This window comes from Peromyscus eremicus, unplaced genomic scaffold (genome assembly GCF_949786415.1).
Source record: "Peromyscus eremicus unplaced genomic scaffold, PerEre_H2_v1 PerEre#2#unplaced_67, whole genome shotgun sequence".
NCBI lineage: Eukaryota > Metazoa > Chordata > Mammalia > Rodentia > Cricetidae > Peromyscus > Peromyscus eremicus.
In genome coordinates, this window is record NW_026734308.1 from 287451 (window position 1) to 348398 (window position 60948).

The 60948-nt window shown below is 37.9% G+C and overlaps 1 protein-coding gene across 1 annotated transcript; it reads left to right on the forward strand.

The window, feature by feature from the left end:
• The first annotated feature begins 4685 nt into the window (after positions 1-4685).
• Positions 4686-48953, forward strand: LOC131901271 (sulfotransferase 2A1-like). The gene is made up of 6 exons (XM_059252483.1): positions 4686-4818; positions 5894-6102; positions 7759-7885; positions 27285-27379; positions 44241-44418; positions 48841-48953. The coding sequence occupies exons 1-6, from the start codon at positions 4686-4688 to the stop codon at positions 48951-48953; spliced, it is 855 nt and encodes a 284-aa protein (XP_059108466.1).
• Positions 48954-60948: the final 11995 nt, after the last annotated feature.

Consider the following 60948-nt stretch of genomic DNA (forward strand, 5'->3'; position numbering starts at 1 on the left):
TTTTACAACAAGTATTTTGTGGAGATAATGTAAGATGTTTATCCTCAGCCAAATGTAAACCATCACTACCCAAAGTAGCATGCATTAAATATCCAATACTGAGTATTTTTCCCCTGATTGCTTTCCTGATGAGTTACTCCATTGCTGACAGGATATAAGTGGCTCATATTGTTTGGTCCATGGCCGGTAACTAGGCTCTTTATCAGGTTTCCCTGTGGTAAGAGATTAATATGCACCTCTCTCACTGGGTTACATTCATTAATCCAATGCAGTTAATCCAAGTTTCATCTAAAGGAGGAAGAGGAGTTTCATCTCCAGCATCTTGAGCCTCCACAGTTTCATCTTACTCCAAAACAATGTTTTTATTTTCCTCTGAGACAATATTCTTCTCTGACAGTTCCTAGCCGGAATATTCTCCTTCTTATTTCCCTTTTCTACATCTGATGAAGCCTTTTCTGACTCTTCATTCTGCAGCAGCTCCAAAGCATTGGAAATATTTATATAAAGGCCAAATCTGAAAGAGCGTAGCTTCTCTTCTTTGATGAGCTTTCCTGAAAGCTCTCAATACTCTGACACTGTCATTTTAATTCAACGTGAGGAGTTTCCTGAAATCAATACAAAGCCACTTAATCAGTTCTATAAGCTTGTTAAGCTGTTTTTCTTTCACTTTCCATTTCCTTTTGACAAACTTTTTAGCAACTGCACATATTGCTGCTTCTGAACTGGGAAATTACTTATGTCCCTTACCAATCCTGGAGTCTCATTTGCATGTGAATGGACTTAATCTGCAGTCCTGGAGCATCTGTACCCCTCATTTTTTGAGCAACACAGGTTGGTTAACAAGTGTCAATAACTGTTTCATGTGAGATGACCAGAAAAAAAGAGAGACACTCAAGGATACAATGAAGCCTTGAAAGAGCAAGGAGGGAATCATAGTGGACTGAACCCTTATTTGCCTTGATAAATCATTTCATTAATTATTACACACAAGGTATTTTTAACAAGTCAAATTCCACATGCCATATTCTTTGATCTGATCTAGGGGTAATCAGAAAGAACATATTATCCAAGCAATTCTTTTTTTTTCTTTTTTTTTTTTTTTTTTGGTTTTTCAAGACAGGGTTTCTCTGTGTAGCTTTGAGCCTCTCCTGGAACTCACTTGGTAGCCCAGGCTGGCCTCGAACTCACAGAGATCCACCTGGCTCTGCCTCCCCAGTGCTGGGATTAAAGGCGTGTGCCACCACCGCCCGGCTTATCCAAGCAATTCTTATCCATTGCAAGACTTTCTGCAAATTTCATGATGTCATTGTTTTTCTCTGCTGAGTAGTATTCCATTGTGTATATGTACCACATTTATGCAGGCAAATGGATGGATCTAGAAAAAATCATCCTGAGTGTGGTAACCCAGAATCTGAAAGACAAAAATGGTATGTACTCACTCATAGAAGGATACTAGATGTAAAACAAAGGATGACTAGATTGCTACTCACAACTCCAGAGACGCTACCTAGAAAACAGGACCCTAAGAAAGACACAAGGATCCCTCAATGACACAGAAATGGATGAGATCTACACGAGCAAACTGTATGTGAGAGGGGGTAATGAAGGACAAGGGTCGAGGGAAAGAGAGCTGAGGGGAGTGGGAGACACCAGCTGGATCAAGAACAGAGAGGGAGAACAAGGAAAAAGAGACCATGATAAATGAAAACCCCATGGGAATAGGAAGAAGCAAAGTCCTAGAGAGGTCCCCAGAAATCCACAAAGATACCTCCACATTAGACTACTGATGATGGTCGAGAGAAAACCTGAACTGACCTACTCTGGTGATCTGGATGGCCAAACACCCTAATTGTCGTGCTAGAAATCTCATCCAATGACTGATGGAAACAGATGCAGAGATCCACTGCCAGGCCCCAGGTGGAGCTCCAGGAGTCCAATTGGCGAGAAAGAGGAGGAGAGGAGGGATTGTATGAATGGGAATTGTTGAGACCATGCTTGGAAAAAGCACAGGGACAAATAGCCAAACTAGTGGAAACACATGAACTATGAACCAATAGCTGAGGAGCCCCCAACTTGATCAGGCCTTCTGGATAAGTGAGACAGTTGATTAGCTTGATCTGTTTGGGAGGCCTCCAGTCAGTGGGACCAGGACCTATCCTTAGTGCATGAGCTGGCTGTTTGGAACTTGGGGCCTATGCAGGGACACTTTGCTCAGCCTGGGAGGAGGGGACTGGACCTTCCTTGACTGAATCTACTAGGTTGAGCTGAATCCCCAGAGGAATCCATGCCCTGGAGGAGATGGGAATAAGGGGTGGGTTGGGGGAGGGAGGAGAAGGGAGGACAGGGCAATCCGTGGCTGATATGTAAAATAAAATTAAATTATAAAATAAAAAATAAAATTAAAAAAAGACTTTCTAGTTTATCATGAATATTTTGTTACTGAATTCATGCAAAGAATCTAAGATCCTACAGAAAAAGCAACTTCATAAATCTCAGATAACAATCACTGCTTATTGCTAAATATTATTTCACAGTCTAGTTGTGCCATCACTCTTGATTTTATGTCAGGTACAATGGCTCTACTATATTTCCCACAGTATGCTGTGTGTCTGTTGTAATGTGACTACCTACCTCAAAGACCTATGCCTTGACTTCCTCACAATGATGGGCTGTGTCCTGGAGCTATGAGCCAAAGAAACCTTCCTCCTTTAGGTTTCTTTTCTCAGGGTGAATCGTCACAACACTGGAAGTGAAACTAAGGCAGGTTTGCTGTGGAATGTTGTTCTGCATGTTGTGAATATGTGTTGTTCTGATTGGTTGATAAACAAAGTGCTGATTGGCCAGTAGCCAGGCAGGATATATAGGTGGGATAAGCCATCAAGGAAAATTCTGGGAAGAGGAAGGCTGAGTCAGGAATTGCCCGCCAGATGCAGAGGAAGCAAGATGTGAATGTCAGACTAAGAAAAGGTACCAAGCCACATGGCTAAACATAAATAAGAATTATGTGTTAATTTAAATGTAAGAGTGAGCCTGTAAAAAGCTAGAGCTAATGACCATGCAGTCTGTAAATAATGTAAGTCTCTGTGTTTACATGGGTCCCAAGTGGCTGCAGGACTGGTGGGTGAGAGAGATTTGTTTTGACCATGGGCCAAGTGGGACACAGGGAAACTCTGCTAACAATGATGCCCAACATTGGGCAAGAGTTTCCACCTAAAACCTGATAAAGCTTTTTTTAAAAAAGTTTCTGAAATGGAACTAAAAACACCTTCCTAGTTGTGTCTCTCAGGCAAGCCATGAGATATGGTATGGGCAGTTAGCAGGAGCATGTGAGCTTGAGTGCAGCATGGTTTATTTCTGTTGCAGTACACAGTAGAGTCTCTAAGCCACATAATACATTGCGTGAAAGAAACAGCTTTTGCTAAGGCAAAGGAATAAAAGTTTTTTGGACTATACACTGCGGGATGGAAGGATAGAGCCACTGCTTCCCAGAGTCGGTGGTGAACTTGGTTCCCAGGGCTGACTGTAAACGTAGTTCTGCTATGTTGAGAAGCTTAGGTGGGCAGAGCCAGCATCCAAAGTTTCCATTTCAGTCCTAGTCATTTTACAATTCTACAATTTAAAGCAATATATTTACAATAAATCAGATGCAGATTAAATAAACCTCTAAATTTTTTACACTATGTGCAAAAACGTGTATAGGCTTCAAAGAGAGAGGAAAGGGAATATAGACAGTTATATAAAGAAATAGTTTTTAAAAATGAAGTCTTTAAAGAGACAGTAAAAGTAATATAAAAAATAAACCACATAAAAATGGATATTACACAGAGACTCTGGATTGTGTTGTCTTTCAGATTTTTAACAGCAGAAAGACATTTGATTGTAAAAGCTGCTGAGTCAAATCAATATGTGTATTTTAAACTTCCATAGAAGTGGCTTTCATAAATTGAAAAGCTGCCAAGGGAGAAGAACAATCACTCCGCTTATCCAGGTGTGCTATCTGTGAACTACAAAAATAACTTGACTGGCAAGATATCCTAAGAGGGAAATCCCATAAGGCTTTCCAATTACAAGTGCCCAGCATGGAATACATTCACATACAAACAGAACTAATTGGACTCAGTAGGTTATATGTACATGTGATAATATACATGTACATATGCATAAACTGAAAACTAAAGAAGAGATTATAAATATGGGAAGAGAGTGAGGCATTGGATGGGAAGAGTGAGGGTGGGAGTCACAAAGCACAGCTAAGGAATTGAGTTTCTCATAAACAACCACTACTTTAAAAAAAAAAAGAATTGCATGTGGTAACATTTTGTATGATCTCTGTAACTTTTATGCACATTTAAAACCATTCTGAAAGCTGAATTATATTAGAAAACACTTTAAATTAGCCCCATTTCTATGTCCTAGTACTTGTTATTGAGTTTCTTGTTTGGGGTCGTGAACTCAGGCTCACAAATACTGCAGAATGATCTCTGAATGAGTTCACAATTGCTTAACACAACAACCTTTAACTAGTTGTTACATTATTTCTTCCCCTCAGTAGCTATTTTTATAATGAACTGTGGGGTGTTAATGATTTCTTTGCCTGCACATAAATATTATGTCTCAGCATTTGCTAGAAGCTGAAAAGGTGGTTAAAGGTGTAATCTAACAGCACCCACAAAGAGCTCTTTGCCATGTCATACTACCTTTGGTTTGAAGGGATACCTTTCCCTGCTGTAGGGTTTGAAAAAGAGATAATTAAAGAAACTTGTGACAACTTTGTGATGAGAGATGAAGACACAGTCATACTGACTTACCCTAAATCAGGTAAGGACTGTTAGTGAGGATGATCCTGAAGTGTATGAGTGAGAATAGAGCTTTGATCCTCATGAATTTGGGCAATAAGTAGAGTGCTCTATATAACTGATGTTTAAAATGTTTTGTGGGCATGGATTGCTGTGTGTGAGTGCATTTTCACTCAGAGAAAGACCCGGTCTGTGTGGGCAGAGGGTCATTTAAGCCATGTGCACAATGCCAGTGGATTCTAAGGCAGACTCTGGCATTGTTCTGTCTCTGAGTGGAGGAGAGTGGAAGGGAGAAATGACAAAAATATACAGAAAAAATAGCACCAAGGTATAAAGGAATGGATGTAAGAATATGTGGAGGAGAGGACAATGTCAGGGAGAAGAAGAATTACCATGAACCTTGTCCAGGGAGTGAAAACAGTCTCAAAACTCAAGGAACCAAAAAAGAAGCATCATGGGCTTTGGGGAGGGTTGTATGCTGGGTGGCAGAAGCACTAAACATAGGTAAGTTTTGGGTTGCTGACACTGACAGTGAAAGAACATGGAAAAGCCAAGGGTGGTGGGTGGAATGCATGAAGAAGATTCATACAATGGCCCAGAGAAGAAAGCTAAAGAAATATCCAAGGACAAGTGAACATGTAAACATAAATACAAATGTGTGTGGTAAATGGACAGAAGGGGATTTATTCACCTAAAGAGAAGCAGTACTCACACACATACTGCAGCATGGATGCATCTCAATTGCTTTGCATTAAAAGAAAGGATCGAGACTCAAGGACAGAGTCCACAATTACATCCCTGTGAAGTATCTGGGAAAGTCGAACTCAAAGCACCAGAATGTAGAATAATGATGGCCCAGGACTTCAGGGAATGTTCAAGTGGAGTTAATTGAGTATAGTCTCAGTTTCTCCATGTGAAGCATTGGCAATGTGCTGGATGAATATACTTTGTACTTAGAGCATGTGGACATTGTGAACACTACAGGTCTGTGCGCTTGGAAACAGCTGCACTGTAAATTGTACAGGTGTACAATTTTCTTCTTGAGGCTTTTTCATAAGCACTATTGAAATGAGTGACCATTACTTTTCCTTCTGCAGGAACTAACTGGCTGATTGATATTGTCTGCTTGATTCAGACCAAGGGGGATCCCAATTGGATCCAATCTGTGCCTGTCTGGGACCGCTCACCCTGGATGGAGACTCAAAATGGATATCAAAAATTAATCAATAAGGAAGGACCACGCCTCATCAGCTCCCACCTTCCCTTCCATCTTTTCCCCAAGTCTTTCTTCAGTTCAAAGGCCAAGGTCAGTGTCCAGTGGTTGAGAAATCTTTGACCAAATGCTCTTTGAACTTCATCTACCTTGATGGGCCCTGGGGCTCTGGCAGAAATGGACTCCAATTGTGTAGGTTGTGGGTACAAACATGAGATTCTCATGCACTAAGTGGTGCAGATGTGTCTCCACCTCAGACTACATCAGAGTACCAGAATGTCAAGTACTACTCAGTGATCCTGGGCAGATAAATGAGAGAAAGTGAAATATCAACTAGAGCATTCAGTAACTACAGATACAGGTCAAGCAGAGGGCACACTCTAGTGTACAGTGGACATTACTGTTTTGCTGTCATCAAAGTCAATTAGCTAATCTTGATTCTACATATATCCCATGAGCAGTGTGTGAATCACCCCAGACACTGTTGCTCATAGGGGTAGCAGCCTGACCAGGCATCAGTGCTCTAATCATGGAGATTGTTCAGCAGTCATGGCTCATCTGTACCCACTGTGTTGCTGTATCTAGCTGTCCATTGAGATCAGTAGCCACAGGAATCCCCCACATCACTGATAGAGGATCTCTAGAAGGGATCAGAAATATCCAGGTTCTGAACTATCATAGTTTCTTGTTAGTAAGAAAGTTTTTTTGAAGTCCCTGCACCATGGAGCCTGAAAATATTTTATGCTTAAACTACAAAGACAAACTTAGAAAAATTTCCTCTCTTGAAAATATCATGAGGAACTTGTAACCATTCAGTTATATGCATGTACATTATCAAGATTTAACATATACTTAGCTGGGAAAGTTGAGGCCTAAAGAGTTGAATTCTAGAATAATGTCACAAAGTCAATTGACACAAAATATAAATTTCCTTTTATTAAAAATATTATTTATTTTTTATGAGTTTCTTTTATTGTTTGTGATTATAATATAATTACATACATCATTCCTCCTTCCTCCCTGCAAGTTTTCCTCCTTTCTCTCTTTCAAATTTGTAGTCTCTTTTTTCATTAATTGTTTTTACATCTGTATATGTATCTACATATTTCTCAATATTTAAATACTACCTGCTCAGTCTGTAAAATGTTATTTGTATGTATATTTTCAGGGCTGAGCATTTCGAATTGCATAACCAATTGTTATGCTTTTTTTCCAGGGAAAGTCTATTTCTCCAATTCTTTGCATTTCTGAGTTGCCTGTAGGTCTTTGTGTTCGCTATTGTGCAATGACACTCTGGCTTTGAGCTCTGCACCATGATTGTTTCGAAAGTTATGTTTGGTAGTTAAAGTTATGGAAAACAATTAGTTTCTCATATTGCAGATAGATTTAGCATTCATCTCTGAGTATATAAGAGGTTCTTTCAAGGTGGATGGATTCTGTTTCACACTGTAAGACACTGATCTTTACAACTACAAAATCAGTCTTGTATTTTTGTTATTGTTGTTTTGTTTTTTACAGAATTAGTGACCTGAGTAAGTTTGCTGTTACATGTTTGTAAACTAAATAAAATTATAAAAGAGAATTCTGACTATAGATAGTTTGCACTTATGTGGATATTTTGTCCAAACCAAAATAATTAATGTTTTTAGAAACCTCATGGAGATTTGATTGACATTTTATATAAATTGTGCCAGTTAAAAGGTTTGGAATTACTATGTTGACCTTCATGTACATGTTTTTCTATTTAAGATGATCTATATGATCAGAAATCCCAGAGATGTTCTTGTGTCTGGTTATTTTTTCTGGAGTAAGACAAAATTTGTTAGGAGTCCAGAGTCAATGACAACTTATTTTGAATGGTTCCTCAAAGGAAATGGTGAGTGTCATATTAAATATGGGACTTGGGGGAGGCTCAGAGATATTTTTAATGACAAGGTGAGATATAGCTCCAGTTGGTCTTGAATTCTTTATAGCTAGGGACAATGTTGAAGCTCTGCTCCTCCTGCATCTAGTTCTAGAGTTCTAGTACTAAAAGCATCTACTACCATGTTCCCTCAATTTAATGCTGGGGCTCACACCCACAAGATTATGTATTTTATCTAACTCGGTTATGTCCCTAGTCTTTAGTATATTCTGTAGACTTCACTTGGCTCCATCTTATCTCTCTATATTCAATCAATTGTTGCTTCCACCTCTCATCACCATTTTGAACCTAATTGTGAAGTCTTCCTGTTTTCACACACCACTGAATAACAGGGCACAGCTACAGCTTGACACATAACACATTATCCTGGCAGCATTTGGATTAACTGGTCTTTCTAGTACTAAGGTAGGTATTATAATTGGTGGTATAGAGTAAGAAATGCCTCAAATAGACCTTGACATTTGAACACTTGTTTCCCACTTGATGGCACTGTTTCAGAAGATTTATGAAGCACAACCTTGCAGGAGGTCCATCACTGAGTGTCGACTTTGAGAAGTTTTAAAGTCTTTTTTAATTAAATTTATTCATTTGTTCTTTATCCTGACCAGTTTCCCCTCCCTCCTTTCCTCCAATTTGCTCTCTTCACCATCTTTTCCACCTCACCCCTCAATCCACTCCTCCTCTGTTTCTGTTCATAAAGGTGCAGGCCTCAGCATGAGTGTCAACAAAGCATGGTGTATCAAGTTCAGGTAGGGCTAAACTCTGCTACTTGTATTAAGGCTGGACAAGGCAACCCACTATGAGGAATAGGTTCCTAAAAGTCAGTCAAAGAAATAGGAATGGGCCCTGCTTCCATCACTAGGAGTCTCACAAGCAGATCAAGCTACATAACTGTCATACATATGTAGAGGCCCTAGGTCAGTTCCAGGCAGGATCTTTAGATATCAGTCCAAAGTCTGTGAGTTCCTATGAGTACATGTCATTTGTTTCTGTGGGTACCCTTGTGGTGACCGTGACCCACCTGGCTCATCCAATCCTTCCTCTGCCTCTTCAAAGGATTCCCTGAGCTAGGCCCAGTGCTTGGCTGTGGGGCTCTCTATGTGGTTCTTTTAGTCACTGGATGAAGGCTCTGAAATGACAATGTGGTAGTTACCAACCTGATTACAGGAGATGGCCAATTCAGGCTACCTATCCACTGTTGCTAATAGTCTTAGCTTGAGTCATCCTTGTAGATTCATGGGAGTTTCTTTTTCCAGGTATCTACCGCACCCCAAATGCCCACCATCAAGATGTTTCTTTCATTTCTCTTCCATTCCAACCATGTCCCCAAACTAATTTATCATGTTCCCATCCCAAGTCAACAAAGAGATCTCTTCTATTTTCCCTTCCCAGGGACATTGTGCATCGCCATCCTCTTTAGGCCATCCTTGTTACCTCGTCTCTATGGGGCAGTGGATTGTAGCATGGTTTTCTGAGAAATGTCCATATTGATTTCCAAAGTGGCTGTACAAGTTTGCACTACCACTAGCAGTGGAGGAGCATTCCCCTAAATCCACATCAAAGGTTAAGTTCTTAAGTCACTTCCAGTTCCTTGTCTCTGCTTCCAGCTTGTAGTTGAGATGACCTCTCAGCTTTCTGCTGCTATAGCCCTGCTTGAAGCTTATTGCCATTGCCTCTTTTCTCCCATCATTTATTCTTATCCCTCTTGAGTAATAAGCCAAACTTAATCTCTTTCTGCTTTCTTTAGTTTCCATTGTTCATGATATTTTGTCAAAGCAACAGAAAAATAAAAAATGTCCTTGTCTTCCTACCACATAACTCATTTGTGGATTCTCTTAGTCTTTTTTTATTGGCTTCCCATACACTGTCCTGACTGTCCACCATTTTGTTAAGACGCATCTTACCAAATATTGTAAATCCTATTTTCTTTATTATCTCAAAAGTATTTTCATAGGCATGAATTCTTAACACTTTGTATATAGTTTAACTTTTATTGAGTTACAATAATTATATATAGTAACCAGTTTCATGATAATATTTTAATACATGTGTGCAGGTATTTTTGATCAAAATAATGGCCCACTAACTCTCTTCTCCTGTCCCCACTTTTGCTGATCCTTTCCCTCTTCCCAAGTAACTCTGCTTTCTACATCCATGTCCCTTTTCTACATGTGGGTGTTTGTGACCCAGTGAGGTCCATTGGGGTTTCTTACTGAAACACAGGGAAGGAGTCATTTATAGGAACATGGGTACCTCACAAGTAGCACCTATACTGAAAAAAAGAAAACACCTTTACCTCTACCAGCAACCACTAACTGCCTATAGACCGTGAAAGGAGGGCGTCTCATGGGCCCTGCCACCTAATTACACTTGGCTGCTCATAAAGCCATGGAAAAGGGGTGGTTACTTGTGAGCACCTTTTCTCTCCTTGATAGAGTATTTTAGGGCCCAGTCTTGTGCAGTAATCCTGGATACTAAGAGTTAAAATGTACTATTGCCATGTCATGTCTGGAAGACAATATCCCACATCATTCTACCACATAATTAAGCTTTTATATCATTTCCATACCTTCTTCCTCCATGTTTCTTAATGTTACATGGGGGCTCTAGATTATCTCATTTGGTGAGCACTGAAAGAGATACCTGTTCTCAGCATTTTGGTCGATTTTGAGTCTCCAAATCTACCACTGCACTGCAAGAAGAATCTTTTTTTTAACCAAGCTGACAGTAGTGATATATAAGGAGAAACATAGCTATTTAGAAGAGAATTTGATGTGCACATCAAGTCCATTCAGAAGGAAAACAGTAAGCTTCAACACTAGGATATATTCCCTCCCCATCATGGATATTCAACCACATTGACTATACCACATTTGAACTCTTCTCAATCAGAAATTGATTGGTTACCCTGATACCACAATTATCATTATTGCACTAGTGGGCATATCTTGTAAGGCTGGTTGAAGTATAGATCACAGTGTCCACAGCTGAATATGACTGTTGATGAGAGTCTCCTATTATCAGACTGCATGACACTTTCTGGTACTATGAGAACTATTGAGCAGGAAGCCCATTCCTAGTGTGCTTTTTTATGTACTATGATAAGAATATGAGGGTGTGTTTAGAAATAGGGTCTTACCAACTAGTTTTAGGGGGTACTGACAAAAGCGCCAATTGCCTATATTATTTGGTTCCTCAGGCCTTTCTAGGCAACAAACTACTCCTAGGGAGGTATCCCAACACTAGCAGTGGAATTTTCATTTAGTAACCTATGACTTCTGGGAGCAGTTTTGTACCTTGACTTATCCTTGTTAATGTTTTTAATGAGCTTACAAACTGATGAGTTTCCATAAGGCATTGTCATATATTCTTGGTTTTGGTTAATTTTTATTTATTTATTTAATTATTTAATTATTTGTTTGTTTATTTTTTGAGATAGGGTTTCTCTGTGTAGCTTTGTGCCTTTCCTGGAACTCACTCTATAGCCAAGGCTGGCCTCAAACTCACACAGATCCTACTGTCTCTACCTTCCAAGTGCTGGGATTAAAGGCATGCACCACCACTTCCCAGCAGTTTTGGGTAATTTTATCCCTTATCCACTCACCCCATCTTTACTTTAACCCACTCAGTCTCATATTCCCTCCCTTCACATTCATATCAGAGATATTCTGGAATTTCTCTTTCTTTAAGGTCTCTTTTTTCATGTTTCCCTTCTAATGGCCCCTTTCCAGTTTCCTGTACTTAACATGCACTTCAAGTTAAATACACTAAGAATTTGTCAAGGATCCTCATATGAGAGACAACATGAAATGGTTGTCTATCTGTGCTGGGGTTACCTCATTAAGTATATTTTTCAGTTCCATCTATTTTACTGAGAATTTCATCTTTGTAGCTGAATGAAATTTAATTGTGTATACATATTACAATTTCATTTTCTACTTTTCAGTTGATGGCATGTAAGGTGAACTTGCTTCCTAGCTATTGTGAGTAGAGCTGTAATGAACACAGATGTTCAAACACCTGTACAGTTGTACATACCTAAGTATATAGTAGACTATACCTAAACAGTTTGAGTATGTAACTCAGAATCTATAGCTGGGTCATATGGAAGTTCTCTTTTCAGCTTTTTTTAAAGTAAACTCCACAGTGATTTCAGTAAGGATTGTGTCAGTTTGCACTCCCACCAACATTTTCTTTCCCCATATTTTCCTCTTAAAATTTTAAAAACTAAGCTTTATTATAAAGAACTTATAAATAAGTAAAAATAAGATAAATCCAAATTAATGAGACTCTAAGCTTATAAACTTAATAAATATAAATTGTATATAATACAGTTAGATTTGATACTCAAAGAGAAGCTGTTGAGAGTCACGTTGAATGTTCCACTTTAAATATCACTTATACTACACTCAATTTTCCATCATCAATACCAAATTCCATGACAAATTTTTAACTAGGAAAACAGTAGTCTTATATTCTCTTTGAACACTCTCATCCTCCTTTCTCACCCCCTTGTATTTGGATTTTTTTTCTCTTTGCCCCACACTTCAAACATTTGTTGTCATTTGATGTCTTTTTTCCTTTGTTTGTTTTTTTTTTTTTTTTGAGATAGTGTTTCTCTGTGCAACTGTTCTAGCATCATTTGTTTTCTTGACAATAGCCATTCTGACTTGGGGTAAGATGAACTCTCTAATTAGTTTTATTTGTATTTTCCTGACAGCTAATGATGTTGAATATTTAAAACATTAAAAATGCACACAAGGCATTGTTTTCCTCATAGATACTAGGTACATATTGTCTGAGAGCATGTAGTTGACAAAGATTTTCTTCCATTTTGTATGTTGTATATTCACATGATTAATGGTTTCCTTTGTTTGGTAAAAGCCTTTTAATTTCATGAAGTCCCATTTGTTTATCTGACTTATTTTTCTGAGTGAGATGAGTATTATTTAGAAAGTCCTTAGCTATGATTCCATTTCAAAGAGGACTTCCTATCTTTTTCTCTACCACTTTCAGAGTTTTGGATCTTCTATTGAGGTTCTTGATCCATTTGGAAATGGGGTGAATGCACGTGTGTGTGTGTGCGCGTGTGTGCGTGTGTGCGTGTGTGTGTGTGTGTGTGTGTGTGTGTGTGTGTGTGTGTGTGTGTGCTAGGAGAGATTAAGATATAAATAAATTCTTCTACACATAGTAATCCAATTTTCAAAGCACCATTTACTAAAGATTTTGTCTTTAGTCCAATGAATATGTTTGACGTTTTGTCAAAAAATCAGTTGCCTACAGTTATCAGAACTTACATCTTGGTTTTCTGTTCGATTAATCTACATGTCTGTTTTGTATCAGTGCAGTGCTGTTTTTATTACTATATTGCTGTAGTATAGCTTGAAACAGGGTATCTTTTGGAAAATTGGTTGGATTATCTGTGCTTTCATAGGAATTTGTAATTGAACTTGTTCTTTGGGAATTTTATACCTTGTATAAATTACATGCTGATTATTGAAACCCTTCACCCTTTCTAATCACCCTGTCTGTACTAATTCGTTCCCTAAATTTCTCTTTGAAAACTTTATGTCTCTTTATTTATGATCCATTTAGTTTAATCATGATGAGGATCATCTGTGGGGCTGTGGGTTTTGTACTACCATTTGAAACCTAGTAGGTACAACAGTGGGACACAACTGAAGACAATGACTTCTTATCACCCAGAATTCTTCAGTATCCAGGACTTCAGCAGGGAGCAGTAAGTAGTGTCTCATGAGTGCCTTCCCCACCCATCATACATCATTGATGGGCCTGTCTTGTGCAAGCCCATTGCAAGCAGCCTCACTTGCTTTGAGATCATGCTGCAATTGCTCTGTCATGCCCACAGGTCAGCATTTTCCAGCTCTTCTATTTCTCTTTCCACATTCTATGTTCTTCTCACTCCCACTTCTGCAAAGGTCTCTAAGCCTTAAAGGGAAATGCATACCTTTCCATTTAGGAGTGAGCATCCTCCTAAAATTCTGTACAAATTTTAAATTTGTTCTTATTTTTGTGTAGAGTGACACTAAATTCATGGTTGGGATTATGTTAAATCTGGACATTGCAATTGGTAGGAGGGCCATTTACATATCACCAATCTTCTAGTCTGTGACCCTGGGAACATTTTCCATGGCCTACTGTCTACATCAGTTTCTGTCTTCATTGTGATGAAGTTCCCCTTAAAGAGGACTTTGAATATTTGGTACATTAATTACTTTTCTATTGATGTGATAAAACATCATTAACTAGACCACTTATTGAAGAAAAGGTTTGTTTGGAACTTATTGTTCTACAGAGGTGAGAGTTCATCATCACTATGGCAGGAAGCATGGCACCAGAAGGAAAAGCATGGCAGTCCAGTAACACCTGAGATCCCACATTTCAATCCACAAAAAGGAAGCATAAAACATTTGTAATGGTGCTACTCTGTTGAAAACTTAAATCCTACCTAGTGACATATTTCCTACTGCAAATTCACAACTTCTAATCCTCCCAAAACATCAAGCAACAGGGAAACAAATACTCAAACACCTGAAAATTATAGGGGACATACTTTTCAAGGCATCACCCTTGATTATATATATCCTAATGTATTTTCTTGAGGCAATAGTGAACAGACTTATTCCTATGGTTTAGTTCTCAGTTTATTTGTCTTTGGTACATAGTAAAGCTGTTGATGTTTGTATGATAATTTTATACCCAGTCACTTGTATAAAAGCCTTTATGTGATCTAAGTGTTTCCTGGTAAACTCTCTCAGCTCTCTTATTGATAGAATTGTGTGATCTGAATATAAAGGTACTTTGACTTCTTTTCTTATTTGTATCCCTTTTGTTTGTTCTTTTTGTCTTTTTCTTCTAACATAGCCTTTGGTACTACATTGAAAAAGAGTGGAAGAAGTATATATCCTTGTGCTCTTCCAGCTTTTACTGGAAATGCATTGGATTCCCCCCTACTTAGTGGAATATTAACTATATTTCCTAACATAAGGCAAATATTATATTGAAATATATTTCTTCTATTCAAAATTCTTCAGGACTTTAGTCCTGAAGATTGTGAACTTTATAAAAAAACCTTTTCTGTGTCTACACAGATTCCAATGTGTTTCCTGTTATTGAGTCCATTTATGCTATTTAATTTATATTTATTGATATTTGTACTTGATTATGATGAATGGTTACTTAAATATACATACATACATATACACACACATGCACATATATATGCACACACACACAATTGTGTGGTACAATTGAAATCAAGTGTGCAGGTGGAGAGTAGAGGCCAACTTACAGGAATGTGTTTTTTTCTTTTCATCATGTGGATTTAGGTCATCAGGTTTGGCAGCAAATAACCTTACCTGTTGAGCCATTTAACTGCTCTTTGATATATTCTCAGTTTTGGTTAGAAAGTATCTTGCTGAGAAGTTTTACATCTATGTTCATGATGGATTTTTTGTTGAATATTTGTCTGCTTTTTGTATCAAGATGATACTTTATAAAAGTACTTTGATGTTGTGCCATCTTTTCCTGCATTTATGGAACAGTTCAACAAGCTTTTGTCAAGTTTTCTGAGGGTCTGAGAAAATTCATCTGGACCTGATGGTTTTTGTTTTTTTTTTTTAATTTAGAGATTGTTTTAAGTACTTCTGCAAACTCATCGCTTGTTTCAGGCCCGAGTAGTTGTATAACATAATTTTTCATTGATTCTTTGGGAGTTTACCATCATTTACCCCAATCCCACTCATTTCCCTGGTCTTCCAAACCTGCCCTCCACCATTGTAACTTCCCCCTAAGAGAAAATAAAAAAAATAAGAATTTTTTTTTAAAAGTTGAGTATTGTTCTTTACTGAATACGATATCAAAAAAGGGAAAGATCTCCCATATTCATGGATCTGTAGGATAAACATAGTAAAAATGATCATCTTACCATAAGCAAGCTACAAATTCAACATAATTCCCATAGAAATTCTAACACAAATGTTTATAAAACTTGAAAGAACAATACTCAGTTTCATATGGAAAAACAAAAAGTCCAGGATAGCTAAAACAATCCTGTACAATAAAAAGAATGCCCAGAGAAATAGCCATCCCTGAGTTCAAGCTCTACTACAGAGCTATAGTTCTGAAAAGTATTGGCTTAAAAATAGAAAGGTGGAACAGAGTAATTGAACCAAAGACCAAGTCATAAATCTACATACTGATGGACACTCACTCTTCAACAAAGAAGCCAAAATTATACAAAGGAAAACAGAAAGCATCTTCAAAAATTGGTGCTGGTCTAACTGGATGTCGGCACATAGAAGAATGCAAACTGATCCATAGCTATCATCCCACACAAAACTTAAGACCAGGTGGATCATAGACCTTGAAATAAATTAAGATATACTGTATTTGATAAAAGGAAAAATGGGGAACAGCCTTTAATGCATTAGCACAGGAGAAAACTCTTCCTAAACAGAACACTGATAGCACAGACATTAAGATTAACAACTAATAAACTGCATCTTTGCTTTATAAAAAATCTTCTGTAAAGCAAAGAACAGCATCAATATGGACAAATTTGCAGCCCCATCGATTGGAAAAAAGTTCAACAACTCCACATTTGACTTAGAGTTAATATTCAAATTATATAAAGAACTCAAAAAACTAGACACCAACAAACTAAATAATCCAAATTAAAAATGGATTTAAATAGAGAAATTTCCACAGAGAAAACAAAAATGCCTAAGAAATACTTAACAAAATGGGGGTTGGAGATTTAGCTCAGTGGTAGAGCACTTGCCTAGCAAGCACAAGGCCCTGGGTTTGGTCCTCAGCTCTGAAAAAAAAAAGACAAAATAACAAAATGTTCATCATCCTCAGTCATTAGGGAAATGCAAATTAAAATGACTCTCAGATTCTACCTTAATCAGTCAGAATGGCTAAGAAAAAAAACCACAAGTAACAGCTCATGCTGGAGAGGAGGCAGTGTGAGAGGAACACTTCTCCACTGCTGGTGGGAGGGCAAACTTGTACAGCCACTTTGGAAACCAATGTGGAGGTTTCTCAGAAAACTGGGAATCAACCTACCCCAAGACCAAACTATACCACTCTTGGGCAAATAACAAGAATGTTCAATCAGACAATATGGATATTTGCTCAACTATGTTCATAGCAACTTTATTTGTAGTAGACAGAACCTGGAAACCTAGACATCTCTCAACCAAGGAATGGATAAAGAAAATGTGGAACAATACTCAGCTGCTTAAAACAAGGACACTAGGTAATTTGAAAACAAATGGATGGAACTAGAAAAAAAATCAGCCTGAGTGAGGCAACCCAAACAGAGAAAGACAATCATGGTATGTACTCACTCATATGTGGATATTAGCTGTAAAATAAAGAATAATAGTGTTATGATCCACAGACCCAGAGAGACTAGGGAACAAGGAGGATTCATGGGGGGAGTGACACCCAGACATCCCTGTGAAAGGGAAATAGAAGAGATTTTGTGAGTGAACTGAGGGCAGTTGGGCATGGGAACGTGAGCAATCAGGTTGAGAGAGGGGATGAAGGGGGAGAGTTCTGAAAGAGACTCCTGGAAAGGGGTACATTTCAGGGTCAGATAAAAACTTGGCAAAAGGCATTGCCAAGAATCTCCAAAGAAGACTCCACCTTAGACTCCTAGCAATAGCAGATATGTAGTCTGAACTGTCCATCTCTTGTGATCAGATTGGTGCTAGCTCAATTGTCATCAGAGAGACTTCATCCAGCAACTGATAGAAATAAACGCAGATCCACAAGCAAATATTAGGTAGAGTTCAGAGAATCCTGCAGAAGAGGGGGAGAAAGAATTGTGGGAGCCACAAGGGTCAAGGACACAACATGAATACTCACAGAGTCAACCTGGGATCATAGGGACTCACAGAGTCTGAAATGCCAACCAGGGTGCCTACGTGGTACTGGTCTAGGCCCTCTGTACATGTGTTATAACTTTGTAGATTGGTGCTCTTGTAGGACTCTAAACAGTGGGAACACTGGCTATATCCAATTCTCTTACTGGCTTTTCAGACCCTACTCCACATACTGGGTCACCTTGCCCAGTTTTAATACATGGGGAAGTATTTAGTCTTACTGCAACTTGATATGCGATGGTTTGTTGATACTCATGGGAGACCTGCCCTTTCCTAAACAGAAATGGATGAAGAGTGGTTTGGAGGGTGGGAATAGAGGGGAGTTCCACTAGGGGAGATAATGGGAGAAGAGGTTAGAGCAGAAAATCGTGGCTGGAAAGTAAAATAAATACACAAATACATTTATTTTAAAAAGAAAAAGAAAAACAAACCGAAAATCAAACCATCTTGCCGATCCCTCTGGGCAATGACATGCTCCTCTGTCGGTGGCAGTCTTCTCTCATAACAGTCAAAACTGTTGTGTCCCCTATTCCAACATACTTGTACCACTTTGTTACTCCATCTTTTCCACCTCTCCATCACCTACTTGTTCATCATAATGGCATCAGGAACTGAGATTTGTCATGTAGAGACATGTTTTACTTGCTCAGACAGCTTTACTTGCAAATGTTTATTGCAATGAGCTGTTGGTCTCTGGCTTCTGCTACACCATCAATACTGACTCCCCTAGTCTCTCAGATATCCTACTGTTGCTCAGAGTCATGGAGATCCTGTGGCTATGCTTCTGCAGGACTGGCCCTTTCCACTTTCTCCACCTGATCATAGATAGGGTAAATATGGGGGTGAACCAACTCAAAGCCCTAAATCTGGGCCTGGGTGGTTGCTGAGTTATTCAGCACTGGTCTTTTCTATGCTGTCCTCCACCCCAGAGGTGGGGGCAGGGCCAGTCCTGACTATTTTTAACGTTCATATTATCTTATGTGTAGAAGTATTTTTCTTGTATGTCTGTGTTTGTTACATATGTGTCTGGTGACCATAGAGGCTGGGAGAAGGCATTGTGAGTTATCATGTGGGTAGTAGAAACTGAGTCCTTATTCTATAAAAGAACAGTGAATGCTTTTAACTGCTCAGCCTTCTCCCCATTCCTACTTGTTTACTTGTTCAAAATATCATCTTAGCTTAATTTTGGTAGTTTTTAATCTATGCAGAAATTCATCCATATGTTTTAGATTTTCCAGGTTGGTGGAATGTTCTTAAGGTAAACTCTAATAATTTTCTGAATTTCACTGGAGCTTGTCATAATGACTCCATTTTCAAGTCTTACTGTATGAACTTTGGCATTCATTCTTCCTTTGGTTAGTTTATCTAAAGTTTGTCAATATTGTTTATATTGTGAAAGAACCAAATCTACTTCATGACTCTGTGGTTTGTTTTGTTGTTGAGCTGTTTTCCTTTCACTAATTTCATTAACGTCAGTGCTTTCTTTTCAGCTAATGATTTTGGTGTTTGATTTGTTACTTTTCTACAGCCCTAAGGTGAATAATTAACTAAATAATTGGACATCTCTTTAATTTCTTAGTTTAGGAACATTGACCTTTAAACATCTCTCTTAGGACTGTCTACATTGTGTCTCACAGATTAAAGTACATTGGTTTTAATTTCCATTTTATTACAGGAGACTTTCTACTCTAGATTTCTTCAAGAAATCATTCATAATTGTGTTGTGAGTTGTTTGATGTCCATGAGTTTGTTTACCTTCTGGAATTTCTCCTGTTTGTATGTAGTTATCTCATTGTTGTCAGGTAGAATATAAGGAAATATTTCAGTTTCCTCATATTTGCTCAGATATTCTTTGTGTCCTGATATACGATCTATTTTAGAGAAAGTTCCATGGACTGCTGAGAACAAGAAGTACTCTGCAGTGTTTGGATAAAATATTCTATAGATATCTTTTAAGGCAATTTTATCTGTGATTTATTTCTGTCTACTCTCTAATGGGATGAAGGGTTAATTGTTGCGAGTGAAACTACTATGACACCTAGTGATAGTCTGTGACTGTACATCTAATAGTATTTTCTGTATAGAACTGGATGCACGTGTGTGTGGAATTGTACAGTTCTCTCCATGAACTGTTTCCTTAATTAGTAGGAAGTAATATCATTTTTTCACTAGATTTACTTTCAAGTCTATTTTGTCAGATTAGATCAGCAACACTTGTTTGTTTTCTAGCTCCATTTGCCCTGAACACCTTTCTTCATCACCTCTTTGTAAGGTTATATCTCTCTTTTATGACAGAGTACAACAAATATATACTTCCTACTTTTTTATTCCAATCTCCTAGCCTGTGTTTTTTAATTGGGAATTGACATTAATATTCAGTTACTAGTGAAAGGTCCCTATTGATTACTGTCATTTTGATGATTTTGTCAAGGGACTCAAGCTGTTTCCTTGTTTAACTGTTGTTCTAGTTTGCTTTATAATTACTATGACAAAGTGCTCTTGTCAGAAACAATGTAGGGAAAGAAAGTGTTTATCTGGCTTCCACTTTCAGGTCACAGTCTATCTATGGAAAGTGTCAGGGCAGTATCTCCAGAAAGAACTGAAGCAGAAACTATTTTACTAGTTTGTTTGCTAACTCATTCAGTGTTTCAGGCTAGGTTAGATTCTTTATACATCCCAGGACCAGCTGTGTATGCTGTGGGCCCTAACACATCAATCATCAATGAAGACAACAACTCAAACCCCTGGCCACAGGACAATCTGATAGGGACAATAGCTTAACTGAGACTTTCTCAGATAATTCTAGGTTGTGTCAATTTGACTGGTATTACTGGAGTTATCTCTAGTCCCGCCCAGGCCCTCAGCCACTTAGACCCACATAAATATGCAGATGCTTATATTATTTAAACTGTTTGGTGTAATGGCTTAGGCTTCTTGCTATCCAGTTCTTATATCTTGAATTAACCCATTTCTGTTAATCTATAAGTTGCCATGTGGCTTGTGGCTTACCGATACTTTACATCTTGCTTCTCATGGTGGAAGTGGCTGGAGACTCCTTTTTTAGCCTTCCTGTTCCCAGAATTCTCTTCTCTGCTTATCCTGCCTATACTGTACTTCTTGCCTGGCTACTGGCCAATCAGCATTTTATTTATCAGTCAATCAGAGCAACACATGTACAACATCCCAGCACTTCCCCTTTTCTTTTTTTCAAAAGGGAATGATTTAACTTTAACATAGTAAAATTACATATAACGGAACAATTATCAAGCAAGAATTACAGTTACAATATCTAGTCTATTTATAATATACAGTCTATTTGTATTTGGCAAAATTAAAGAAGATATTCTATGATATATTTGTGAATCTAAGGTTTCATATCTAACTTATCTTTTATCCTGACTAAGGATTTTATATCTAGTCTTCAACTATACTAAAGACCTCAGAAGGATATAATATTAACTGAGAAACAGGAGAAGGACACAAGCAACTTTCAGGAGTCTTGTGAGAGTATACAGAGACAGCTGGAAGCCTGGACAGTCATGTAAATTTAGAGCATCTGTCTTCAGCCCACAGGCCTAGAGACTCTCCGTCACTTCTCTCTGTGTCCTGTAGAATGTCTGGCAGTTTCCTCTGTGAAGTAGGTACCTTAAGGACCATTTTGCCAAGCAAAGTTCAGTGGTCACATTCCTAATGGTCCTGCATGTCCAGTTGATACATTTTTTCAAGTAGTCCAGGGAAGAACAGTTTCTTGCCCAAATGGCTATTTTTGCCAAGAAGAAGATAAACTCCATATGGAGTGTCTTCAATGCCCATCCTCCTCTCTGAAGTAAATCCAGTGCTGCCAGGAGCAGACATATCTGACTGTCCAGAAAGGTTAAATTTGTAAAACATTTTAAATGTCATATTCTGTAGGTCTTTGAAGTGTTTGAAGATTACCTATCTATCTGAAATATATCTATGTATACCTAGAAAACTTAACTAACATGGCTATACTTTTGAATATCACAGAAAACTAATTATTAATCTGTATTTCTTGATTATCCACTACAATTTAAATGAGTTACATAAACATAATACCTCCCACAAGAGTAGAAATACATAAACAGTGTAGCAAAAATAAGTTTAAACATGTATCAATAAACCAAAATCCATAGCAATGTAAAACATTTCTAAACAAGTTGTTGTTCTTTAAAAGTAGGTTCATTAATCTACCCTTTCATCTTATCATTATCTATATTATCCTCTTTTTCTTTAGAAAGAGATTGCATTTATAATCAACCTGCTTTATATAAAATATTGTTTTTTGTCTGTCCCACACCAGAGGGTTCTAATATGGGACAGAATAATCTCTCAGCATTTTTTTAGAAATATGCTTGGGTTTAGAGAAGGAGTGAGCCAATTCCATCTCCAAAGCCAGCCTGGTATATTTGGGAATTTGTGCATAGCTTCTCATACTACTTCCTGCTGAGTGAGAGTGCTATATTTCTTATCAGAACATAAAGAAAATTTTAAGATTATGGAGTAGTCCATGAGGCTGTATTGTGTGAGCCAGTTGCCTTGACACCATTCTGAATGTTGGATCATCTGGGCCATGGTGTCATCAGAGACGTTTCAGGGGGTCTTGGCTTGTTAAACCTGATGTATCTTAATCTGGAACAAATCCATAACCCCTTGATTTCTGTGGAAACAAAAGCAGAGCTTCCTTTCCAAAGCAACATATCCTTAGATCAAAATATTGAAGTCAAGATACCTTTAATATATATAAATGCTTAATTTAGCAGTCTTTACAATCAAATGTCTTTCTGCAGTTAAAAACCCCAAAGAAGACACAATCTAGATTCTCTGTGTGATATCCATCTTAATGTGGCTTATTTTTTATATTACTTTTATTTTCTCTTAAAGACTTTATTTTCAAAACTATTTCTTTTTATAGCTGTATATATTCCTTTTTGTCTCTCTTCTAAGTCTACATATACTTTCATACCTACTGTAAACTGTCCAATCTGAATCTCTCTTATTGTGAATCTCTTGCTTTAAACTAAATCATTACTAAGACTGAAAGGGCAGCTGTGGCTGCTGGCTCCACTTTCCTCAGATTTCCAATTTGGTGGAACTATGTTTACCTCCAGCTTCTGAGGAACTATGTTAACTGCCTGACTCTGGGAGGCAGTGGGTCTATGCCTCTATGAAAGCAGCATATAACCCAGAAACCTCTCTCTCTCTCTCTCTCTCTCTCTCTCTCTCTCTCTCTCTCTCTCTCTCTCTCTCTCTCTCTCTGTGTGTGTGTGTGTGTGTGTGTTTGTGTGTGTGTGTACTAGCAAAGACCAAATCCCCCATGGAGCATAGTACACAGCTTGGAGACACCTCTGTGTAATGTGGCATAGGTCAAGCTTGCTCGCCACAAACCCGCCATAGAGTAGCGCAAGCAAGCAGGCTGTGGCTAATTTGAGAGAGACAATCAGGAAGCTGTTTTTAGCTTTGTTTAGAATTGCTTATTAAATATTCTCAGGTTTCAGGTGGAAACTCAAGCTGTTGTGTGCCATTTGTTGCTGGAATTGTCTCTAGTCCTGCCTGGACCTGCAGCCTATTAGACACAAATAAACACACAGACACTATATTATTTAAACTTTTTGGCCAATGGCTCAGGCTTCTTGTTATCCAGTTGTTATATCTTAAATTAACCCATTTTTATTAATCTATAAGTTGCCATGTGGCTCATGGCTTACTGGTACTTTACTGGTACTGTCCCATATTAGAGACTGGTAAAGCAATCTTGTGTGTATTGCAGTCTTATGGACATATCTGTTTTTCACTTCAGTCTGAAGGGCTCCCATAAATATATTTTGTAAAGCTGTGTGGATGGGCATAAATACATTTTGCATAATTTTTGCATGTAAAATTTTATTTCTCCTTGAGTTATGACGAGCAGCTTGGATGAGTACGGTAGTTGTCATTGGTTGTCTTTTATAACTTGAAGTATAGCTTTCCAGTCCCTCCTGCATTTTAAAGTCTGAGTTAAAAAATCTGTTATTCTGACAGACTTTCCCTTACATTTGACTTGGTGTTTCTCTCTTGTGAATTTCAATGTACTTCCTTTATCTAATTATAATATTATGAGGGGAGGTTCTTTTCTGGTCTTGTCTATGTGGTGTTTGAAATTTTGCCTGCATCTCAATTGGCATCTGTTCTAACAAAAAGCATTTTAGAGAGAAAAGGATTTGTGTTGCTTACAACTCAGGTTAGTTTATGATTGATGAGAAGGTCAGCAGGAAGTTACAGTCCTCTGTCCACAGTCAAGAGCAGAGAGACAATAAAGATGTTTACCCATGCTTCCTTGCTCACAGCTAGCCTTCTCTTTCCTTATGCTTTTCTGCGCCCCTCCAGTAGGGAACGATGCTTCCCACAATGTGTTTCATCTTTCTACATTATCAATGTACTATCTGCACAACCTTTGAAAGACATGCCCACAGGCCAATGTAATCTAGACTATTCCTCAGGAACGTTCTCTTCCAAGGTGGTTGTAGGTTGTGTAAAGTTAACACTAAAAGCTACTAAACACCACCACTCTATTCCTAACTATAGGAAATGATATTAAATATATTTTCTATACCTATAAACTTTAGATTTCCTCTTTTCATAGAGTGAGGGGTATCTTGGAATTCCTACTCCTATCTTCTTATTATATTCTTTATTCTATATATTCTATATTCTTATTATTAACTTTGTTCTTATTGGCTTTTCCCAAGTCCTGCAACTTGCCTTCACACTGTGATTTTTTTCCTTTAAAAATATCTCATTTATTGTAATCTGGTGTGTGAGTGTGTGTGTGTGTGTGTGTGTGTGTGTGTGATTGTCTGTGTGGGTACACACATCTCACAGAACATTGGTAAGAAGCTGAGAACAACTTTGTGGAGTCAGTTGTCTACTTCTGATTTATGTGGGTTACAGAGATAGTTTGGTCTTCAGGTTTATATGATAAGCACTTTTTTACCCATTATTATTTCAAAATGACACCATTCTCTTTTGTATCTCTATTTACTTCATTTACTATTTAGTAATTGTGTAGATCACTTGTGCTAATTTCTACTCTTCCTTGTGCAATAAAGTTGTTTTCATAACTTACTTTTGAAAATTATGTCATTAGGCACTGGAGAGATGCTTTGGTGCTCAAAAGAACTTGGTGCTTTTTAGGGGAGGGGAGTTTGTTCCCCAGTACACACATCAAATGGCTCACAATCTTCCATAACTCCAACTTCAGGGAAACTGACACTCCTCCATCTCTGCACACACAAACACACAGACTCACACTCATATGAAAACACACAAACATATACAAAAAGAAAAAATAAAATAAATCTTTGAAAAATTATTTCATTAACTACAAGTTTCTAGGGCCTTGTATATTCTCTGAATGTTCATTTATAACATTCTCTCTCTCTCTCTCTCTCTCCCTTTTCTACTCCCTGTCCTCTTTCTCCACCTCTTTCTCTCTACTTGATGACTTATTTCCTTCGATTCAATTAATTGTGATTATTAATGTTGTCATACAACCTTGATTCATTCGTTTGGTTTCACTCAACTGGTTGTTGTATTGATGAGAATCATTCTTCCCAATGTCATACAAAATGACATTCTTCCCAACTCTGTCTTTGAATCTTTCTGTTTTTCTAGGACCAAGAGACAGGTACTTACTTATCTGCTAATTGAAAATTACTCCCCACTAACACTCAGATCTTGTGGTTGTTTGTTGTTGGATAGGTCCATTAGGTCTCATCACTTGATACACATCAGTTAAAAGGTAACAAAATAATAAATATCCAGGCTGATTACTATTGTGCAAACCTGCAATCACAATATTCATGGGACAGATTCAAATGAATCAATAGTTCAAGAGCACGCTTGTCTACATATCAAGATGGAGGCAGCCTTGTTGAGATATTGTAACTCCAAATAAACACATATCTTTTAAAATGACTTTCTAGGCAGAACCACTGTTAATTATCAGCTACATATATGTCATTAGCTTATGCTTAGTGCCATCCCTAAAATGCTTTTGCCTTTTTGTTTGTTTTCAGACAGGATCTGTTGTATCCCAGGTTGACCACAAATTTTCTATGTAATAGAAAAAGACATTGAACCTCTGGTCTTCTCTTGTCTTGACCTCCAGAGTTTTAGTCTTGCAGATGTATGCCACATTTGGCTTGGCTTTTAGGTTTTCTTTGGATGTGCATAGGTATGTGTGTTTACGCTGGTGTGGTTACAAATGTATAAATGTGGCTATTCTTGTGCCAAAGCTTGAGTGTGGAAGACAAACAACAACATCAGGTGTTGAGCCGTAATTTCTACCTTGTTTGAGACAGAGTCTCTTTCTTCTTGTTCATCACTGTGTGTGCCAGATTAGCTGGTCCCGGCTGTCATAGAAGGAGCACTAGGGTAACAAATTTACTGCATCACCATTGTTGAATGGTTCCTGAGGATTCAAACTCAGGTCCTCACACATGCAAAGCAAATGTTTTTCATTGAGACATCACCTGAGCCCAGCTTTCAATCTCTTTAAGTGGCTTAATTCTGTCATGTATTGTACAATTTATTTTCCCTCTACTACTTCTCTGCAGATCATTTTCACCCAGCTTTCAATAAAAAATTCTGTCATGTATTGTGCATTTCACTTCCCTCTACTACTTCTCTGTAGATCATTTGACCCCAGCTTTCAATCAAATCTTAGATTCCTTGAATTCATGCATCCTACTGCTCTGACCCTTGCTTAACTCTTAACTTCACTTCTGACTTGATTTAGTTAGGTCTTCAGATAATCATGAAAAATGCAAGTGTGCAATGGCATCTGAGAAATGTAGAGAGAGCTCTAGACCAAGAACAGTTAGGACACTGTGACTGTTGAGAATACATCACAGTAGCCCTGGTAATGTAATTGAAGCTTTGGAGTGAAGGTGGCATGCTATTCCTGGAAGGTCTCTAGTAGTCTGTGTTTAGGAGGCTAGGGTATTGAGGAGTCACTATTGAGAAGTGGTGGAACCTTAGAGGTAGATGCCAGGATGAGGGGATCTTCCTCCAAAAGTGGTAAGATAGACCTTTAGACATGATGGTAATATAAAGTCTAAGCATGGCCATGCAAAGACCCCTCTGGCTTACTGTATTGATATGATTGCTTTTCTCAAAATATGTCTCCATTATTGTAGCCCACCAGGAGGATGTTTCTATGAGGCATCAGGGGTAAAGCTGTGAGATGATAAGTTTACTAATGAACTTGATTTAATCAGGTCACTATCTGTGTTATGTGTTAAATGTCACGTTGTATACTGGAAACACAGTTTGATTTTTCTTAGTAAAGCTGTGTGCCATTTGCAGAAAAGAGAAGAATATCAGGCAGACCTCATTTCATTCTTCATAATCAACACTTTTCTCTTCCCTTCACATAGTGTTATGTGGATCATGGTTTGAGCACACCCGTGCCTGGCTGTCCATGAGAGAAAGTGACAACTTCCTGCTACTGAGCTACAAAGACATGAAACAGGTAGATTAAATTCTTACCTCAATCACAAGGTTTCTCACAAACTAACCCCATGCAGCACCTCACATTCTTCAGTATACCCATGTCAGTGGTAGGTCAATGAAGAGTCAATAAAAGTGAGATTATGCCCTATGTCTTTTATTGAGCTGCATCTGGAATTTTCTCTCCAGCCTCCTTGTCCATCACCCACAACTTCTTTGTCCTACTCCACCATGGGATAGGGTGGGGTTGCTCACATTTGTACTATAGGGTTTTTGATTTTGTCTATGGAACACATTTGATACACCTGATAACTCAGTGGTCAGTGGGGAATTTGTAAAGCAGCTTCATTCCACTGTTGTGCCCAAATGTATGTCATCTCCCCTTGATGGCAACAAGAGGAATGAAGACAGGAAATCTGTGAATCATGGGAGAGCACAAGTGCTGAAGTCACATGAACAGCACTGAGTGCCTGGGTATCTAGGTTATCCTTGTTTGTATGGTAGGATTGAGGTCAACCTTGACTAAAAGAGACATTGATTTACAAGATCATTAATTGAAATAATTTTAAGTTCATTTGTGTATTTTATTTTCATATAGTTAAAAATTTCTCCCTCTACTGATGGACACATAATAATGACACCAAGCATATAAGCACAAATATATTCAAATTTGATTAGCAACTCAAAAGTTTAGGTAGTTTGGAAATTATCAGTGAAAGATAACCATCATTTATATATCACAGATAAAAATATCAATTGTAATTTTTACTGAACAAGAAAAAACATATGCAGTCTGTCAGAGAAAACACTTCTCATCCTTAGATTAGTTCAAAAATTTAGTTAAGAATGAAAAGAAGAATTAAATTAAATTAAAAGGAAAAGAATCTTATAGCCACTGTGTACCTTTTAGAAGTAGACTCTGGTGATGATGAAGGTTACTGACAGCTGTAAATTTTTTGTTTTCATTTTTATTTCTCTTATAAAAATTTTTATTGTTTAAAAGAATTTTTAAATTTAAATGTATTTTGAATGTATTCTTTCTCTCCCACAATTTCTTCCAAATTTTCTCCTCCTCCTTATCCACACAAGCTTAAATTGTTTCTGAAAAACCAAACAAAATCCAAAGAAAACAAAATTCCTCCTGAAAGAAAACAAAATAAAACAATAACCAAAAAACCCACTGAACTGCAACCAAATAAAAGCATACACACACACACACACACACACACACACACACACACACACACACAACTGTGGAGTCTAGTACATGTTGGTCAACTACTCCTTCACATGAAGACTTTGTCTGCAGTGGTTGATATATCCAGTGTCACTTCATTGGAGACAATGGATTTTCCCTCTACCAGCAGGTATAAATGACAGTTCAGTTGTTAACCTTTACTCTAGTGGGTAGGTTTTCATTCATTTATTTTTAATAAATATAACAAAATAAAGTACAATATGATGAAATAATATTATCTCCTCTAAGTTGGACAAGACAAACCAATAGAAGGAAAACAGCACAAGAGAAGGCACAAGCAGAGACCCACATTATCATACATCCAGGAAGACCACAAAATTACTAATCTGTGGCCCTAACATATAAGCAGAGGATTGATGCAGACTGGTGTGGCACTATGCATGCTGCTCCAGTCTGTGGGTTCATATGAGCTTTTCTTATGTTGATGTGCATGGTCATGTTTTCTTAGTGTCCTCCCTCTTCTCTGGCTCTAACACTCTTCCTTCTCCTGAGAGTTGTCTGAGATTTAAAGTGAGAGATTTGGTAGAGACATACCATTTAGGGCTGATTGTTCAAAAGTATCTCAAACTCTGTGTATTCTCTGTCTGTGGATCTCTATTTTTCTCCTCAACTGCTTTGGGAGAAAACTTCTCCAATGGCGGCTGTACAAAGCACTATTCAGAGCATAGCAGATCACCATCTGGAGTCATTTTGTCACGAATTTTTCAGACCAGTATTATTTGATTTTACCCTAGGTTCCCAGTCTGTCTAGTCTCTGGTCCACAAAGCAGTGTCAGCTGTGTGTCCCATTTCATAGAGTAGGCCTTAAGTAAAATCAGTTATTTTCATATCAATCCCGTCAATGGTTACTCTCATGAGCTTTGTGGCATCATTGCCCTAGCTTATCTTGTAGGTAGGACTATGTAATAGGAAGTTTCCTGTCCCAACCACCTTGTCCCAAATAACTAACTCAGAGGCTGAATGTGAACTATAAATGCTCGGCTGATAGCTCAGGTTTGTAAGTAGCTAAGTCTTACCTTTAAATCAACCCATTTTTATTAATGTATGTATTGTCAGGTGTCTCATGGCTTTACCTGTCCTCTACCATGTCTTGTTTCCTGATCAGCTGGCTGGCATATCTCCTAAATCTGCTCTCCTTCCAATCATTCTCAATTTGGTTTTACTGCCTAACTTCCTGCCCAGCTACTGGTCTGTCAGCTCTTTATTAATCAATATGAGTAATACATATTCATAGTCTAGAAAGGATTGTTACAGATAATTTTCCCCTATTTGTCTAATTAAAAAGGAAGGTTTTCCCCTTAATAGAGTAAAACTATATACAGCTAAAACAGTTATTAAGTAAGAATTAGAGTAATCGTATCTGATCCATTTACATTTGGCAAAATTAGAGAAAATACTTAATTATCTATCTTATCTTGGTCTGTCTAAAATTTTGTATCTAATTTACTATCTATTATAACTAAGGAAAACTATAATTATAACTAGTCTTCAACTCCATCAAAGAACCCAGAAGAGTAAAAAGTTACCTAATGGCAGGGCATCAGGTTGCCTGGATAGTCATCCAATGCTGGCCTTCAGGCCAAGTATATCTGACAGACTTTTCTGTTAAGCAGGGAATATTGAAGGACTGTCCTACACTATCTTGGCAAAGTTCAGCAGTCCCATTTCTAGCACCCTGCTGGTCAAGTTCAGACAGTAACTGTTAGCAATTGAGGCAATGTCAGTTTCTTTACCTCTGTGGATAGCTTTTGCCATAAAGAAAACAAACTCCATATAGAATTTCTTTGATGCCCATCATCCTCTTTGAAGTAATTGTTGATTACTGTCTCACTGTCAGAAAAGTCTATGTTCTTAAAACATTTTAAATATTCTGTAGGTCTTTGAAGTGTTTGAAGATTGCCTATCTATATGAAATATACCTATGTATACCTATAAGACCTAACACAACTATACATTTGCTATTATAGATGACTATTAATCTATATTTCTTAACTATATATTACATTTTAAAATTAGCAGCATAAACATAATACCTGAAACAAGAGTTGAAATATACATACATTATAACAAAATTAACTTTAAATTTGTATCAATAAACCAAAATCCATATCAATATCAAACACATAAGATTAATGTTTGTTTTTTTTGGATTAAAGTAGATTCAATAGTCTACCCTTTTATCCTATCATTTCTATACCCCCTTTATCTTTTTCAGAACAAGATTCTTGAATCTAACCTCTTTCATTTGTCTTTTTTCTGACCATTATGTATAACAACTTGTAGCCAACCCTCCAAATAATGACAATCATAGTGTGTTATTGGGAACATGGGTGTAACTCTCCAGACTATTTGCAGTTGATTTTGACTTCTGGTAATCTTTTGGGGATCCTGAGAAAACTCAGGATTATGGTCAAGTTCTGACTGAAGTATTCTGTGAGGCTGGATCATCTCAGCCAGCAGCCTTGAAGTTGTTCTGATGCAGAACTCAGAGGGAACTGCAACAGACGGTCTCTCAAACATTACATCAGCTTGGTAACCCTTTCCACTGGAGATTTTTCAGGGGGTCTTTCTCATTCAAACCTGATTTTTCTTAACCCTGAATGACTCCAGAGCCTCTCATTTCCTGTGGAAATAAAATCAGAATTTCTTTCCCAAAGTAACATATCTTTTGACTTAAATTTTGAGGTCAAGATAGTTTTAAAATATATAGGTTGGTTTAATGTAGCAACTTTCATAATTAAATGTTTCTTTGCAGTTCTCATTTGTTGATGAGGAGTCAAAAATTTAAAGAGAATACAATAGCATACAGGATACAGACTCTTAGTGTGTTTTCCGTATTTATATGGCTTGTTGTTTAAGGAAATTTCTTTTTTTAAAAAACTATATTTTTTTTAATCAATGACCATATATATTCTTTTTTTCTCTCTCCCAAGCCTATACATATTTTTAAACACACTGTGACCTGTTTAGAGGCTCTCGTTAAAATTCTGTCCTTATTAAACATGGATAACAAAAAAGTGCTATGTAAATTAGATCACAGAATGCTCACACTAGCTCCTCCCCTTCAGTTCCCTGAGAGTCTAGTCTCATGGCAGAGGCGTGTTTACCATCAGCATTGGGAGCCATGTTTACTTCCTGACCTCTAGGAAGTTTCTAGTTCCATGCTGCCACATAGTAGCATGCTGCCAGCTGCTCATAAGCCCCATGTAAGTATTTGGTAGTAGGGCCTCTTAAAAGAGCCACCGCCTATTATTGTTGCTAGCACTAAGCCTGAAAGCCATCTCTTAAAGGAGCCATGCCTGTGCTCACTGCCAGCAAACCAAGACCACTGGCAAATAAGTCGCTATCAGCAATGCTTGACTACATTCTTGTGTGTCTAGGTTCCTTTTTTCAATTATTACTAAGAAATTTTTATTAAGAAATTTTATATTCATTTTACATACCAACCACAGATACCCCTCTCCTCCTTCCTCTTGCACCCCTGCATTCACCCCCAACCCAACCCACATTCCCCCCTCCTCCAAGGCAAGGTCTTTCCACAGGGAATCAGCTGAGCCTGGTACAGTAAGTTTAGACAGGTCCAAGCCCCTCCTCCCTGCAACAAGGCTGTGCAAGTTGTCCCACCATAGACACTGGGCTCCAAAATGCATGCTCAAGCACCAGGGACAGATCCTGAACCGACTTCCTGGAGGCCCCCTAAACAGTTCAAACTAAACAACAGTCTCACCTATCCAGAGGGCCTAGTTCAGTAACATGGGGGCTCCACAGCTGTTAGTCCACAGTTCATGCATTTCCACTAATTTGGCTGGCCATCTCTGTATGTTTCCCCATCATGATCTTGATGTACCTTGCTCATAGAATCCCTCCTCTCTCTCATCAAATGGACTCCTGGAGCTTGGCCTGGCTCCTGGCTATGGATCTCTGCATCTGCTTCCATCAGTCACGGGATGAAAGCTCTATGATGACAGTTAGTATAATCACCCATCTGATCACTGAAGTAGGCCAGTTCAGGCACCCTCTCAACTATTGCTAATAGTCTAAAGAGGGGTCATCCTTGTGGATTCCTAGGGACTTCCTTACCACTCTGTTTCTCCCTATTCCCATGATGTTTTTATTTATCATGTTATTTCTTTCATTGTTCTCCCAGTCTGTTCCTGTTCCAGCTCAAACCTGCCATTCCACTATGTTCTCATCCTCCCTTCCTTGCCCTCCATTAGCCCCTCACCCCTAGTTTGCTCATGTAGATATCATCCATTTCTTCTTCTCTGAGTGATCCATGCATCCCTCCTAGAATCCTCCCTGCTGGCTAGCCTCCCTGGAGTTGCCTGTTGCAGTCTAGATATCCTTTGCTTGAAATCTGGTATCCACATATGAGTGAGTACATACCATGTTTGTCCTTCTGAGTCTAGGTTACCTCACTCAGGAGGATATTTTCTAGTTCCATACATTTGCCTGCAAATTTCATGATGTCATTGTTTTTTACTGCTGAGTAGTACTCCAATGTGTGTATGTGCCACATTTTCTTCATCCATTCTTTGTTTGAGGGACACCAGGTTGTTTCTAGGTCTGGCTATTATGAACAATGCTGCTGTGAACATAGTTGTGTCCTTGTAGTATGACTGAGCATTCCTTGAGTATATGCGAAAGAAGGCTATAGCTGGGTCTTAAAGAAGATTGATTCCCAATTTTCTTTGAAACCACCATACTGATTTCCAGAGTGGCTGTACAAGTTTGCACTCCCACCAACAGTGGAGGAGTGTTTGCTTTCCTCCACATCCTCTCCAACATAAGCTGTCATCAGCGTTTTTGATCATGGTATCTCATAGTCATTTTTATTTGCATTTTCCTGATGACTAAAGATGTTGAGCAATTACTTAAATGTCTTTAGGCCATTTGAGATAAATCTGTTGATAATTCTCTGTTTAGCTCTGTAGCCCATTTTCTAATTGAATTGTTAGGTATTTTGATGTCTAGTTTCTTGAGTTCTTTACATATTTTGGAGGTCAGCCCTCTGTCAGATACGGGGTTGGTGAAGAGCTTTTCTCAATCAATAGGCTGTCATTTTGTCTTATTGACTGTGTCCTTTGCCCTACAAAAGCTTCTAAGTTTCAGGAGGTCCCATATATTAATTGTTGTCAGTGCTCAGTGTCAGTGCTGCTGGTGTTATATTTAGGAAGTGCTCTCCTGTGCTAATACATGCAAGACTTCTTCCTACTTCCCCTTTTATCAAGTTCAGTGTAACTGGATTTATGTTAAGGTCTTTGATCCACTTGGACTTGAGTTTTGTGCGTGGTGACAGATATGGATCTATTTGCAATCTTCTCCATGTTGACATTCAGTTATGCCAGCACCATTTGTTGAAGATGTCTTTTTCCCCCATTGTATGGTTTGGGCTTATTTGTCATCATTCAGGTGTTCATAGTTGTGCCGATTAATGTCAGGGTCTTCAATTAGATTCCATTTGTCCACATGTTGGTTTTTATGCTGGTACCAAGCTGTTTTTATTGCTATAGCTCTATAGTAGAGCTTGAAGTCAGGGACTGTGTTGCCTCCAGTAGTTGTTTTATTGTACAGGATTCTTTTAGCTATTCTGAGTTTTTTGTTTTTCCATATGAAGTTGAGTATTGTTCTTTCCAAATCTATGAGGAATTGTGTAGGGATTTTGATGGGGACTGCATTGAATCTGTAGATTGCTTTTGGTAAGATTGCCATTTTTACTATGTTAATCCTGCCTATCCATGAGCATGAGAGGTGTTCCCATTTTCTGACATCTTCTTCACTTTCTTTCTTCAGAGACTTAAAGTTCTTGTCATACATGTCCTTCACTTGCTTAGTTAGAGTTACCCCAAGATATTTTATATTATTTGTGGTTATTGCAAAGGGTGATGCTTCTCTGATTTCTTTATCAGCCCATTTATTATTTGTATATAATAGGAACATTACTGATTTTTTTTGAGTTAACCTTGTATCCCGCCACATTACAGAAGGAGTTTATGGGCTGTAGGAGTTCTCTGGCAGAATTTTTGGGGTAAATTATGTACACATATCATCTTGAAATATTGAAAGTTTGACTTCTCTCTTTCCAATTTCTATCCCTTTTATCTTGTTTTGTTGTCTTAGTGCTCTAGCTAAAACTTCAAGTGCTATGTTGAATAAATATGGGGAGAGTGGACAGCCTTGTCTTGTTCCTGATTTCAGTGGAATCGGTTAGATTTTCTCTCCATTTAATTTGATGTTGGCTGTTGGCTTGCTGTAAATTGCCTTTATGTTGTTTAGGACCTTTATCATGAAGAGTGATGGATTTTGTTGAAGGCTTGTTCAGCATCTAATGAGAGGATCATGAGGTTTTCTTTTTTAAGTTTATTTATATGGTGTATTACATTGACAGATTTGCATATATTGAAATATCCTTGCATCTCTGAGATGAAGCCTACTTGGTTATGGTGGATAATTTTTTCATGTGTTCTTGGATTAGGTTTGCCAATATTTTATTGAGTATTTTTGCATCAATGTGTACAAGGGAGATTGGCCTGTAATTCTCTTTCTTTGTTGCATCTTTGTGTGGTTTGGGTATCAGAGCAACTGTAGCCTCATAAAAAAGAGTTTGTTAATGTTGCTCTGTTTCTGTTGTGTGGAACAATTTGAAGAATATTGGTATTAGCTCTTCTTTGAAAATCTTGTAGAATTCTGTTCTGAAGCCACATGGACCGGGTTTTTTTTTCCCCTTTGATTGAGAGACTTTTACTGATTGTTTCTATTTCCTTACAGATTATTGGTCTATTTAAATTGTTTATCTGGTCCTGATTTTATTTTGGTATGTGGTACCTATCCAGAAAATTGTCCATTTCTTTCAGGTGGAGTACAGGTTTTGAAGTATGACCTGACAATTGTCTGGATTTCCTCAATGTCTGTTATTAATGTCTCCCTTTTCATTTCTGATGTTGTTACAATTGTCTGGATTTCCTCAATGTCTGTTGTTAATGTCTCCCTTTTCATTTCTGATTTTGTTAATTTGCATTCTCTCTCTCTCTCTCTCTCTCTCTCTCTCTCTCTCTCTCTCTCTCTCTTTTATTTAATTTGGATAAGGGCTTGTCTATCTTGTTGATTTTCTTAAAGAAACAACTTGTTGTTTCATTGTTTCTTTGTATTGTTCTCTTTGTTGATTTCAGCCCTCAATTTGATTATTTCCTGGTATTTTTTCTCCTGGGTGAGTTTGTTTCTTTTTGTTCTAGAACTTTCAGGTATGCCATTTAGTCACTAGTGTGAGATTCCTCCATCTTCTTTATGTGGGCATTCAGTGCTATGAATTTTCCTCTTAGCACTGCTTTCATAGTGTCCCATAAGTTTGGGTATTTTTTACTTTTATTTTCATTGAATTCTAGGAAATCTTTGATTTCTTTGTTTATGTCTTCCTTGACACATTGTTTATTCAGTGAGAATTATTCAATTTCCATGAGATTGTAGGGTTCTGTAATTTTTCTTTTGTTGAATTCTAACTTTAAGCCATCATGGTTGACTTATAAAATACAGGAGATTATTCTAATTTTTTATGTATCTGTTGAGATTTGCTTTGTGACCAACTATCTGGTCAATTTTAGAGAAGGTTCCATGGGGTGCTGAGAAGAAGGTGTATTCTTTTTTGTTAGGGCAGAGTATTCTGTAGATATCTATTAAGTCCATTTGAGTCATAATTTGTTAGGTCCCTTCTTTCTCTGTTAAGTTCCAGTCTGGTATATCTATCCAGTGGTGAGAGTGGGGTGTTGAAATCTCTAACTACTAGTGTGTGGGGTTTGAAGTGCAATTTCAGCTTTAGTAATGTTTGGGGCATAAATTTTCAGAATTAAGACTTCATCTTGATGGATTTTCTCTGTGATAAATATGTAGTGTCTTTCCCGATCTCTTTCAAATGATTTTAATTTGAATTATATTTTGTTAGATATTAGAATAGCTACACGACCTTGCTTCTTAAGTCCATTTGATTGGCAAGTCTCTTCCCAGCCTTTTACTCTGAGGTAGTATCTGGCTTTGAAGTCAAGGTGTGTTTCTTTTATGCAGCAGAAGGAAATACCCTGTTTCTGTATCCATTCTGTTAGCCTGTGACTTTTTTATAGGCAAATTGAGACCACTAATATTCATAGATATTAATGACCAGTGATTGTTAATTCCTGTTATTTTTTGGTACTGTTGTGTTTCTCTTCTTTGGTATTTGTTGATATGGGATTATATGAGGTGGTTTTGTTTTCCCCAAAATATTGTGTACCTTAATAAACTTATCTGGGGTCAGAGAACAGAAAAGCTACAAGATACTTAGGCTAGAAAATGTTAGCATATGCCTTTAATCCTAGCATTCCAGGGACAGAAATCCCTGTGGATCTCTGTGAGTTCAAGGCCGCATTGGAAACAACCAGGCATGGTGACTCATGCCTTTAATCCCAGAAAGCAGTCTTTAATCCCAAGGAGTGGTGGTAGAAAGCAGAAAGGTTTATAAGGCGTGAGGACCAGAAACGAGAAGCATTTAGCTGGTTAGGCATTTGGCTGGTTAAGCATTTGGCTGGTTAAGCATTTGGCTGGTTAAGCGTTCAGGATTTCGAGCAACAGTTCAGCTGAAAGCCACTGGGATGAGGACACAGAAGCTTCCAGTCTGAGGAAACAAGACCAGCTGAGGATCCGGCAAGGTGAGATAGCTGTGGCTCGTTCTGTCTCTCTGATCTACCAGCATTAACCCCAATAACTGGCCTCGGGTTTGATTTTATTAGTAAGACTCTCTAAGATTCATGCTACAACCAGTGATTGTTAATTCCTGTTATTTTTTGGTACTGTTGTGTTTCTCTTCTTTGGCATTTGTTGATATGGGATTATCCTTTGCCTGTATTTTCATGGATGTATCTAACTTCCTTAGTTTTGAATTTTTCTTCTCGTGCTTTCTAAAGGGCCAGATTTGCAGATAGGTATTGTTTAAATATGTATTTATCATGGAATATTTTCTTTACTCTATGACGATTGAGAGTTTTGCTGAGTTCAATAGTCTGTGTTGGCATCCATGGTCTCTTAGTGTCTGCATAATGTCTGACCAGGACCTTCTGGCTTTTAGAGTCTCCATTAAGAAGTCAGGTGTTATTCTGAAGTGTGTGCCTTTATATGTTATTTGGCTTTTTTTCCTTTGCAGCTCTTAATATTTTTTCTTTTGTCTGTATGTTTAGTGGCTTGATTATTAAGTGGCAAGGGGACATTTTTTTTTTTTGGATCCAGTCTATTTGGCATTTTGTAAGCTTCTTGTATCTTTACAGGCATTTCCTTCTTTAGGTTGGGAATGTTTCTTCTATGATTTGTTGAATATTTTCAGTGCCTTTGAGTTGGTATCCTTTTTCTATCCCTATTATTCTTAGGTTTGGTCTTTTCATATTGTCCCAATTTTCTGGGAAATTTTGTGTTATATGTTTGTCAGCTTTAGTATTTTCCTTGACTGATGAATCTATTTCCTCTATCATATCTTCAGTGCCAGAGTTTCTCTCTTCCTTCTTTTGCATTATGTTGGTTATGCTTGCATCTGTGTTTCCTATTCATTTACTCAGTTTTTCTATTTCCTGCATTCCCTCAATTTGTCTTTTTTTGTTGCCTCTATTTCATTTTTCAAATTTTGAACTGTGTCCTAACCCTGTTTAATTGCTTTTTATTACCTCTTTTTAAGGGATTAATTGATTTCTTCCAATTTTTTGTCTTTTTCTCAATTTCTTTAGGGGAATTTGTCATTTCATCTTTAATGGCCTCTATCATCTTCTTAAAGTCATTTTCAAGATCAATTTCTTCTGCTTCTTCTGTGTTAGGATGTTCAGGTCTTGCTAATGTGGAACCACTATGTTCTGATGGTGCCATGTTGGTATTTATGTTGTTGACTGTATTTTTGCATTTGCATCTACACGTCTCTTCCTCAACTCGGTGTAAGCAGTATCTATGTCTGAGGGAGACTCTCTTGGTCCAACTGATACTTTTGATCTAACTGGAGCTCTTGGTTCAATTGGTGCTGTTGGACTCTGTGTCTCAGGGAGCAGCTCTTAATCCAGTTGGCACTAGTGGGCTCTGTCTTGGGGAGTAGCTATTCCCAGTTGGTACAGGGTGCACTTATAGTGGTTACTGGTGCCACAGGGTGTGGTTGGCTTGAAGAGGGGGGAGGGCAGATATGGCTCCCTTGTTCCTGGGGCTCTAGTGACTTGGGGAGAGGGGCACAGAATGTGCCCCTAGGGCCTAGAGGCTAGAGACCTGGTCTGCACTGTCCAGAGATGGGGCTCGACTTGTTCCCTATTGGTGCGAGGGGGGGGCTTATAGCTACTGTTGTCACTGGTGTTGCAGGGGATTATTGGATTGGCAAGTAGGGCTCTAGGGCTGTACTGCCTGAGCTGTAAGGGGAGAGGCATGGAACATATCCCCTGGTTCTATGGGTCAGAGAACTGGTCTGCACAGTCAGGAGATGGGGCCTTACCATTTCCTAAGTGGTGCAGGGTGGGCTTATGGCTCCAGCGGTCTCTAGTGCCACATGGAATGGTTATCTTGGGGAGGGGGTGGGGCTCTAGGAGCCTTTTATAAGCTTTGTCAGATTTTATGGGGAAATTTCAGCCACACATTGGAATACCATATGTAAAGGGACATTTCCTATCGCAACTTCCGAGTCCCAAATAACCGAATCTGAGGCTGAGTATGAATTGTAAATGTTCAGCTGATAGCTTAGGCATGTTATCAGTTCAATTTTACATTTAAATTAACCCATTTCTATTAATCTATTAATGCCTGGTGGCTTGTCATTTTACCTGTCCTCTAGCATGTCTTGCTTCCTGGGTGGTTGGCTGGCAGCTCTCCTGGCACCACCTTCTTTTTCCCATCCTTCTCAATTTGGCTTTCCCATTTACCTTGCTGCCCAGCTACCTGCCTGTCAGTTTTTTATTAAACAATGTGAATAATACAGATTCATAATGTAGAAAAAGATTGCACTACAGCAGAAACCCTGGTAGATCAAAGGGTTTGTGGCTGGCTTCATGTTTACATTTCTTTTTTGATGGTATGCAAAGTACATTCCTGTTGCAAAGATGCTAGAAAGTAGGGATGAAAACTCTTTGTAGTCACCAGCCAAGCATCTCCATGTTCAATGAGTTATGAAGGTGTTGTCTTCAGCAACAGTACCTTGCTATCAGTGTGAAGAGCAATCTAAAGCCTGTGTTGTTAGGAGTTCCCATGAGATCTCTTTGGTCAACAACTCAATTAGGTGTAAACAAATCTCAGAAATAGAAAAGTCTATGGTGACAAGAGATGACCATTTAGGACACCATCTTCCCCATTATTATATTATTTAGATGGTATATATATATGTGTGTGTGTGTGTGTGTGTGTGTGTACATATATACATACATATATGTCTGTGTGTATTCATTCATATATATATATATATATAAAGAAGTTACTACTATTGGGTAGAATATGTTCCCTCAAATGTCCCTTAGTTTTTGATGTATCTCCTAATAGTCCCTCCTCCAAGTCTCTCACCTTTCACCCTCCCCACATGATCTTACCATTCAAGCACATAGGTATCTATACATAATTTGCCCTCTATATCTAGATTTTTTTATAATTATTATGTGCTGTAGGGACTCACTTAATTTATTCAGCCTATTTGGTGTTCTGTATGCTTCTTTCACTTTGATAGGCATGTTCTTCTTTAGGTTAGAGAAATTTTCTTGTATGATTTTTTTGAAAATATTTTCTGTGCCTTTAACCTGGGTTTTCATCTTCTTCCTCTCTTCTTATTATTAGATTTGTTCTGTTCATACTGTCCCAGATAGCCTGCATGTTTTGTGATGGGTATTTTTTATATTTAACATTTTCTTTGACAAATGTATCCATTTCTTCTATTTTATCTTTAGTGTCTGAGATTCTCTCATCCATATCTTATATTCTATTCATGAAGCACACATCTGAGCTTCCTGTTTGAGTTCCTTGGTTTTTCTTTTGCAGATTTCTTTCAATTTGGTTTTCTTTATTGATTTTATTTCTACTTTAAGGTATTGAATGGTTTATTTATTTTCTTCCACTGTTTGTGTTTTCATAGATTTCTTTATGAGATTTACTCTTTTCCCTCTTTAAGGACCTCTATCATCTCCATGCATGCTATTTTATGGTCATTTTCTTGTTCTGCAGCTATGTTGAATTACTCAGTGCCTGTTGTAGTATGGTTGCTGGGCTCTACCGAAAACACACTGTCTTGGATGTTATTAACTGTGCTTTTAGGTTGGCATCTAAGCATCTGGGATTGGGAAAACTATAATTCTAGGTGGTGATATCTGGTCTTGTCTTTGTTGGGTTGGTTCCTCCTTCCTAATTTTTTGTTGCTCTGCCTGGTACTTAGGAGAGTGTGGTGGCTGTGTGTTGCCTTGTAGGAAATTATTCTGGGATCCTGATAGATGTGGACACTGGGAGTTCCAGGTTAAATGTTTCCAGATATAGAAAGCTGACACTTAGGAATGGGGATCACCTAGGAGGAGGTCATTAGAAGCTTCATAAGAGGGAAGAGAGCAGAGTTTTCCACAGGAGCTGCTTAGTTAGTAACCTGAGAATGTGGCCACTGAGTGAGGTCAGGCCACAGCAGAAGTTCAATATAAAGCTTTTGAGAGATTAAGGGATGGACTTGGAAGAATGGAGGAAGAAATGAAGATCTACAGTCAGCCTATTTACTTCCCTGGTTAGGGTGGCCTGTAGGTGCTTACAGGATTTGCTAGGACAAAACAATGTGAAGGAAGAAGGAATTTTGGAACTTAAGACTTGTGTTATCAATATGAGACAGGGACATTTGTAGGAGAGAGACTGTAGCACCTGTTCTACACAGAACTGGGAATGAGACTAGGAGACTGGACTTGAAGGAGCAAATAGAGATGTGAAGATTTGCATTTAGTGTAACTGCTTCCATGCCCAGCTTGTTCTGTGGGTTCCCAGGAAATGCATGATGGAGTTGAAGTGTGGAACAAATCAATGCATTGGTGTTGGAATGTTACGAGGTGTCTTGGAGATCCACTAGGGATGTGGGTGGCGAAACCGGTGTTCTGCTACAGAGCTGGTAGAAAGGCTGGACAATTGGTCTTAAAGGAATGAGGGGGAGGTGAAGATCTGTAGTTAGCTTACCTCTTCCCTGGCCAGAGTGGTCTTTGGTTCCCCAAAGAGGGCCTGTTGGAGTTGGATATTGGGATAGTACAATGAATTGGAGGAATGAGGTTAGAAGGTCTGTGGAATCCATTCTAGGTGAGTGGGGGGAGTTGCCACAGATTTTCTGTGGCATAACTGGGCATGAGACTGGGGAATTGGATCTGGAAGAACACAGTGAAAGGTAAAAATCTGCAGTCAGCCTACCTGCTTCCCTGGCAGTAGTCAAAAAATAATTCTTAATGAAAAATATTAAGGAGCAAGAAAAACAGGAAAATTGGAATATTCAAAAGGAATTTGATCTCTTAATATTGTCATCCAGGAACAGAAAGTTTCCACATAAGTAGCAATACTAAAGACTCTTTTGTCTTTTGGAAAATCTTTTACTTTCTCATCATAAAATTCAATATTCCTCAGGAAACTTCCTTGCTCAGATATCTCTGTTGCATTGTAGTGCAGTTTCCCATAAGTTTTCTGTCAAACCATTCAACATATTTGTTTTCTGTTCTTGACATAGCTGCTTACCTTCCCATGTATTATTAACTGATTCTAATATTAAATATATAATAAAAGTTTTGAGACAATGATACATTAAGATACCCAGGAAAAGAACTGGAATTCAAAGCACAATCGAAGATTGTGCCTTCTTGTGACTATTTTCTAATATTAACCCACTTGTGACAGTGCACAGTTGTAATTCCAGGATATGCATATCTGCTGTGGGATGTTCCGTATGGCAAATGTGTTGCTAATTAGTCAATAAATAAAACACTGATTGGCCATTGGCCAGGCAGGAAGTGTAGGCAGGACAAGGAGGAGAATAAAGCTGGAAAGTGGAAGGCTGAGTCAGAGAGACACTGCCAGCCGCCATGATGACAAACAGCATGTGAAGATGCCGGTAAGCCATGAGCCATGTGGCAAGGTATAGATTAATGGAAATGGATTAATTTAAGCTGTAAGAACAGTTAACAAGAAGCCTGCCACGGCCATACAGTTTGTAACCAATATAAGTCTCTGTTTACTTGGTCGGGTCTGAGGCTGTGGGACTGGCAGGTGATAGAGATTTGTCCTGACTGTGGGCCAGGCAGGAAAACTCAAGCTACACATATCTGAAGTAAGATATCTGTGAATGTAATGCCCATCTGAATTAGAACATGAGGTAAAACTCAAAACTATTGTCTCCCAGAAGTATGTGGTGATATTTTATTTGTGCTGAAATATGATGATATTTTATTTTTATGCTAATAAATAAAGTTTGCCTGGAGATCAGAGGTCATAGCCAGCCATAAACAGAAGTCAGGCAGTGGTAGCACACGCCCTTAATCCAATCACATGGCAGGCAGAGTCTCTGTGTGTTCAAGGACTCAGCAAAAGACAGTGACACACATCTTTAATTCCAGTGCCAACCATAGAGACCTGGAGGTCTGTGTAGACAGGCAGTGATGAGAAAGTGAGGTGGCTGGGCTAAGAGCCAATGAGAAGGCAGAAGAGCAAGGCAATAAAAGTGCAGGTTAGACAGGAAGAAGCTGGTTCTCTTGGGAAGCTACGGCATCATGATGAGCTAAAGTTAGTTGTTGGCTATCACTAGCTTTATGATAGCTTTCTAAAGCTTTCATCCCTGTATTTGGCTCTGTGTTTCTTATTTAATTAGACTGCTTAGAATTTCATCTAGAGAAGTACCCCCAAGTAATAATTATTATCAGTCTTATGAAAGTGTAAAACTATATTATTCTCATTTACCCATAGGATACAATATTACATGGTGTAAACATTAACCTCTCTCAAATTCTTTGTGCACATTGACTTTTTTCTCAAGGATAATTGTCTAGAATTATTTCTATAAGTATCTTTGAAGACCACAGGGCAGATTGAGTATGGTGGGGCACACCTTTAATGCCAGCACTTAGGTGCCAAAGGCATGTTTGTGGATCTCTGATCTCTTTAAGTTTGAAGTCAGTCTGTTCTCCAGATCAACATCCATCCCATGAGACAGGGCCCTATATTGAGACACTTCTCAAGAATAAAGACCCCAGTGCATTTAGTAGGTGGGTTGTCACACACCTGTGAATACATTACTACAGAGATAAAAGCAGGAGGATCAGATGTTCAAGGACTTCATCCACTTTGAAGTAAGTTTGAGAACAGCATTAGTTATGAGACACTGTCTCTAATATCCTCCCCTCCCTAGAAGAAATTTCAGCCTCTGTCTTTTAGGGCTGCAAGATCGGCCACATTGCAAGCCCACACAATATACAAATGCTGTGGGTTTCCTACTCTGTCTACATTGCCTGTATCTTTCCTAAAACCTTTTTAGTGTTTTCTCATTTAACATTGCCATTTCTTCCTTCATGTCCCTTTTCACCCTCCATCCATAGTTCCCATCTCTGCATCTGTTCTCTCAGAGCTTTCTGTTGATTACCTTCATTTTTGTTTCTTCTTCTTTTAGGACACAAAGAGCACTATAAAGAAGATTTGTGACTTCCTAGGAAAAAGATTAGAGCCAGATGAGCTGGATATGGTACTCAAGTACAGCTCCTTCCAAGCCATGAAGGAAAATAAAATGTCCAATTTCAGTCTCCTGACAAAAAATGTGGCTGCTAATGATTTGGTTCTCTTGAGAAAAGGTGAAGAAATTTTTGAGCTTTAAATGATGTCAGAACATGTGAAGGGCTTGGTGTTTTAAAAAGACTCTAAGAAAAAGTTGGGAATGTTTCAGAAGTCATTGCTCATCATATCATAGTTTCTCACAGACCTTAAGATTAGTCATTCCATGGTGATGATGTAGGCTTCAGTAGCTCTGAAAAAATTGATTTATTCTGGCTGAGCATCTTGGGTTTGCAAATGGTTGTGTCCAATACCCTAAATGGAAAACAAAAGGGTAGACATGTTGCAATGAGGTCTGGTAAGGATTCTTATATCATAAAAATCTAAAGAAAACATGTAGTGCATAGGGCCAAACATATACCTGGGATGATAACCACAGAAAAACTTCCATTCATGGCTGGAAAAGATGTCGAACATGTCAAGATTGCTGTCCCACACTAGGGTGAGAATAGACCCCATAAAGACTGAGCAAATTATTTACCAGTGTTACAATCTGATGATGTTTATTAACTTAAAATGAGATTTCTTCAGGGTCAGGGCTACTCAGTTTGTTCTGAATGCCTCTCCAGGAATGGGAATATACATCTTCTCTATGTCTGTGCTATCTCTCTATGCTTGGTGCAGATTGAGGGTATGGTTTAATAGCTGTAAAGTTAAGGAACAACTTTGCCAGAAAGAATCACACCTCGAGTGTCACCTTTAACTAGTTAGCAAATAATTAGTGAGGTGGGACTTGGCATTGAAGAAGGAATGAATCAGATGTCAGGTCTTTGGGGACAAGTAAAGAACATGGGTATACATGCAGCAAGTGGAGAGTTATGTTTTATGGGTTTAATTTTCTTCTTCTAATAATTTACAGGCTTCAGCCTTAACCTCCAATCCTCCTCTACCTAGATTATAAGGATCATGTCATAGAACATAAAGACATCAGAAGTATACATATAGAGATGTAAGTTAAAGTGGTTACCAGATTGCATTTAAACCAATACTCCTAGTGTCCTCACAAGAGGAAGTTTGGGCTCAGATTTGAGCACACATACATGTCACCTCAAAAATATGGTCATCTATATACTATGGACTGAGACCTTTGGAGAATCCACTACTTTTGACAGATAACCTCAGACTGCTGTGCTCCAGACTCTATGGAGACAGAGTTGTCTGCACTAGAACTGAAGGTACCACATAAGAAGAGAAGTTACCCATTCTTGGATTTCTTGCAATGAATCCGAATTTGGCCAAAGCAAAACAGTATGTATACATAAAAGGCTTTAATGAAAGCCAAAAGGAATGAAGTGGCTTGTTTAATAGGGAAAGGCTATGGGAACTAACATGTAAAAGTTACATGTAAAAGTTTTGTCAGGCCGGGTGGTGGTGGTGGTGGCAGCGGCGGCGGCGGTGTACGCCTTTAATTCCAGCACTTGGGAGGCAGAGCCAGGCACATCTCTGTGAGTTTGAGGCCAGCCTGGTCTCCAAAGTGAGTTCCAGGAAAGGCACAAAGCTACACAGAGATACGCTGTCTCAAAAAATAAAAAACAACAAAAAAAAGTTTTGTCAGAAACACACTTGAGCTGATGCAATAGAATTAAGGACACAATTCTGTGAAGATATCTGTCATTTCCTTTTTTCCATGTAGACTCTTCTAGGATGAGACCACAATGGAATTGTAGTTAAGTTTCTTCCAAAAGATTGTACTTTTTGTGTATTATATATGTTATTTCTGTCAAAAAAAATGATGTGACTCTGTAAGTCCTTTGTAATTTATTGTAGTGACTATATATGACATCCATTTCTTCTACATTAGAAGATAATTTTTACTGTGGGGATTTTTCTTGTACTCACACTCATTATAAGCCATGAGTCGGGCTGGAGGGATAGCTCATCCATTAAAGGCTAGGCTCACAACCAAAAATATAAGCCATGAGTCCCACTGGAAACCAGGTCATTGAAGGGGGAGACCAACTTTATTATTTACGTCACCCTGATTCATGACTTCATAAATAGAGTTTGCTGAGATGGATATCTGGGAAATACTTTTAAAAGAATAAGATGCTTGAGCATAATGTTGGTCTTTTCAATTCCTACATCAGGTTGGTTCCTTTTTTTTTAAATTGAAGGTATGAGTGATCAAAGATTAATTCTAAAATTAATTGAATTACTTACCAGTAGATACTTAATTCCCTAAATCATAATGCATGAAAAGCTTTGCTAACTGCTATACTGACCTTAAGTGGGAGGAATTCTCTAGACCTATTTTCACTGTCCTTTAGTTGATCTTCTCAGGATCCAAGAAAAATTCCTTTTCTTGCCTCTGAAGAGCTACTCTTTACCTGGGAGACTCAGTTATTTGACTTGGTGGGATGAATTTGGTTTTAAGCTTCAAGTAATAATTATGTACAAACAACTTTGATCATTATGATTCCATATTTAGATACTGCAGACTAGAGAGATAGTCATTCGACATTGTCACAATGAAGACATGTGGAAGAAAACATCTTCTGATAAACTTAATAGGTTTTGGAACTCAATACTTCATATTGGATGTTTCCTAAATAGAATGCTTGAGCCATTAATCATTTTCACTCATGTCCTTAGAAGGCATTAATCTGAGACACAGAGGGAAGAAGACCTAGAATGAAGCCTACTATCTGCAGGCCAATAAAAAATCGGGAAAGACTGGACAACAAACGTTTGTGAGACTGGCAGCATCCATAACTATGAGGAAGTTCCTTTCCAACAAGACTTAAGCCACCAAAAATTAGGGTTATCCTGTCCCCTGACACACCAGAGTTTGAAGAGATTTTTAAGATGAACACATGAAGAGAAATATATGCTTATAATGTGCTCAGGATTTTGATATAATTTGGCTTACAACTTCATGTCTGTACCTGCAAATACATGCTTCTCTCATCTGGGCTGATTCAATCAATGTGGGTAGACATTGAATTGACTGAGATTCTGGTAGCTCAGCATCCAGTCTGGCTTATGAAGAGCCAGGGGTGCTATGGGAAACAATAAAGAAATTTATTCCAATAATGAAGTAAATAACAAACGTGAGAGTAGCAATGGATACCGATAGATTCCCATCTTAACAGATGACACTCTTATACTCATATCAATTAATGGCATATTATTTGAATATGGTGTACCAATAATTACCATTTAATTTTGAACAGCATATATTTTCTTTAATAATACCACTGGGAATGTGAAGTTAACTTAAATGATACATAAGAAATACAACGTAATTAGGAATAGCATGACTTCTGCTATCAGTCTTTTTGGCTTCAAGTCTATATCCATCACTATCAATCTGTGTATCATCTCAAGGACTAATTTTTCCTCTTCTGCAAAATGAAAACAAGGCCGGTACCTTCCTTCCTCATTCATAAAAGCTTTCAACAATTCCATACTGAGTATGTTCTATGTGTCTGTTATTATTTGATGAATGAAGCCTTTGCTGATGAAAAAAACATTTTACAGTTTAAATATATTAGATACATATTTGAGGCATCTTTACAAAAAGAAAATTCATCAAAATTTGAGAGTTATGAAATAAAGACAGCAAGGATGGGGCCTGCAGAATACTACATGAAGGGAAGATAGAAAGAGGTGTTCACAGTTGCATAAATTAGGAAACCAAAGAACAAGAAGTGAGTACATGGAAGACATCAGCATTCTACAAAAAAGGAACACACAATTCAATAATAGAGATGGACAATTTGTCATCTTTAATGTCAAAACTAAAGACATACTAGAAAGGAGTGGTGACAACCAAAGTCTGGTGAAAAGATCATGTATGTCTTCATGCATCACCAGACACCATGGTGATTGAAAACAGAAATCTTGGAATGTTCTCAGCTGGCAGTATCTGGGTCTCTTGCATCTGATGAAAGCATCAAGATAATTGGCATATAGCTCACAGCTTAAGGGATCCTATGCCTTAAAGCTCTGCAGGAACCTGCATTCATGTATATCTACACACATACAATTAAACTTAATTTTAAAGATCTTTTAAAAATTGCTTGCATGTTTTATAGAACTTTTAAAAGTGTACACTAAAATTAAGAAAGAACAATTGAAATCTGTTTGGATAATTGAAATAAGAAACTCTGTTGAGTAGTTGGACAGTGTGATGGATGCAGGTGTAGTGGGAAGCAGGAATAATCTCAACATCTAAAAGGTAGAGCTAGTGTGGAAGCTATTAGAGTATATAGCTGATATGATGAGAAAGAATAAGGGGTTACATTATCACCACAGACTTAGAAGATTGATGTATATTATTTCAAGAGAATAAGATATATTCTCCAGGAAGTCACTGGTACTTCTACTTTACTAACTTTGTGGTTCTTGTCAAGCAGATGGTAAAAGCATGTGAAGGAAAGACTGAGAGCAGTGTTGAGATCATCATTAACCCAACTATGTATCTGCTTCACATTTTCTAGGCATGGCTGGGGACTGGAAGAATCACTTTACAGTAGCCCAAGCTGAAGCCTTTGATGAAGTATTCCAGGAGAAAATGGCCGGTTTCCCTTCAGGGTTGTTTCCATGGGAATAAATTGTTAAATTTATTTATATATAAAGAGTGGTATTTATTTTCCTGTTCTTGTATATGTTAATTACTGAGTGTTGTCACAGAATAAATCCTGTTATTGAATTTTAGAGTTTTTTTTTTTAGATATTAAGTGGTAGAAGTATTAGGAGTGGTAATAGTAGTGGAGGTAGCTGTTTTGTGTGTGTGTGTGTGTGTGTGTGTGTGTGTCCCCATATTTTTGTCTATAGTACCTTCAGAGGTCACAAGAGCTCATTGGTTCCCATGGAGTTATAGTTATATATTGCTATAAGCTACCTGCTTTGTGTCTTGGAACTGAACTCAGGTCCTCAATAAGGTCAGTGCAGTTTTCTTGACCTCAGCATCATCTCTCCAGCTGTGAATCTTGGAGTCTTGAGTCATCAAATATTTGCTTCTTTTATTAGTGGTTTGTTATACATTATCAGCAAACTCCAATATGCTTCATGGAATCCCAGCTTAAAACAATTTTTGAAACATTTTAAACATAAAAAAATTACATGAATTTTAAAATTTTTATTCTGTGACTTTTGTGCAAAAGAAATTAAAAAAAATATATTTCTGGAGAATTTGAAACTTCATTCAAATAGCCTAAGGTATATTAAGACGTTTATAAACTTACATTTTTGCTTAGTATTTTATATCAGTATTTCACTTTTCCTTTTTTTGTAACTTTTAGTAAGTGTATAAAATACTGGGTTACACTATGAAATTTATAACAAACATGCACACCATTGTAATTTACTCAGTATTGCTGTGGATGATTGATTGATAAATAAAATGCTGACTGGCCAGTAGCCAGGCAGGAAGTATAGGTGGGGAGAGAGAATTCTGGAAAGTGGAATACTGAGGCAGGGAGACACTGCCAGCGGCCAAGAGGAGAAGCAGAATGTAAGATACCGGTAAGCCACAAGCCACGTGGCAAGGTATAGATTTATAGAAATGGGTTAATTTAAGATATAAGAACAGATAGTAAGAAGCCTGCCATGGATATGCAGTTTATAAGTAATATAAGTCTCTGTGTGTTTACTCGAGGGGACGCGAATGGGAGAAATATGTGTCGACTGCCCTTATTTTTCCCACATATGAGGCCATGTGGAAAACCCAGGTGGTAATTAGAAATCACAAGACCAAGCACTCATGTTCAGGCTGCACACTGGGGCTGGGATGTGGGTGTGTTTCTGCCTCCTAGTGGCTATTAGCATCACAACAGCTATGAATGCCTAAGCTTCCCTTCTGCTCTGGCAGATGAATAGGTTTACTCTTCCTTCTGCCCCTCCTGGACCACAAAGCCACAAGGAAAACCAGTCACCAGGGACTGCAAAGAACCCAAGTTCTTTTTCTAGTTCCCTTGTCAGGTGGTTAACAACTGCCTGTAACTCTCCATGCATACAATCCAACATCCTCATCACCTTGGAGGACCCTGCACTTCTGTGGACTTATCCAATATCACACACACATAACTAATAAACAAACAAATAAATCCATCTGAGGTTAAATGAAGTGTTTAATGATAAATCATTATTAAAAATGAATAATAATATGGACATATGTGTGTGTGGCCAGTGCCCTCAGAAATTAGAAGAGAGCATTATAGCCCTGGATTATGTGTAACTGGAGATACACATGGTTTTTAACCACCATATTGGTTCTAGGAATCCAACCTGTGTGTTCTGTAAGAGTAGTATTTGTTTAGGATTTATTTAATTCATGTGTATAAATGTTTTGCCTTCATGTCTATCTGAGTGCCATTTGTGTGCCTGGAAGCCAAAAATGACAGAAGAGAACATTCAATCCCAGAATTGAAAGATTGTGAGACACCGTGCACATGCTAAGAGCTGAACTCAGGTCCCCAGGAAGAGCAGCCAGTTTTCTCAACAACTGAACATTCACTCTAGCCTCTCCTTTTTTTAAAAAAAAAATCTGATGTTAGTGTACTTTTGGGGATTTCTAAGTCTGACCAACACAGCTGCCTAAATATGAGCTGAACACAGAGCAAACACGTACAAGGGAAAGCTCAGGAGACCTCAACCCTACACAAAGAACTGCAGGCAAATAAGGAATACTGATAACAAGAGGAATAGACTTCCCCAGGGTTACCAAATGGTTAAACAATGTCCTTGAAAATATACAAGTGATGACTGCCCCAGTTGCAGGCCACCAGGGAAGACTCCATTGGGTAGGCATCCCCAGTAATATCCCTCATTCGGCCTTGCAACCTACAACATCCGCTTGCTCCCCCAAAACTACACATCCCTCAGTGACCTCTGTGGCTTCCTGAGACACAGAATCTGTCAGTTCTGATTGAACAAAGAGGTGAGTGACTCTTCTCCCATGCAGAGACTTTCCCTGGGGCACAACTCAGGCTTCTATACATTGCTGCCCCATTTGCAGGCCAGCAGGGAAGACTCCTGCAGGCAGGCCTCACTATCAACACTGCCATCAGGCCCTACAATCTACAAGACCTACTCCCTCCCCCAAACCCATGCATCCCCCCAAATACCTCAGTGGCTCCCTGAGACACAGAATCTGCAATCTCCTACTAGAACAAGAGCTCCATATGTACTAAGAATGGCACCCTGAAACACAGACACAACAAGCACAGATTGTACTAAGTACAGCTCCCAAAGGCATAGACACCTCTTGCACATATTAAAGGAAGGGTAGACACCAGTGCAAAAATACAACAACATGAAGAGCCATATGGCACCAGAAGAACCTAGTGGTTCTACAACAGCAAGACCTGAACATCACAATAAAGAAGAAGCAGAAGAAAGAAACCTTAAAAATAACTTTATGAAGATGATATAGGCCTTTAAAAGAAAATAAGAAATTCCCTTAATGAAACTGAGGAAAAGACAAAGAAAAAATGGAAGAAATCAATAAATCCCTTAAAGTAAGCCAAGAAAAAGCAATTAAACAGGTAAAGGTAACAGTTCAAGACCTGAAAATTGAAATAGTAGCAATGAAGAATACACAAACAGAGGGACTGTTGGCAATGGAATATCTGAGTAAATGAACAGGAACTACAGATGCAAGTGTAGCCAACAGAATACAACAGATAGGAGAGAGAATCTCTGGCATGGAGGATACAATAGAGGAAATAGATTCACCAAAGAAAACACTAAAGCCAAAAAAGTCATAACACAAAACCATATAGACTCAACTGATCTATAAAAAGACACAGGATAACAGGATGGATATGAAAAGAGGATCCATCTTTCCACTGCATACAGGAAGCACACCAAACGTTCAAAAACAGGTACTACTTCAGAGTAAAAGGATGGGAAAAGTCTTTCGAATCAAATGAATTTACAAAGCGAGCTAGTTTAGCTTTCCAGATATCTAATAAAATAGACTTCAAACAAAAATCATTCAAAAAAGATCAGGAAGGACATTTCATATTTATCACAGAAAAAAAAACCAGCAAGATGAAATCGCAGGTCTGAACATTTATGCTCCAAATAAAAGGACACCCACATTTGTAAAAGAAACATTACTAAAGCATAAATCACACATCAAACAGAAACTTGACAGATAAAAAAGGGAACTAATAGATACTATGACTCAAATTGACCTAATAGTTATCTACATCTCATGGAAACTGAATAATGGCCAACTGAATCACAAATAGGTCAAGGACGAAATAAAGAAATAAATTGAAGATTTCATAGAATTCAATGAAAATGAGAGTGCAACATACCAAACTTATGAGACACTTTGAAAGCAGTGTTAAGGGGAAGATTCATATCACTAAATGTCAACATAAAGAAGATGGAGAAATCTCACACTAGTGACTGAATAGCACACCTTAAAGCTACAAAACAAAAAGAAGCAAAATTCACCCAGGAGGAATAGGTGGCAGGAAATGATCAGATTGAAGGCTGAAATCAACGAAATAGAAACAAAGAGAACAATACAAAGCATCAATGAAACAAAGAGTTGTGTTTTTTTTTTAAAAATTAACAAGACAGAAAAGCCCTTATCCAAACTAACCAAAAGGCAAATAGAGCACCAAAAATTAGCAAAATCGAAAATGAAAAGAGAAAAATAACAACAATGAGGAAATTCAGAGAATCATCAGATCATACCTCAAAAACCTATACTACACAAAATTGGAAAATATAAAAGAAATGGACAATTTTCTAGACAGGTACCACATACCAAAGTTAAATCAAGACTAGATAAACAATTTAAATACACCAATAATCCCTAAGGAAATAGAAACAGTCATTAAAAGTCTCCCAATCAAAAAAAAAGCTCATGTCCAGATGGTTTCAGAGCAGAATTCTACCAGATTTTCAAAGAAGACTTAATAGCCACATTTTTCAAAATGTTCCACACAAGAACAGAAGAACATTAACAAACTCTTTTTAAGAGGCTACAGTTGCCCTGATACCCAAACCACACAAAGATGCAACAAGGAAAGAGAATTACAGACCAATCTCCCTCATGAACATTGACGCAAAATTACTCAATAAAATATTGACAAACCAAGATCAAGAACAGGAAAAAAAATCAAACATCACAAAGTGAACTTCATTCCAAGGATACAAGGATGATTCAACAAAAAAAAAATCTGTCAATATAATACACCAGATATTTATAACCTGAAGGAAAAACCCACATGATCATCATATTAGATGCTGAAAAAATACTTTTACAAAATCCAGCACCCATTCATGATAAACATCCTGAAGAGTTCAGGAATGCAAGGAATACACCTAAACATAATAAAGGAAATGTAAAGCAAGCCTACAGCCAAGATCAAATTAGATGGAGAGAAACTCAAAGTGATTCTACTAAAATCAGGAACAAGACAAGGTTATCTACTTTCCCCATATTTATTCAAAATAGTACTTGAAGTTCTAGCTAGACCTATAAGACAATAAATAGATATCAAGGGAATACAAATTGGAAAAGAAGAAGTGAAATTTCACTATTAGCAGATGCTATGACAGCATACATAAGTGACACCAAAAACTCTACCAGAGGACTCCTACAGCTGATAAATATGTTCAGTAATGTGGAAAGATACAAGATTAACTCAAAAAAATCAGTAGCCTTCCTATACACAAATGATAAATGGGCTGAGAAAGAAATCAGAGAAACATCCCCCTTTGCAGTAGACACAAATAATATAAAATACCTTGGGGTAACTCTAACTAAGCAAGTGAAAGACCTGTATGACAAGAACTTTAATTCTCTGAAAAAAGAAATCAAAGAAAATATCAGAAAAATGGACTTATCTTCCATGCTCATGGACAGGTAGGATTAACATAGTGAATGGCAATGTTACCAAAAAGCAATCTACAGATTCAATGCAATCCCCATGAAAATCCTAACACAATTCTTCACAGATCTGGAAAGAACAACACTCATCTTCATAAAAAAAACAAAAACAAAAACAAAAACAAACCAGAATAGCTACAAGAATCCTGTATAATAAAGCAACCACTGGAGACATCATGGTCACTGACCTCAAGCTCTAATATAGAGCTATAATAATACAAACAATTGGGTATCAGCATAAATACCAACATGTGGATCAATGGGTCGAATTGAAGACCCTGACGTTAATCCACACACTTATGAACACCTGATTTTTGATAAAAAATCCAAAACTGTACAACGGAAAAGAGAAAGCATCTTCAACAATTGATACTAGCATAACTGGATGTCAGCATGTAGATCCATATCTTTCTCCATGCACAAAACTCAGGTCCAAGTGGATCAAAGACCTCTACATAAATCCAATGACACTGACCTTGGTAGAAGAGAAAGTAGGAAGTAGTCTTGAACTCATTGGCATAGGAGACAACTTCCTAAATAGAACACCAGTAGCACAGATACTGAGAGCAACTATTAATAATAAATGAGACCTCCTAAAACTGAGAAACTTTTGTAGGGTAAAGGACATAGTCAATAATACAAAATGACATCCTACAGAATGTTAAAAGATCTTCATCATCCCCAAATCTGAGAGTGGCCTGATCTCCAAAATATATAAAGAATTCAAGAAATTAAACATCAAAATACCAAACAATCCATTCAAAAAGTAGGCTCCAGAGTTAACTAGAAAATTCTCAACAGAAGAATCTCAAATGGCCTTAAGACATTTAAGGAATTGTTCAACATCCTTAGTCATCAGGAATATGCAAAACAAAATGACTCTGATATAACATCTTACATATGTCAGAATGGCTAGAATCAAAACCACTGAAAACAGCTTATGTTGGAGAGGATGTGGAACAAGGAGAACACTCCTCCACTGTTTATGGGAGTGCAAACTTGTACAGCCACTTTGGAAACCAGTATGGCAGTTTATCAGAAAATTGGGAATCATCCTTCCTCAAGACACAGCCATACCATTCTTGGACATATACCCGAGGAATGCACACTCATACCACAAGGACACATGCTCAGCTATGTTCATAGCAGCTTTATTCATAATAGCCATAACATGGAAACAACCTATATGTCACTCAAACAATTAATGAATGAATAAAGACCATGTGGTACAAATACACAATGGAGTATAACTCAGCAGTAAAAAAAAAACAAAAAAAACAAAAAAAAACAATGACATCATGAAATTTGCAGGTAAATGGATGGAACTAGAAAATATCATCCTGAGTAAGGTAACCTTTACTCAGATGGACAAACATGGTATTTACTCACTCATAAGTGGATACTAGTTGTAAAGCAAAGGATGAACTGAATACAACCCACAGCTCCAGAGATGATAGCTAAGAAGAAGGACCCTAAGAGGGATTCATGGATTTCTCTGTGAAGGAGAAATAGATGAGTTCTCCATGAGCAATCTGGGGGTGAAGGGGGTAATAGAGAGTGGGGCATGGGGATTAGAACACAGGGGAATGGGAGGTTCAAGCTAGAACACAGGCAGAATGGGAGAGCAAGGAAAGAGATACCATGATAGACGGAGACATCATGGGAATAGAGAGAAATAGGGTGCTAGGGAAGTTCCCAGGAATCCAAAGGGATGACCCACCTTTGACCACCAGCAATAGTAGAGAGGATGTCTTAACTGGCCTACTCCAGTAATCTGAGTGGTGAATACCCTAACTGTCATCATAGAGCCTCCATCCAGTTACTTATAGAAGCAGATGCAAAGATCCAAAGCCAAGCATCAGGCCAAGCTCCAGGAGTCCATTCGATGAGAGAGAAGAATTCTATGAGCAAGGGACATCAGGATCATGATGGGAAAACTTACAGAGACAACCAAACCAAACTTGTGGGAGATCATGAACTGTGTACTAATAGTTTTGGAGTGACCATGAGACTGGACTAGACCCTATGAATAGGTGAGACAGTTGTTTTGCTTGAAATGTTTACAGAGACTGCTGGCAGTAGGATCAGGATCTATCCCTGGTGCATGAGTGGGCTTTTTGGAGCCAAGTGCCTATGGTTGGACAACTTACACAGCCTTGTTGCAGGGGGAGGGGCTTGGACCTGCCTCACCTGAGTGTACCAGCCTCTGCTGACTCCCCATAGGAGGCCTTGCCTTGGAGAAGGTGGGAATGGGGCGTGGGTTGGAGGAATGCTGGGCAGGGGAGGAGAAGAGAGAGATCTGTGGGTGGTATATAAAATGAATATAAAATTTCTTAATAATAAAAAAGTAAGAAAGAAAATGAAACTAGGAAAACAACTGTATTATTCTCAAACACATCTTAACATATTTTTATGTCTTTGATGGTGAGTGGAAGACAAGGTGATTGTCATAGATTTTGATGGCTTAAAATTACTAATTCTTTAGAATTACTTTTATATTCCATAACTCAACTGTAGATAAAGCCCTTTTTAATCCACAAAATGCATATTGTCTGTAGTTAGTATATTGATATTTGATTTCCAAACCTACCCCTAGAAAGTGTGAAGTCATTCTGTTTTATAAATATATTAGATTTATTAAATCTGAAGCTGGAAATTCTACATTTCATACAAGGCTTTTTTTCATATGAAGATGAAAAATTCCCATGTCTTTGTAATCCCCTGAATTAAGTCTGCACTTAGCTAAGTGATCTATGAATATTAAATGAGTTATTTTAAATTCTTATGATGTTTGATGACATTTTGCAAAAATAAAGTGTAGATTTGTTTTCCACATTAAAAAAAGTCATAAAAACTATATATGTTAATTGTTATATGCTAATTTCTTTATAGTATGATTCCTTATGATATTTATACATACTCTTAATTTATCAATGTTTTTTCTTCTTCTATATGTATCTACAACCCCACTGTAGTTAGTACACACACCTGTTTTCCCTACTTCCCTTCATATTACTTGTAACATGGTATTTATATTAATTTTAATTTAAAAGAAATATGTTTGTTCATCAAATACTTCTACATTTAAGAATAATACCAATATGAGAAAAATGTTCTGAGTATTTTCAACTTCTGCTTCTAGGATATTATGTCACTATTTCCAGGGATTTTCAGAAATATCAAATTTTGGATCATTTTAAACATACTTCTAACAGACTTCATCCTCTATTGTTTCAATAGATAAAATTGTTTAAGGAGTTATAAAATGTACTGAGACTGGATATGTGACTAAGAGGTTAAGATTACTTGCTGCTCTTCCAGTAGATTGGAGTTCAGTATCCAGAACCCAGGGCGGGCAGCTCACAACTTTCTATAAGAATAGCTTGAGGGTATATGAGGGCTGCTTCTGTTCTCCTGTGCAAGTGTACTTGTAGCTAGAGTTTTCCTGCCTGGCCCACAGTCAGGACAAATCTTTCTCACCTGCCAGTCCCACAGCCGCTCAGACCCGACCAAGTAAACACAGAGACTTATGTTGGTTACAAACTGTATGGCCATAGCAGGCTTCTTGCTAACTGTTCTTACAGCTTAAATTAATCCATTTCCATTAATCTATACCTTGCCACATGGCTCGTGGCTTACCGGCATCTTCACATGCTGTTTGTCACCGTGGCAGCTGGCAGTGTCTCTGACTCAGCCTCCTACTTCCCAGCTTTATTCTCCTCCTTGTCCCGCCTGTACCTCCTGCCTGGCCACTGGCTAATCAGTGATTTATTTATTGACCAATCAGCAACATATTTGACATACAGACCATCTCTCAGCATGTACTCATGTGCACAAACCTTCCTCTAAAAGCCCCTCAATCATATAGTTATAATTTAAAAATAGCCAAGCATGGTCGAACAGTACCTAGAATGTTGAGGCAGGAGGATCTCTAAGTTCAAGGACAGCCTGCTCTTCATTGAGATTTGACAACTAGCCAGGGTTATACAGTTTGTCCCTGTCTCAAAAACCATTTAACAAAACATCCCTAGATGATGTAATAAAGAGAATATGTCAAATTATAATATGTAAAATTAAAAGGAACTACTAGACTAAGGATAATGGAAAGATCAGACCTAACCGTAGGGTTCGGGATAAAGAGGATATTTATGTAATGGGTGTTTAGTAAGAAATGGGTTAAGGTTATAGGGAAACCAAGGAAAAAACATTTGTTGAGCAATTAATTTCCAAAAGTGCTCCTAGTACATCTTACTGGGTTCATCATGATGTAGCAAATATGAAAATGCAGCAGCTGTGGATACCTGCAGGAGGTCAAGTAACAGAAGTCTGTCATCCGTGGGGCACATGGTCTCTAGGACAAGTCCCACACTGAAGAGCTCTAACTGCTTGGGGGAGAGAATTATTCCCTTTTGGGGTTGTGACATCTATTAGGACGTCCATGCTACAGTGTGTGGCCCCCCATGCTATTTCACAAGCAACATCACTCAGCTGGAAAAGGCAGTTGTGGCCAATTGTGAGGATCAGAGTTTGACCCCCTGAACCTCTGTGGAAGGAAAGAACTGATCCTGCAAACTGTCTTCTGACTTCTACTCATGCACATGCCTTATACTCACACTCATATATGCAAATAAGAGTAATTCAGTGTAAATAAAACATTTAAAGTCTGAAGGATCCCTCTCACCTCTTTACATTAGCTATCATTATGTATTTGTCAAAAACATTTCATATTTAATATTGTGTGTGTGTGTGTGTGTGTGTGTGTGTGTGTGTGTGTGTGTGTATTTCCCAAGGAACAAAGAAGAGATTGATGGATCTCTTAGAGTTGTGGTTAGGCAGTTATAATGAGTGATAGGAGTGGAACTTAGGTCCTCTGCAAGAGCAGGACCCCTCTTTAACCAACGAGCCATTTCTCCAGCTCCCTTATGAAATTTTTAACATATCCTGTAAGAAAAAAAAAAGGATTTCTTCCATAGACTCCTGAGTTATAATATAACCTTTTATTCTAGGTTGGTTACATTTCCCCTCTTGATTTTAGACTTCAAACTTGAGTGATATGGGGTGCTACATTGGAGTGTAAGTTAAGTATGCCCTCACATGAAACAAGACTAGCACAAGGATAGTGTAGAAGACATTCCCCCTAAAATATATGTTTCTTAAAATATTTTATTTTAGGTGGGTGATGGTGGCACAAGCCTTTAATTACAGAACTTGAGAGACAGAAGCAAGTGCATCTTTGAGACTGAGGAAAATCTGGTCTACAGAGCAAGTTCCAAAAAGCTAGGGCTACTCAGAGAAACCCTGTCTTGAAAAACAAAAAAAATTTCATTTTTAATTATGTATAAATATGTGTATACATGTGGGTTTGCTCATGAAAAATTAACACATAAAATTTACTAATGGATGCTAGGCGGTGGTGGTGCACGCCTTTAATCCTAGCACTTAGGAGGCAGAGCCAGGTGGATCTTTGTGAGTTTGAGGCCAGCCTGGTTTCCAGAGTGAGCTCCAGGAAAGGTGCAAAGCTACACAGAGAAACCCTGTCTCGAAAAACCAAAAAAAAAATTACTAATGGAATGTACATTATATTTGACCCTAATGATGTTCATGTGTTGATATAGGGGTTTTTAATGTTTACTAAATTTGTGTACAAAATATGAAGTGTATTGATTGAACATGTTTGGTTCAAATGACACCAAGAATGAGTTAACTATGAAGCCTTGCATTTAGAGCCTTGCCATTTTTATAGTTAGCATGGCTTTCTTATAATCAACTGCAATTTTTGTTTTTATTTTGATTTTTTATTTTCCTTAATGGATTAAGTTTAACATTTTAATATTAAACTTGCACATTAGTTTCTATCATAACATTTCTCCCTCAAGGATTTTGGAAATAGCTGTTTGGAACATGATATGACTTCCACTGTTGGCTGATTTGGAGCTGATTAAAGATATTATTTGTGTATGCTCAAGCTATCTCCAGCATGGAAGACAGTTTAATTCCTGTTCTGTGCAGATTGAGACGATGAATTCTCAGCTCCTTCTCCAGCACCATGTCTGCCTACACACCTCCATGCTTCCCACCCTGATCATAATGGACTAAACATCTGAAACTGTAAATGCTTCCTTTTATAAGTGTTCATATGACCATGGTGTCTCTTCACAGCAATAGAAACCATAACTAAGACACAGGGTCTAAGGAAGTAATTTCAAATGTGTAGATGCAAGTTGTAAAGGTCTGAGGATGTGAATGCTTAAGTTGTAAGAGTCTAAGAAAGTGATTTAAGAAATGTGAAGGGATTTGAAACATGTTTCATATTTTTCTATGCTATTGTTTTACTAAGATTGTAAATGTTAAGAGTTTTAACAGTAATCAGTGGAGTTCTGATAAACTGTTAATCTTTCCCTGGTAAAGTACTAATTACTATCATCATAGTCACAAGCTCAGAATTTAACATGCTTTTGGTTGTTTTCTAGGCATAGACTTAAAAGTGCTTCTCCTTGTGATGAAAACATCTCATTCTAATCTTTATATATCCATCTCTATGGACAGAGGAAAAAATGTTCATGGTTTTAACCCAAAACCACAGCTTGTGGTATGACTCTAATGCATGAGTCTACCCTAGCTGTTTTACAGACACCTGTTAACTGCTTTCACTACAGTGAGAATTTCAGGACTGATTATAAGCAGTGGCAAT

What these genes read in the sequence shown, in the direction of transcription:
- LOC131901271 (XM_059252483.1), top strand. Translation starts at nt 4,686, where the DNA reads ATGTCATACTACCTTTGGTTTGAAGGGATACCTTTCCCTGCTGTAGGG. An exon ending in TCTTCAGTTCAAAGGCCAAG is followed by an intron (nt 6,103 to 7,758) that starts GTCAGTGTCCAG and finishes TTTCTATTTAAG; the next exon opens with ATGATCTATATGATCAGAAA. An exon ending in ATGGTTCCTCAAAGGAAATG is followed by an intron (nt 7,886 to 27,284) that starts GTGAGTGTCATA and finishes CCCTTCACATAG; the next exon opens with TGTTATGTGGATCATGGTTT.